Source organism: Primulina tabacum, chromosome 6 (genome assembly GCF_025594145.1).
Source record: "Primulina tabacum isolate GXHZ01 chromosome 6, ASM2559414v2, whole genome shotgun sequence".
NCBI lineage: Eukaryota > Viridiplantae > Streptophyta > Magnoliopsida > Lamiales > Gesneriaceae > Primulina > Primulina tabacum.
The window spans coordinates 21,813,340-21,885,428 of record NC_134555.1 but is presented as its reverse complement, the minus strand read 5'-3'; the positions used below and the strand labels follow the sequence as shown (position 1 = coordinate 21,885,428).

The 72,089-nt window shown below is 35.1% G+C and overlaps 1 long non-coding RNA gene across 1 annotated transcript; it reads right to left on the bottom strand.

Annotated features, from left to right (window-relative positions):
• Positions 1-46,831: 46,831 nt before the first annotated feature.
• On the bottom strand, positions 46,832-49,917 carry LOC142548107 (uncharacterized). Its single transcript, XR_012820893.1, has 3 exons — positions 49,769-49,917; positions 47,379-47,466; positions 46,832-47,280 (listed from the first exon to the last, which is right to left on the bottom strand). It is a non-coding gene; the product is annotated as an uncharacterized LOC142548107 (long non-coding RNA).
• Positions 49,918-72,089: the final 22,172 nt, after the last annotated feature.

The following is a 72,089-nucleotide window of genomic DNA, read 5'->3' as shown; positions in this document are numbered from 1 at the left end:
AACTTGAAGAATTAAGAAATGATGCATATGAAAATTCAAAGATTTATAAAGATAAAACTAAAGCCTTTCATGATAAAAATATTATGAGAAAGTCATTTGAAATTGGACAAAAAGTTTTGCTTTATAATTCTCGTTTGCATTTATTTTCAGGTAAACTAAGATCGAGGTGGTCAGGACCATTTATAGTCAAATTTGTTTATCCTCATGGTGCTGTTGATATTGAAAATCCTAAAAATAATGACGTGTTCAAAGTTAATAGGCAAAGACTTAAGCCTTTTATAGAAAATGAAATTCTTAATAATGAGTTTATGCCTTTATATGATCCACAATAGTTGTTTGATATTTTCATTTTGTTTTGCAGATTCTAGTTCATTTCCCGGTTAAGTGGCGGATAACGGTACTCCGTGACTGTTTAAGTCGGTTTCTTCAGTTTTCCCAAAATAATTGAAATATATAGTAATAATAATAATAATTTTTAGTTCAATGTCGAGTAAGGTGTCAGTAAAATGCACATGAGACGCATTAGTTAATAATTATTGGAAAATCACAATACACTAGATTTTAATATTCATTATATTCAAAATACAGACTAAAAGAAAAATTAGTTTTTCATATGTACCAATTTATATATATATTTTGATCAATTAGATAATTTTCTAGAGGTTCTTGATACGCATTCTAGTGGGTACGTGCAAAATGAACTTCTTAAACTATGGTGGCAATTTCAACAGGAGGAATATCAATATGGACGGTGGAATCAGCCTTACAAAGATCCTACTGTAGTAACGCATATCTATTTAGATAAGTAAATATATATACACAATTTCGTCTTGGGAATCTGACGTTAAAAGACCATGTTTGCCAATTTATAAGAAAATTGGATGGGAAGCATATCCTCGACTCATAGAAGGCGTTGAAACCGTTACTGAACGTAAAATCAGAGGAAGATGTGAACCACAATCACAACTACGCTGTATATATTTGTTTTAATTTTGTCATTTTTATTTTCTTTTAATAATAATAATTTCCTGTTCAAATATTGACTTTTGGCATGTTACGCTTATAAATTCATATGCTATGATCAGAAAACATATTTCTCAACATGTCAACGTCCACGGTAAGTAAAATCAAAAATATTTGTGTATTTTGTGGATCTAGTGCAGGAAAAGATTTAATTTATGAAGAAGTAGCAGAAAATCTTGGAATAACACTTGCTAAAAGAAAGATTCATTTGGTATATGGTGGTGGTGAAGTTGGCCTCATAGGAAAAGTTGCAAAAGCTGCGCATGCAGGTGGAAGTGAAGTTTTAGGCATTATTCCGATTACCTTAGCCAATCTTACATGACCAATAATAGGAGAAGAAATGAAAGTGGACAACATGTATGAACGAATCACTCAAATGATTGAACATTCAGATGCTTTCATTGCTTTGCCAGGAGGTTTCGGTACTTTGAAAGAAATATTTCATACTGTTTGTTGGGCACAATTAAACATCCACAATAAGCCAATTTGTTTGTTAAATGTTAACAATTATTATGATAAACTGTTATCGTTTCTTGATGATGTTGTGGAACAAGGATTTATTTCATTAGTTTCGCGAAGGATGTTAGTTTCTGCTACATGTGAAGGTGAACTTATTGATTTACTGCAAGGATTTAGTCATTAACCAGATCCATCCTTATCTCAACTTAATTGGCCAACATCCAAGAGTAAGAAAAGAAAATTCATGTGATGCTAAACTTGTGATTCAACGGTATGTTTTAATGTTTTTCTTTAAGGTATGAATAATTTCTTCTTCTCCTCTTAGTTTTTTTATATAAAAAATTAAAATATATACTTATATATAGTAATAATAATAATAATTTTTAGTTCAATGTCGAGTAAGGCGTCAGTAAAATGCACCTGAGACGCATTAGTTAATAATTATTGGAAAATCACAATACACTAGATTTTAATATTTATTATATTCAAAATACAGACTAAAAGAAAAATTAGTTTTTCATATGTACCAATTTATATATATTTTTTGATCAATTAATATAAAATATATAATAGATGTGTTCATATATATATATATATAATTGTATGTGTTTTCAAATATAATAATTTCTAAAATTTTTATGAGAATATAGTTAAAAGATATGGTTTGTATGGCTGTTAACATGTATAATTGAAAGAATTCTTTTGTAAAAGTATAATATATACTCACACATCTTTTGTGAGTGAGTGGTGAGAAATGAGAAAACAATTAATAAACTTTTATTGATTATTAAAAAATGGTTAATTACAAGAATATAACTCCCCTAAAAAAAATATTTATTGAAAAAAAAAAGAAGTAAATATATAACGGACTGCAAAATACTTTATTCATTGTAATTTTTTAGATTTGATTGATGTACTATCAATGTGTTCTAAAACATCAATATTGTGTTAAAAAAATAAAAATAAAAATAAAAACAAACAAACAAACAAAAAGATTTGTTTGTGATAGATAAGTTTCAAAGGTAGTCGGATGTATCCGTTACATAAATGTTTATATACATAAATATATATATATATATATATATATATATTTATGGTAGAATGTTTGAATAAAAAAATTTTATGTTATTGTAAAATTTTGCAGTCATGTTATTTAAAAAAAAAATAAGCTAAAAAAAAAAGAAGAAAAAAAAGGAGATTTTATTCTTTGTAAATTTTCCTATTTTGTTTTCAATATTAGTTTAATTAATTGTCTGCTTTAATACTTAGCCTTTTTCAATGAGAGTTAATATTCATTCCAACTCCATGAGTGAAAACTAGCTATTTCTTAAACATTTTGACCTGAAAGAATATATGGAGTTGAGGCTTTTACAATAATATTCCTGATATTATACATGTTATGGTGGGTGGTGTGAATTATCTTTTTGACTATATTATTATAAAAAATTTAGAAATTTTAAAAAAAAATTTATATATATATATTGTTACTTTATATATTATGTGAAAATAAAAATAATAATAAAAACACATCTAATTATATATTATTATATTAAACGAAAATATATATATATAAATCGGTATATGATTTTGTTTTTAACGAATATGTTTGTATTTGAATATATAAAAGGAATAAAGAATATAGGTTGTGACTTTTCGATAAATTTTATTACTAAGGGACTAGTAATAAGATAGTGTGGGGGTGTGATGAAACTTAAAATTAATAATTTATTATATGTTAAAACCTATATTTTAAAATTTAAGTTTCATTAAAATTATAAAATTATGTTATTTTAGTATTGTTTGTTTATATTTAATTGTCTTACTAAATATGTTTTATTTTCAGGTTTTCTACGTGTTGGTAGAATAATGATAACTCAAGCTAGAAAATTCAAATGAAGGTGACTCAAACATGTTCGGAATCCTTGAAAAATTATCTAAAACTTTGCAGAAGACATGATTGCCTAAAAAGATCCTTAAGATGATCAAATTGTGCAAATATCAAAAGGAGGACAAATTTACTTTTACTATGACCAGCATATAGTAAAAATATCATAACTATTTCAATATTTAACCAAATGAGGTGAACCAAGTGGCCAAATACATCTACAGACAATTCCCCACATGTTTGCCATTTTGAGTAGAGTCAAATTCGGTGATTAAGGTCATGGAACAAAGCATTGAAAGAAGGGACATGGTATTGAACTTGGAGGAGACAAAGAATACTATTGCAACTACGTGTCATTAATAAAAATTTTGACCCTTTCTCTCATTTGGCCTATAAATAGAGGCCTTGTGATAGCTTGAAAATCATTCTATCTCATTGTAAAATATAGTGTGAGTGTGTATCAAAGTTCTAAGTTCCAATATATTTTCTTTCATGTTCTCAACTATGAGTGATATTTTAGTGTTGATCAAAAGTAATCTTATGGCAAGCTAAATCTATTATGTCAAGGTGAAGAGGATGCATTCTTGGTGAAGTAAGATTGTTTATATTTTGTATATTCTTTCTTTATTTCTTTTCATTTAGTTAACTTATTTTTATCGTAGGTATAAAAATGAATTATTTGTTGTTATCAATTTACATCAAATACTTGATACCATTAAAGTGGTTATCTTGATTTGTTGTTTAATTTTGATACAATAAATATTTCATCACTTATTATTATATATATAGATATATATATATATATATATATATATATATATATATATATATATATATAATAATATCATAATATTTCATTTAGACGATAGCGTGGCTCTGCCGGTTGTTCTAAATGAAATATTATGATTTAATACTAACATCTAACAATCTAACATTTACTTTATCGTAACTAACTTTTATTTTTCGTATCTAACTTTTACTTTCTCGCAACTAAATTTTACTTTATTGCAACTAACATTTACTTTATCGCAACTAACTTTTCCTTTACCGCAACTAACTTATTAAATCAATAAATTTTATTTAGGCAATAGCGTGGCTCTGCCGGTTGTTCTAAATGAAATTTAATGATTTAATTTAACATTTACTTTATGCAATTATTTATTTATATAGTCATAATTATAAACATAGATACTATATATAAAATATCGGTTAATTCGTTATTTTCTATAGTGGGAACTATATTATATTATGTGTGTGTTTAATTTTTTGGAACCATTATTTATGGTGGTTTCTTTTGTTTTACTTTTAGTTAAACAATATTACATAAACCAAGAATAAATCCTCAAGCCTTGACAAAGTTTATAATTTGTAAACTTAATTCTTGCATTTAGTAATCTATAAATTAATAAATTTAAACTCAAAATAACCTTTCTGTGGATCGATCTCGTACTTACGAATTATATTACTTGCAGACAACCTACACTTGGGTGAATTATTATTTAAGTAGTAGCAGTGGGGACCCAAACCTAATTCATCTTCTTAATCATTATTAGGATCAAATGTAACAATTAAGTAATTTAGGGTCATAAAATTTTTTTAAAATACATGAGTGCGCAAAAAATGAAATAAATCTTATTTCATTTACAAAATCAATATCTATATCACAAGTACAAATCTTGTACAACAGACATCCATATCGAACTAAGGTTCAACAACTACATCCAGTGCTGAAAATCAAATCTACTCCTAAGTCCGGATCTCCACGATAATTTTGAATCTCTCATCCTCTTCTTGACCCTGATCCTTTCCCACCTGTTGTCATGCACACAAACAAACACAACAACAGCTGGAAAACTCCGGTGAAAAATATATCCCAGTATAAACCACGTATACATGCAATCATATAAACAGATATAAAAGCATGAAACAGATATATATCAATAACATGTATCAAATCTGAAATACATGAATCGATATAAAACAGTCAATCAAACTCTGACTCATCATCTCAGACTCGACTCATCTCTAATCTAGGGATCCCGATCTAACTCAGACTTTGGTATTCTGTATCAAATCTCCACAATAGAAGTCGATCTACTCCTACACAAAATCGATACACCAAAAGTCTAGTGTCTTGGCGGTTGCCGAAGAATTGGCGGCTCTGCCAATGACTAGGCACATCTGTCTAAGATTCTAACTTATGCTTTGCTATAACTCAATAGACTAAGCATATCAATCTCATGAATTGCAAATATCAATGCAATAAAGTAAAATATGTGGTTTTGGGAAACTCAAATCAAATCAATCTTGAGTCGTATCTTCTCGGTTCAACATTGATTTATACATTTTCTTGCCGATCTGACGAAGTCGAAGTCTCGAATTCGAATATGTCAATACTCAATCTGGCAATGACAATATCGAGGAGTAGAATATCAATATACTGCTCAAATCAATATTAGATATAATTGATGAAACTTAAAATTAATAATTTATTATATGTTAAAACCTGTATTTTAAAATTTAAGTTTCATTAAAATTATAAAATTATGTTATTTTAGTATTGTTTGTTTATATTTAATTGTCTTACTAAATATGTTTTATTTTCAGGTTTTCTACGTGTTGGTAGAATAATGATAACTCAAGCTAGAAAATTCAAATGGAGGTGACTCAAACATGTTCGGAATCCTTGAAAAATTATCTACAACTTTGCAGAGTCAAATTCGGTGATTAAAGTCATGGAACAAAGCATTGAAAGAAGGGACATGGAATTGAACTTGGAGGAGACAAAGAATACTATTGCAACTACATGACATTAATAAAAATTTTGACCCTTTCTCTCATTTGGCCTATAAATAGAGGCCTTGTGCTAGCTTGAGAATCATTCTATCTCATTGTAAAATATAGTGTGAGTGTGTATCAAAGTTCTAAGTTCCAATATATTTTCTTTCATGTTCTCAACTATGAGTGATATTTTAGTGTTGATCAAAAGTAATCTTATGGCAAGCTAAATCTATTATGTCAAGGTGAAGAGGATGCATTCTTGGTGAAGTAAGATTGTTTATATTTTGTATATTCTTTCTTTATTTCTTTTCATTTAGCTAACTTATTTTTATTATAGGTATAAAAATGAATTATTTGTTGTTATCAATTTACATCAAATGCTTGATACCATTAAAGTGGTTATCTTGATTTGTTGTTTAATTTTGATACAATAAATATTTCATCACTTATTATTATATATATAGATATATATATATATATATATATATTTATATCATAATATTTCATTTAGACGATAGCGTGGCTCTGCCGGTTGTTCTAAATGAAATATTATGATTTAATACTAACATCTAACAATCTAACATTTACTTTATCGCAACTAACTTTTATTTTTCGCATCTAACTTTTACTTTCTCGCAACTAACTTTTACTTTTCCGCAACTAACATTTACTTTATCGCAACTAACTTTTACTTTACCGCAACTAACTTATTAAATCAATATATTTCATTTAGGCAATAGCGTGGCTCTGCCGGTTGTTCTAAATGAAATATAATGATTTAATTTAATATTTACTTTATGCAATTATTTATTTATATAGTTATAATTATAATCATAGGTACCATATATAAAATATCGGTTAATTTGGTATTTTCTATAGTGAGAACTATATTATATTATGTGTGTGTTTAATTTTTTTGGAACCATTATTTATGGTGGTTTCTTTTGTTTTACTTTTAGTTAAACAATATTACATAAACCAAGAATAAATCCTCAAGCCTTGACAAAATTTATAATTTGTAAACTTCATTCTTGCATTTGGTAATCTATAAATTATTAAATTTAAACACAAAATAACCTCTCTGAGGATCGATCTCGTACTTACGAAATATATTACTTGCAGACAACCTACACTTGGGTGAATTATTATTTAAGTAGTAGCAATAATCAGAACTCAATCAAATTCTGTTTCAACGGCATAACGACAAAATCTCAATACACCCAGCAATACAGATCAATAGATATCAACCTCAAAAACTCATAATCGATAACAAACTTAATCTGATATCAAATCTGTATAATCTCAATCAAATTCTATCTGAAAATGATAACAATTTCATACGGTATCCGTTCTTTGATCCGGTTTCGATTATACGAGGACAACAATCTCAGGAACAAATAATAACAGTCATATCATGATTTCTGCAATATCAGATTTTCAAATCATATCGAAACATAATAAAACTTACGTCCAAATGAAGCTCTCGTCAATTGAAACACGGTACTGAAGTCGGATTGAAATTCAGACGGGTGGATCTTGCGTGAATCAAATTCTAAGATGTGCAAAGGCGTAAGGATTTCCAACACTTCCTCGGTTCTTCTTTCTGCTGATTTTGAAGGAACAAATCGAATTGATACATATATATATACCATGCATGCTCAAGAAAACGTGGCACAACTCTTTGCACTGCACGTCTCGCGCATATGTGCGACCCTCCTTGGCGCATATGCGCGAGACATTCTGCCTCGACGCGTGTCTTCTCGGCAGCTCGCGCATATAGGCACCCTCTCCCAGTGCATATGCGCGAGGTTCTCTTCCATACTCGCGCATATACGCGGGTCCTGTCGCGCATATGCGCGAGGTTCTCTGCCTACCTCGCGCATATGCGCCCTGTCCGGTCGCGCATATACGCGAGGAGGTGGTAAAGCGAGTTCATATCTTCTCGAGAATCTTATATGGCCCAATATATCGTGGAGACAACTTCACTTTCTTGCCAAATCTTACAACACCTCTGAAAGAAGAAATCTTCAGAAATACTCGATCTCCTGCCTCAAATGCCAACGGTCGACGATGAACATTGGCATATTTGGTCTAGTCTGTCTTGAGCTGTTTTCCTTCTCTTCTGAATCAGTTTCACTTTCTCAGTCATATCTCGAATCATGTCAGGCCCAATCTCAGGTACCTCAGAAATATCATCCCAATATAGAGGGGATCTGCATTTCTTGCCGTACAACGCTTCAAATGGAGCCATCTCTATACTCGTCTAATAGTTGTTGTCGTACGAAAACTCGCAAAGTGGCAAAGATTCTTACCAACTAGTGCCAAAATCTAGCACTACAGCTCTAAGCATATCCTCTAGTGTCTGGATAGTCCGCTCTGACTGTCCATCAGTCTGAGGATGATATGTAGTACTTAGATGTAACTTCGTACCTAGAGCTTACTGCAAACTGTGCCAAAAGTTCGAAGTAAACCGAGGATCACGGTCTGATACAATCGACTTCGGACACTCCGTGCAATCTGACCACTTCTCTGACATAGATCTCTGCCATCTGGTCATGTCTGTATGTCATCTTGTACGGAGTAAAACATGCTGATTTGGTCAATCCGTCAATCACAGCCCAAATCGTATCACAACCTCGGAAGGAACGCGGTAGCTTCGTCACAAAATCCATAGAAATGTGATCTCATTTTCATTCAGGAATAGACAAGCTGTGCAACATACCTCCTGGTTTCTTTCTTTCGGCTTTCACCTGCTGGCAATTCAGACAATTGGATACAAATTCAGCAATATAAGCTTTCATCTGTTTCCACCAAAACTGTCTTCTCAAATCATTGTACATATTTCTGCCACCAGGATGAATACTGAATCGACTACTGTGCGCTTCTGACAATATCCGTCGTTTCAACTCTGAAACATCTGGCACAACAAGACGATTATTCACATACAGTACATGATCACGTACCCGATATTCTGATCGATGCCCTGTTCTGACCATCGAAATCGAGTTCTGAACATTCTGATCAACTTTCTGAGCTTATTTAATTTTCAAAATCAGTTCTGGCTCGACTTGAATAGCATAAAGTCTCAGAGATCTACAATCTGTTTCAAATGCTAATCCAGACAAATAGCAGTCTTCAATCAAATTCGAAACACCAATCGTCGATAAGGATAAAGAACATACCTTTCGAATCAGTGCATCAGCTGCTGCATTAGACTTCCCCGGATAGTATTTGATTTCACAATCAAAATCTTTCAATAAATCAAGCCATCTCTGTTGCCTCATATTCAATTCGGACTGTGAAAACAGATATTTCAGACTCTTGTGATCAGAATAGATCTCAAACTTCTCACCGTATAGATAGTGTCGCCATATCTTCAATGCAAAGACGATGGCTGCCAATTCAAGATCATGAATTGGGTAGCGAGACTCATGTGGCTTCAATTGTATCAAGGCATAAGCAATGACATGTCCTCGCTGCATCAAAACACAACCCAATCCTCTGTGAGAAGCGTCGCAATAAACAATAAAATCACCAGTATCTAACGGAATAGTCAACACCGGAGCACTGGTCAATCTCTTCTTTAACTCAAGGAAACTGGACTCATATTCCTCTGACCAAAAAAATGGTGCATTCTTCTGAGTCAGCTGAGTGATAGGTTTAGCAATACTCGAAAAATCTTTACTGAATCAACGATAGTACCCTGGCAAACCCATAAAACTACGTATCTTTGGCACTGATGTCGGTCTCGGCCAATTGATCAAGGCCTCAACTTTGCTAGAATCAACAGAAATCCCATTTCCAGATATAATGTGACCCAGAAATACAACATGTCACAGCCAAAACTCACATTTCGACAGTTTTGCATTAATTTCTCAGCCCTTAGAATTTTCAATACAATCCTCAAATGTTCGGCATGATCATTCAAATTCTTTGAATAAATCAAAATATCATCGATAAAAATAATCACAAACTCATCAAGATACCTCTGAAACACAAGGTTCATCAATCCCATAAATACAGCTGGAGCATTGGTTAAGCCAAACGGCATGACAATAAACTCATAATGGCCATACCTGGTTCTGAGCGCTGTCTTCGGTATATCAGAATCTCTGACTCTCAGCTGATGTTATCCAGATCTCAGATCGATCTTGGAATACACAGAAGAACCTTGCAACTGATCAAATAAATCATCGATACAAGGCAAGGGATATTTGTTCTTTACCGTAGCCTTGTTCAGTTGTCGGTAATCAATGCAGAGTCACATAGAACCGTCTTTCTTTCTGACAAACAATACTGGAGCACCCCAAGGAGAAAAACTCGGTCTGATGTAACTCTTGGCCAATAAATCTTCTAACTGCTCTTTCAGTTCTTTCAATTCAATCGGTGCCATTATGTATGGAGCTCTAGAAATAGGAACTGTACCTGGTACTAATTCAATGCTGAAGTCTATTTCTCAAATCGGAGGCAAATCCGGAATTTCATCTGGGAAGACATCAGCAAACTCACATACCACTGGCAAATCAGCCAATGATGGGCTCGATTTCAGTACGTCAACTGAATACAAAAGGAATCCCTCTGCTCCTTTCTGTAATAATCGAGTCATAGACATAACAGATATTAAAGGAATTCTAGATCTTGAACCCTTACCGTAAAATTTCCATTCTTCAGCCATCTCAGGTCTGAATCTCACAATGTTATGAAAACAATCAACGGTGGCTCTGTACTTGGTCAGCATATCGATACCAATAATGCAGTCAAAATCAGACAACCCAAGTACAATATAATCTAACAAATCTCATGCCCGTCATACTGTAGCATACAATGTCTCACAGAATTAACTGATATCAAACCTGTCCCCAAAGGAGAAGAGACAGATACTACAGCAGATAATGACTCAACAGACAACGCATGAATCATTGCAAATCGTTCAGAAATAAATGTATGGGATGCACCCGTATCAATCAATACATAAGCAGGATAACCACAAAGAGAACAATAACCTGCAACAACATCATCTGGTGCTTCCTGTGCCTTTTCTTCAGTCAAAGCAAACACTCTGGCCTGCTATCTCGGAGGCTGACTAACAGTCTGGCTTCCTCCTGGCCTCGGCTGTGACTGAGTAGTTGGTGGTTACTGGAACTGAGTGAACAGCTGATGCTCATCTATCAGTCTGAGCCACTGATCCAGACGACTCTGCTCCCTGGGATCTCTGGGAACCTCTCTGTGGACAAACTCTAGCAAAGTGTCCCTGCTGTCGGCAGATGTTGCAACTACCAGATACTCCTTGGCATTTCTCTGTGGAATGTCTTCCTCCACAAGTCCTGTAATAAACCCCAGTATAACTCTGGCTCTGTCTTGAACCACTGGAGCTAGATGAACTACTACCAGGCCTCTTGAACTGTTTTCCTCGAACTTTCAAATAGTCTTTCTTCCCACCACTGCTACTGCCACTCTCAAATCTGGGAGGGATTTGCTGGGATGAAGTAGAATTTTGTTGCTGTCTCGGTACTAGAGGAACATACGAAGCTTCTTTCTGCCTAATCAGGCCAGCTTCAGCTCCTTTTGCTCTATTCAGGGCGTCAGCAAATTTATTCGATCGCCCGATGTTCACCAATGTAAAGATCTCAGGATTCAATCATTTAATAAACTTATCAGCAACAGCTTCATCATTCTCAGCAGCATGTGGAGCAAATCGTAGCAATGTAGAGAACTTGGCCACATATTATTCAATGTTCGACTGACCCTGTCTCAAATTTGCAAACTCTGCACCTTTGTCCTTTCTATACGATACTGGGAAAAATCTTTGATAAAATTCAGTCTTAAAGATGTTCCAGGTAATAGTCATACCTCGATGCTCCAACGCTATCTTAATCGTGAGCCACCAATTCTTCACAACATCATGCAACTGGTGCCCAATCAATCAGGACTCGGCACTCATCAGTGTAATCCAATGAATCAAACAGCATTTCTATGTCATCTAACCAACTCTCACAATCAACAGAAGTCTCCGTTCCTTTCAGGGTTGGCGGTTTAAACGACTGAAACCTCTTCAGTAGCGTTTCCATCGGTGTTGCTGTCACATCCATCGGATTCGCAGAGGTACTACCCTGTTCTGGGATTCTTCGAGGAGGCATATCTGATTATCAAAAGGATTAGTAACCAAATACCACAAACCTTTTTCAGTCCTCCTCTGATCATCTTACTGCTGATCAAGAATCGGTTCTGATTCATTCTCAATAACACATGTTTCCAATCAGATCAGATAAACAGGTAAACATGTAATAAAAGCAATAAGACATGCTATCATAGCAAAAACAGGAAAGAAAACTCAATCTACCCCGCTCACTAGCTTCTATATCAATCTAAGGAACCTACTGCTCTGATACCACCTACTGTGGGGACCAAAACCTAATTCATCTTCTTAATCATTATTAGGATCAAATGTAACAATTAAGTAATTTGGGTCATTAATTTTTTAAAAATACATGAGTGCGCAACAAATGAAATAAATCTTATTTCATTTACAAGATCAATATCTAGATCACAAGTACAAATCTTGTACAACATACATCCATATGGAAGTAAGGTTCAACAACTACATCCAGTGCTGAAAACCGAATCTACTCCTAAGTCCGGATCTCCACGCTAGTTTTGAATCTCTCATCCTCTTCTTGACCCTGATCCTTTCCCACCTGTTGTCATGCACACATACGAACACAACAACAGCCGGAAAACTCCGGTGAGAAATACATCTAAGTATAATCCACGTATACATGCAATCATATAAACAGATATAAAAGCATGAAATAGATAACAATAACATGTATCAAATCTAAAAGACATGAATCGATATAAAACTGTAAATCAAACTCTGACTCATCATCTCAGAATCGACTCATCTATAATATAGGATCCCGATCTAACTCAGATTTTGGTATTCTTTATCGAATCTCCGCAATAGAAGTCGATCTACTCCTACGCAAAATCGATACACCAAAAGTCTAGTGTCTTGGCGGTTCTGCCGAAGACTTGGCGGATCTGCCAATGACTAGGCACATCTGTCTAAGATTCTAACTCATGCTTTGCTATAACTCAATAGACTAAGCATATCAATCTCATGAATTGCAAATATCAATGCAATAAAGTAAAATATGTGGTTTTGGGAAACTCAAATCAAATCAAACTTGAGTCGTATCTTCCCTGTTCAGCATTGATTTATGCGTTTCTCTTGTCGATCTAATGAAGTCGAAGTCTCGAATTCGAATCTGCCAATACACAATCTGGAAATGACAATATCGAGTAGTACAATATCAATCTACTGCTCAAATCAATACTGGATATAATCAGAACTCAATCAAATTCTGTTTCAATGGCATAACGGCACAATCTCAATATACCCAGCAATACAGATCAATAGATATCAACCTCAACAACTCATAATCGATAACAAACTTAATCTGATATCAAATCTGTATAATCTCAATCAAATTCAATCTGAAAATGATAACAATTTCATACGGTATCCGTTCTTTGATCCGGTTTTGATTATACGAGGAAAACAATCTCAGGAACAAATAATAATAGTCATATCATGATTTCTGCAATATCAGATTTTCAAATCATATCGAAACATAATAAAACTTACGTCCAATTGAAGCTCTCGTCGATTGAAACACGGTACTGAAGTCGGATTGAAATTCAGACAAGTGGATCTTGCGTGAATCAAATTCTAAGAAGTGCAAAGGCGTAAGGATTTCCAACACTTCCTCGGTTCTTCTTTCTGCTGATTTTGTAGGAACAAATCGAATTGATACATATATATATACCATACACTGCTCAAGAAAACGTGGCACAACTCTTTGCATTGCACGTCTCGCGCATATGTGCGACCCTCCTCGGCGCGTGTCTTCTCGGCAGCTCGCGCATATAGGCACCCTCTCCCGGTGCATATGCGCGAGGTTCTCTTCCATACTCGCGCATATACGTGGGTCCTGTCGCGCATATGCGCGAGGTTCTCTACCTACCTCGCGCATATGCGCCTTGTCCGGTCGTGCATATGCGTGAGGACTCATTCCTTGCACATAATTCCAATCTTCTTTCGTCTTTCCCGGTCTGATCAGTGCCGTCTATAATCACATCAATTGTCAATAATTCATTTCAGATTACAATAATCAAAATCTTGGGCATTACACGCCGCGTTCTTTCAGCACCACTGTTGCCACTGCCGTGCGCCTCTCCAGTCAATTTCTTCCTTCAAGGTTACAAATTCTTCCATTTGTCATTATTTGCAATAATTTCAAGCAATTAAGTTATTTGGGTGGAGTAGTGCTCTAAATTTGATTTCGAAAGTGTTGTGGAATATCATTGAACATCATGCCTCCAAGAAAGACACCCTTTTTTTCAGAAGAAAATTAAGCATCCTTCTTTTCTTTGGTCGAGAATATCAGTATTCCATACATTGAGAGATAGGTAGGGGCATCGCTTTGCCTAGAAGCAGCCACCCTTCAAATAGTGCGTAACATCTCAATAATCGAGCGCTCTTGCGCCGAAGATGAACGGCCAAATTTTAGAGAGGCGAAGGATATACCCTTCCTTTAGAGTTTAGAGGGAGATGAGCAACACAGTTCATGCGTTCCAAACCAATCAGGTAACGTTTTTAATACAGTATCGGTTATGAGGAGAACGATGTGAATAAGAGTTTATTTTTCCAAGAGGGTCTTTCATTCTCTCACTCCACATCATCAGATGCTGAAGCCATTTCTCATTTCAGCCATTGGTGATAGCCCATCTACGTCAATAAGAATGAGCCATTACTTCTTTTCCAGTAGTTATGCCTTAAATCAAAGGACTTAGCTTCCTCTTCTCGTCCCTATGATCTTAACAAATTTTGGAATGAAGAAGCCCTTCGCATCTACGAAAATACTCTGTCTCGGTCAATCATACGAGAAAGATTGATAGATTTAACAATTCCTGACAGTGTGGTAGTGGAAGAAATTGAGCAAAAAGGGTGGTTGGAGCACGCCCAATCACGCCAGACCCTATCATCTCTATAGTCCGGGAATTTTGCGCAAACTTGCGAGTCAAAAACGAGGACTATAAGGTATTGGTGCGAGGAAAATTTGTGGCTTGACTCGGGAACCATAAAGTCAATCTATAATCTATCTGGCTTTAATCACGATGAATACACAGAATACATGGCCGACATAGTAGATTATGGTGTCATGATTGTGGAATTGTGCATTGATGGTGCGGAATGGAGATTAAGTCAAGGCACTCCAGTCACTGCTCCGTGACCCAAGAAGTTGGGCCTCGTTCATTCTAGCAAGAATCATTTCATCGTCTCATAAAGCCAAAGTCACAAAGGATAAGGTAGAATTGGTTTACGCCATCATGACAAGAAAGAAAGTGGACCTATTAAAGATAATTCACGGGTCCATCATGCGTGCAAGTATGGGACTCATGACTGTCAGTCTTCCTTGTCCACATATTATCACTGAGTTATGTCATCGTGCTGGTGTTACATGTGGGATCGGATTAACAGGTTCTAAAAATCAAGGTATCGATCACAGTTTCTGCTGGAAACCCCGAGCGCGGAGTAAGGAGATCGAAAGACAGGCTGCCAAGTCGACCTATAAGCAGTGAGCAAGAGACCGCTAAGAACCACCACCACCATCAATCTCAAGAGAAAGTATGAGATACAAAATATTTAGAATCTAACAAGATATGTGGACTCAGCGCCAAGAGCTGGCAGAGCATCTACACATGTTAAATGCTTTCATGTCTTATACGATGGTCTTCACGTCGGTGCTCGCCCAAATTTTTCCACTAATTGGGCCTGATGATGTAGCCTTCCCACCACCACCAGCTTGGCAACCACAATAATCACCACCAGACATCCCACCACAGCAGCCCATGGACGAGGACGTTGAAGATGACACAAATGACAACTGGGGCAACGAGTTCTAACACTCGTGCATGAGGTATATTATGTCGCATTCTTTTGATTTATACGTTGAGGACAATGCATACTGTAAGTTTGGGAGATGTGAATTTTCTTTCTTTGCCTGTTTGAATTATTAACTCATTTGAGTATTTCATGATTAGTTATTTCCTGCATAGTAGTTAAATTGTTTTAATTTCGTAGGGAGTTTAGTCGAGTTATGGTTGATAAAAAACAAAACAAAAACAAAAATAGTCATTTTAATTATTGCATGCTATAGTCGTTAGAAAAAAAGTCAGGTGTAAGTCATTGTCTGGTCGATGATGAAAATGAAGTTGTGGTTCTGAAGCATATATGTGTTCATGTTAACTTGTGAGTCATGTCTTTTGCACTATCACGTTTGTTGATGCTATCGATGCTTGGAAACAATTTATTTACTTGTGATGCTAAATAGAAAATGGAGATCTTGATTTTTAGTGATCCTCGTATGACATTAAGTGACAATTTTGCGAACACAGGGAAGATCTAGGAAATTTTTTTTCAAATACCTTTGGGTTTGTTTTCATTGTTTATTGTTGATTGTTTGTCAATTGAGCCTCGAGTTGATTGAGATGCTTGAATTTTTTTTGTGTGCCTACCTCAGTTATCATTTTGGTAGAATAGTGCATGTGATTGATTTGTATGAGATAAATAATGGATTGAGGGTAGTCTAGAACTATCTTGAACACTTTTTATGTGAAATACGGAAAACATGTGGCATAAGAATGATTTAGGAAATCTTTGGAACATTTTGAGCCTCGATCCTACCAAATGAAAATGAAATATCCCTTGTGTCCCATTTTGAGCTTTCTAAAAATCAAGTGGAGTGTGTCAAAGACATACAATTAGCCCTTACTTGTATATGTTATATATCACACAACAACTACCAAATGAATCTTATACCCTTATTATACAACCTAATTTTGAGAGATATAAGTTCATTGGTGTTGAAATGATTCGATTACTGAAAAGAAAAAAAAGATAAACACATGTGCATAAAGGAGTTGAAAAGAAACAAAAAAAGATAAACTTTGAAAAAAACGAATCAAGAGTTGTGAAAAAAAAAAATATGTGAAATGGAGGATGTGAATGATAAGAAAACAATAAGTGGATGGTGAATAAAATGAGAATGAAAATGATGAAATTCAAATATTTCTCTCAAATTTTGATTTTCATGCCCTTTAATGTATCCATGAGCCGTATCCTAACGTTATATGCTTACAAGACCTATTAACCTTATCACATTTATCCAATATACTAGTTTAAAAAAGTTGTTGAAGTTAAGCTTATGGATACCCGAGAAACATGGTTAGCAAGTATGGAAACATGGTTTGAATGTATGGATTTTAATCATTTGCATGTAAGCATCTCATTATTTGACAATTTTTGGTGTACTTGAGTTGAATATCTTTTAATCAATATTAAAGTCCTTTGTGATATGTGTATGTGAATTTTGTATTTTAATGATGTGCGGGTTGAACTAAGCTAAAGATTACCTGAGTTTATAAGGCGAGTGTGTATTGTGGAAACATGGTTCGCAAGTATGGACTTTAATCATTTGCATGTAAGCATCTCATTATTTGACAATTTTTGGCGTACTTGTGTTGAATATCTTTTAATGCAAATAATCAATATTAAAGTCCTTTGTGATATGTGTATGTGAATTTTGTATTTTAATGATGTGCGTGTTGAACTAAGCTAAAGATTACCTGAGTTTATAAGGCGAGTGTGTATTGTGAATCTATTTGAGCATTCGATTGGGTAAATGAACATTGACATATCACACACGCATGTGACTCTTGAGTGATTGTGAATCACATGAAAATAGATAAATCGGAGGCCAATGTCACTTTTTTGCATATCCTTGACGGATAGTTATCATTAAATCCTGATTGAATATTTTTTTTTTGCTTGGGACTAGCAAAAGTTCAAGTTTGGGGGAGTTTGATAATTGCAAGAATTGCACATAATTTATACGAGAATCCATTTGAATTGTGTTCGTTTCAAATGAAATTAATCGTTTTTGGGTTGTTTTTAATGACAATACAGGAATGGAGAAAATTATGTACATGAAGCCAAATTGATGCAAGAAAAACAGAAGATTGTGCGCGGGCCTGCCACTACCCGGCGCAACCGCGCGCATAGAAAAACACTGCATGGATAGATCTATGCGCGCACCGACGACAGATTTAGCGCGGCCGCATGCATAGAGTTGCAACACAATACAGAACAGGCGCGCGTCAGATCACGTGCAAGTTGACGCACAACTCCAAAAGCTTGATTGCGGTAGCACCGGATCACGCGCACCCGCACTCAAGAGGCATGCGGAGACAAAATCAGAGCCCCCACATGTGAATAAAAGGGAAAATCCTAGAACAAAAAGAAGAGCCGGTTTTCTGGAGAAGAAACGTGAGAGAAACGCAGAGCACACGTATGAGACGAAGAATTGGAGAGCAAGACTTTATCGCAATGACGAAGAGCGACGAATCTGGTGACAGGAATGCAACTTCTTAGTTGTTACATTATTCTTTCGCATTTAATTTCTTGTGTTTGCGATGTATAAATCTTCAAACATGTGTTATTTTTGTTTAGATTTCATCATGAACTAACTTTTCCATTCTAGAGGATGACGTATCTTTGTTGACACGATAATTCTGACTCAGTTGTTTATATGATTGAATTCCTTTTAGTTTACTTGTGTTCTCTAGCTCTTATTCGATTTCAATTTACTAGCCATAAATTATTGTTATCTGATTAATTATACAACTCGGAAGAGGGACCAGAATTACGGATCATTACAGATACATCGTTAAATATTTATATTGTTCGGAAGTCATATAACGTTAGCGGGGCTAGGTAAGAAAATCGTTTGCATATATAATCCGAACATATATTCTTATTAGTAGTGTATGAGTCAAAGTTTGAATGATATATTTTATCCGTAACTTGGGAAATGGGGAAGAAAATATATAAGTATTCTTGGCCATTAAATGACTGGAATTCGTGAATATAAATGAAACCGGGAATAGTTATCGTGGAAATTAAGTGAAATCGCTCTTCTAAATATTTCTCTAACTGATATTTTCTCAATTCGGTGATTAGATTATTAGCTATTTTTAATTAATTCGTTATAAGTAAACCAAAACTGTTATTGATTTTTTTGAATAAAGTCGTGATTATTTTAATTACAAGCCCTGATATAATTTTATATATACACTCCTCGTGGGAACTATACTTTACTCTCAAATATTAAAACTTGACAACCGTGTGCCTGCGAGTGGAAAATATGCAACAAACTTCCCTCCCACTATTTTGAAATTTCCACAAGCTTCTGATGAAAAAAGGAAATTGCATTTCCTTAGTGGGCACGTAGAGCCCAATTAGACAAATATGATCACGAATAATATCAGCCAATCAAAATTTCTAAAATGTAAAATCCAATTGCATCCCTATACAACTTCTCCGTGTTTCGCCTCACGTTTAATAAGGACCCAATAATATGACCACATTTATTTCACGTGTCAAACCGCCAATCAATATTGAATTATAGTGGACAGCCACCATGAGTTCACTCAATAATATGAGCCGAAGTAATGAGATTTCCACTCAATTCACGTCATATGTCTGGTGGAAGTCACAGCTTGCCGGGGTCCAGGACTTCCCAATAACATGAGCTAGACACTGATCTCGGGTAGCGTTTAACATGCAACCACAGTTGATGGAAGACAAGAATAAATTAAACTCTTTTAATTTTAAATTTTTCTGTTTAATATAAATTTTGAATCTTATTAAAAATGATGAATTTTAATTTTTAAAATTGTCTCCTCATTTTAAATTAAAATCGTGTGCCATGAGTTTTTATGTTTGACGGATTCATGCAACTACATTACTTAATAATATACATACATGCATACTACTATATATCACATATATATCATAATATGAAATTAAAATAAATAAAGATGATCGATCACCAAAACTATTAGATCCTTGTGAGCCAGAAATAGATCTAGGTCCATGACCTAGTGAATTTAGAGATGCAAAAGCAACTTATTACAAGAGCTTTCAATATTTTACACGTTTCCATCTTGTGCAAAAAACCCACAATCTTCTAGTCTTTGATCTCTCAAAATTTCTAAATTTACATTTAAGTACTCATGATACATAAGAGATAAATCTCATCGGGTGAGAACATGCCATAAACCAGGCACCTTTTAATAATATCAAATATTAACAAAATGAATTATAAAAGTAAAATATCCTAACATATACCTATAAAATTGTTCAAGGCTCTCGATCATCCTTCATGTATTAATATTACATATTAACATCAATAAATTAAACAAATTTAATTAATTTGATTAAATCAAGCATCCAATAATTTTATTACTAACCCGCACAATTATTAAAAAATTTAATAAATTAAATAAACAATTTTTATTTAATTTCTAATTTATTCAATAATAATTATTTTTTTGTAAAACTTAGTTTTACCATAAAAATTATAATTATTTAAAATCATATTCTAATTATTTATTTTTAAAAAAAATTATTAATTTACCAAAATTTGACTTTAAGGAAAAATTGAACAAATTTTCTTAAATAACAATTTTATCCAAAAATTTTTAAAATAAAAAAATCGCACTCTAGGTTCGAACAATTCAAGCCCATGAACCAGCACGGTGCCCATGACGTTCCCGGGCACCTGCTCGATCTGATCGGGTATTGGAAGGCACGCTGTGAGGCGCACGCCGCGCGGATGCCTAGCACACTCTGTACGCAGGTCTGCCCAATTTGTTCAGCACAGATCAATATTTTTTTGTTTTTTGAATTAAATCATAGTTTTAATGGTGCATCAATGTAACACCCGGAAATTTTAAGGTCCATACGAACCACATGCATACAAATTATTAAAATTCTTGTGTATATCAATTAATTGTTTTATTGCATAAATTATTTATGTTGTGCATATTGACAAGTTTAAAATATATTTTTCTACATTGTTGCATAAAAATGTATTTTTAAAGGATATTCGAGTTGCGATCGAGAAACGGAGACTGATGGCTGAAAAAATATAAAATGTTTTTATTAAGTAATTGTTTTTAATTATTTAAAATATGATTGATGCTTTTTCTTATTTTTGAAAATATGGGGTTTTGAGGTGATTTTATATGCCGAGACGTAAATTTTATCGGTGTTGGATTTTCAACAAAAATATGAACGTTTTGACAAACCGGCTAATAATTTCACAAACTTATTTAAACAAAATTTTTTTTAATGTTTTAAATAAGCACTAATGGGTCTAATTACCATGGTTAATGGACCTAAGCTTGATTAAGGTGTAATTAATTATATATTACGCAATAAACCTACCTCAATTCATTATTATTCACGCCCCACACCCCAATAACTAACAAACTCTCCCCCACCAGCAATCACACGGCACACACAAGGAGAACAAGGAAAAGTTTCGAAAAATAGCAAGGGAAAGCATCAAGTTTTCTAGAGTTTTTCAAGTCGTCGTTACTCGTCGTCGTTCTTCCATTCGTCAATGTTATTTCGCGCGTAAAATACGCAAAGGCACGTCATATTTATTTCCTTCAAATATCTATCTCACCATAATATATTTTTACGCATGAATAGTATTGTTTTAAAAATAAATTATTCAACATAAATCAAACCATACGATATAGAGAACCAGACTCTGATACCACTGTTAGGTAATCGGCTTTCAAATGTTCAAACACAATGTAAGTTTTAAAAAATTTATTTGACATTCAAATAATGTCTTTGGACACTCATATGGTTTTAAAATATTAAATCATTCATAGGGTGTTAGTAAATTTACCTTTATTGAATTTACCACTCGTCATGAATTATTCCAGGATTAGCAGATTTAGCTCTTGTTGTATTCCCTATGAACAATCTTCTTGAAATCATTTCTTCCATCCTTCAATCCAGTCCACGACTATAACATTTGTTCCTATAAGGGTTATTCAAGACGTAACCGAGGAACGAAGACCGAGGACTATAAGAAAAAATATTTTTATTAAATGATTATTTTTAATTATTTGATAGATGGTATATTTAATATATAAATTTTGAAAATGGTGTCTTTGGAGATGTTTTTATATCCCGAGTCATATTTTGAACTTGTAATCGATTTTTGACGAAAACAATGACTCTTTGGAGGCTCGATCAATTTTTTCGAAAACCCTCCTCAACAAGATATTTTTCATATATTCTAATAGGCCTAGTGAGCCTATTATACTAAGGTTATTATCACAATTGTTTAACTTATTATTTATAACCGAAGTAGAAATTTCCAAAGCCTAAACTCTCAAACTCACGCCTAAAAAATACAAGAGTCCTTGGGTTTCTCTCCCTAGCACACACGTATACCCACTTACACATTTTAGCTTCTTCACGTTGGTTTTGAAGGAAGAAAACACAACAATGTCTTCCCCGATCTCTCCAGCAACGTCCCTTCGCGCCTAGAATTGTTTATTCGTGCGTGAATCACGTAAAATCACGAGTTATTCCTTCTTTTCTCTTCTTTCATAACATAATATATGTGAATATGTTCTTGCATGTAAAATCTGATGTCTCTTCTTATATTTTTGTTTTTATGGCATATACAAGGAAAAGGTGTATTCTTTTGACATGAAACTCAATATATTGATGATGTACATGGGGCTGCCAGGTTAGGGTTGATATGGTTCAGGTTGTCTCTTGAGAGCTAGCGTACGCACAGTTAGGGAAGAAATAAGGGAGACGGCTATGCAGTGACTACCCCGGCGAGAGGTTAGGATCATGAGGATCCTATCATCGAGTCATGATGGTCCACGCATGGCTAGAAAGGCTTGGAATGGCAGGAACACATATAGAGTACATCTTAGTCGTGTCGCGCGCGTTGGAGAGGGACCATGCACGAGGTCAGAGGAACCATGATTGCTAAGGCTGGTCCAAATGGGTCCTAAGGGGTGGTTTAAAAGGAAAATGATATTTATGCATATATTTTATAAAGTGATGAAAATGGTGAAAATATTTTGAATGAAGTGACTTAATTGTGATGGTAAGGAAATATGGATTCATGAGGGACTAAGCCCCGCTGGAACCCGTATATGGGGCAAAGCCCCGTGATGACTGAATACGAAATTTCCATAAGCCAAGGCATAGTAACAGAAAAGTGGTTGTTGGTATCCCTGACAACTATAGGCCTAAGGCACAAAACCGAAAAGTGGTTTTTGTTGCATTGCCACCTGGTAGCATGGTTACAGTTGGATTGATCAATCGACCGAAAGATGAAAGGCTGATCACAATTAATTAACGGATTTCAACCCTAAAGGAAATGTATATGTATATGTATATGATGAAAAGAAAAGTATACGACGAAAGAAAATGTGAGTTTTTGCATGTCATGATACATATATTTTATTAAAGGTATTTTTTCACGATTGCATGTTGATGTATAGATATTACTTGTAATTATGGTTAAGGCTTGTTAAGTCAATAGATTCATTATGTGTGAATGATGCAGGTGAGGATTTTACTCTTGAGACATGAGGGTTGGATGATTGAATTGCTGGACGGATGGTACACTAACCCGAGGACTTACGCTTGTTTTTCAACATAATTACGCTTTTACATTATTTTAAAGATTTTCATGAATTTTGGAACTAAGAGTGGTTTTTAAGAAGATTGATGACGTTTATGATATTTTTTGAAAAATTCTAGTTTTGGTTTTGTTTGACGTTAACAATTTATGAATTTTACTGCAGTTATTGAGTTTTGAGTAAAATACATGGTGATCTTATTTTTTAATTGTGCAAAATTTAAATATATATATATATAGGTTCGGACGAGAGGTATTTTAGAAAAAATTCTAGTATATTTTAAAGAAAAACAAGTTAGAGACGTTTCAGTTGGTATCAGAGTATGGGTTGTGCCACCTCCATTCCAAGAAAGCTTAGTCGTCAAGCCTCAAGTCTATAAATTTAAATTCTTTAATTGATTTAAAATGATGGCGCCTGGATGCTTACATGATTTATATGCTTAAGTTACAATTTTAAATGCTTAGATTTAATTGCATGGTTGTTAGAATTTGGAAAAAGTTAAGATATAATGTCTCCTAGACACGCACCTAGTGTTGATAGACAAACTAATACTCATGCGGATCATAGAGAGAATGCACCTCAACCTCCCAATGGGGAAGCTGCTACTAGAGTGCTGGATGGTATGGTACGCTCCTATGAGCAGCATGCTTCGAGGCCTCAGCCTGATATATATGATCCGTTCAAGAGGCTGGGTCCGAAGGAGTTTTTGGGTACCACATACCCATTTGTTTCTGAGGGTTGGATCAGACCCCTTGGGTGCATTTCCGCTATTTGAAATCCCACAAACCCATTTGTTTCTGAGGGTTGGATCAGACCCCTTGGGTGCATTTCCGCTATTTGAAATGGGGGATGCTGATCGAGCTAGGTGTGCCACTTATATGCTGCGAGATTATGCTTCCCTTTGGTGGGAAGGAGCTGAACAAGGTTTCAATCAAGCCACCCTTACTTGGGTACGATTCAAGAACATATTCTATGAGAAGTATTTCATTGCTGACATAAGAGGATGCTTGAAGAGGGAGTTTATTAGTCTCTGTGAGGGAGACATGTCTGTGGCGGAGTTTATAAGGAAGTTTGATATGGTATGTCACTTCGTGCCGCTCATTGCTAGAGATGCTATTGAGAAACTGAGGCATTCCATGGATGGTCTCCAACCCACTATTCATCGAGATGTGATGTTGATGAGACTAGAATATTATGCAGTTGTCACCCTTGTTCTTTACAAGCTAAACAAGCCTTGAAGGTTATTGATTTTGAAAAGCAGGGCAAGAGACAGCAGAATCAGTATAATTCTCAGCCAATCAAGAGGCAGTGTACGGGACCTCCTAGAGAGCAGGGGCAGAAAAGCCCTAAGGACAGTTGAAGAAGCCAAGACAGCAGATACCACAGTTTGGAGACACCTCGAGGTCCGAAGAAAGTCCATTGTGCAGGGAATGAAATTGTCCACACTATGGCAAGTGCATGTGGGGATCATTCAAGTGATTCATTTGCAAGGAGGAAGGACTTAAAGCCATTGAATACCCAAAGCAGAAAGGATCGAACAACTGTTGGCATAGATTATGTCATGCATGCAGAGGAGGCAGAGCCAAAGCCATACCACACACGACTTTGATCGCTGGTAACCTAGTTTCTTAACGTTTTTACACTACCTTAATCATGCAATGATAATTTGGTTCAAGGAATTGATTGGGATAATAAGGAACTTAGAAGAAAATAAGTCACATGCTCTTCTTTTGTTGGATTTAAGGGTTGACATTAAGAATCATAGAAATTTGGCATAAAATATAAGTTTTAGAAACATAAACGGATGAATTGAATCAATTTTAAGAATTATGGCGCTTAAAAAGGAAGAGAACAAAATTATGGGATGTATATTGAATAAATCGAAAACATAGGGGGCTAAAATGTAAAAACTGAGAGCTTGAGGATGTAAATGCACAAGGCCAAGAATTCAGGGCTAATCTGTAATTTTAAGAAGTCCAGGGACTGAAATTTAGAAGACCAAAAGTTCCAAGTGAAAATATTGGATTTTTGAAAACTTCAGGGACTAAATTGCAAAGTTTGAGAATGTCAGGGGCTTTTTTGAGAATTCTTGAAAACCAGGGGCTGTTTCCATAATTTCTGGAATTTTAAGGATCAAAATAATGAATTTAGAGATGTCAGGGCCTGAATTAATTAAATCAAAATTTATTTGGGGCAAGGTGCAACTTTTGAAATTTTAAAGGCCAAAATGAAAGAATTTCGAAACTCTAAGGGGCTTAAATGAAATTTGCGAAACTTATTTTGGGTATATTTTGTGTTTTCGAGATTTATTAGTGGTGGAGGGCTGAAATTTTTGATAATTTTGGATAATTAATGATAGAAACTCTTTAAGTTTTCGACTCGATTTGATTTGATGGTATATTTGTCGTAGGAAAGATATTTATTTCAGGTGTAACTACCTATGCATTGCTAAATTCAGGAGCTACACACTCATTCATATCTGAGACATTTTCCAAGAGAATGGAGATTATACCTGAGAATTTGGATTTGGGCTTTAGAGTTTCTATTCCTTCTGGTGATCAGATGGTTACCACGAGCATTGTGAGGAATCTGGAGCTTCCTTTGCTGAAAAATGTGGTTCAGGCAGATCTCATCCTACTCTCGATACCTGAGTTTGACATCATTCTTGGTATGGATTGGATATCTTTGAATGGTGCTTCGATAGATTTTCAGCAGAGGTCAATATCTATTAGACCGCCCAGCAGGAAGTTTTTTGTATTTCAGGCCACAAGGAACAAGCAAATGCTGCATATTTTCTCCTGTATTTGTGCGATGAAGCTTATTAGACGAGGCTGACAAGCTTTTCAAGCAAGCGTTATTTCAGTACATGTTCCAGACAGTTAGAAGCTAGTGGATGTTGAGGTTGTTAGAGATTTTCCTAGAATTTTTTCTGAGAACGTTTCTGGCATTCCACTGGACCGAGAGGTGGAATTTTCTATTTAATTGATGCCACGTTTAGGGCCAATTTCTAATGCATCCTATCTTCTAGCACCAACCAAGATGAAAGTGCTGAAAGATAAAATTCAAGAGTTGTTGGACAAGGGTTTTATTTCCCAGATTTTTTCTCTGTGGGGCGCGTCGGTATTATTTTTGATGAAGAAGGATGGCAGTATGCGACTCTGAATTGACTATAAGAGCTGAACAGAGTCACTGTCAAGAATAAGTATCCTTTACCTAGAATCGATGACGTTTTTGATTAGCTGCAAAAGCTTCGATTTTCACGAAGATAGATCATCGTTCGGGATATCATCAGCTGAAGGTGAAGGAGCCAGATGTTCATTAGACGGCTTTCAGGACTCGATATGGACAATACAAGTTTATGGTGATGCCATTCAGGTTGACCAATGCGCCAGCGATATTCGTGGAAGTTATGAATCATGTATTTCAGCCATATCTGGATAAGTTTATCATAGTATTTATATATGATATTCTGATTTCTCGAGGAGCAGAGAGGAGCACGATCAGCACATAAGAACGACTCTACAGTTATTTCAAGATACAAAGTTGTTCGTTAAGTTCAGAAAGTTCGTGTTTTAGCTCGAGAAATTGGCATTCTTAGGCCAGATTATTTCTAGAGATGGAATTTAGGTCGATCTCGGCAAGATAGAGGAAGTTAGAGAGTAGCTAGTACCTAAGAGTGTGACCGAGATCCGTACTTTCTTGGTAGCTGGCTTCTACCGGAAGTTAGTCAAAGGTTTCTATTCTATTTCTGTACTCCTGACCTCCTTGATGAATAAAAATGCGAATTTTATTTGGGGATCAAACTTACAAGAGAGATTCGAGAAGCTGAAGCCATATTTGACTTCAGCGCCAGTTCTACCGTTGCATTCAGGGCAAGAAGATTATGTTCTCTAGACAAACGCTTTGAAGCTTGGTTTAAGTTTAGTCCTATTTCAGAATGATCGAGTGATAGCATAAGCGTTTAGACAGTTGAAGTTTCATGAGAAGAATTACCCGACTCATGATCTCAAGATTGCAACAGTTGTATTTTCTTTGAAGGTCTGGAGACATCACTTGTACAGGGAGAAGTGAATGATTTTGACTGAACATAAAGGCTTGAAGTACTTCATCACCCAGAAAGAGTTGAATATGAGGAAGTGAAGATGGTTAGAGCTGGTGAAGGATTAGGACTACGATATTAGCTAACATCCGATAAAGACTAATGTGGTCGCATATGCTTTGAGTAGAAAGACTACAGTAGCCCAATTGACAGTTCAGATATCGCTGAATGCAGAGATTCAACGATTCGAGCTTGTATTTTATGCTAGGAGCGAGGCTCATAATCTTTCTACTATGACAGTTCGGTCGACCCTGGGGTATAGAATCCATGAATGTCAGTCTTCTGATGAACAATTGCAGAAATGGAGACTGAAAAAGATGAATTTAAGGGTCAAAAGATGTATTCGGAGCAGGATGGCATAGTTCAATATCAAGATCGACTTTGGGTTCCTAGTGGTGATGCGCTGAGGGAAGTTGTTATGAAGCAAGCCCTTAATAGTCCGTAATCCATTCATCTTGTAAGTATGAAGAATTATAAAGATTTGCAGACATTGTGATAGGATCGGTTGAATGGTTGAGAAGTGTTTAGAAACGGGATTGAATAAACACTCACGATTTTGGAATCTTTTCGAATAAGGTGTCAGTTCTGTGACAAACTGAAACTACGAATCTTGTCAGTCAATGACAATCAATTTAACTGATAATTTTTGCGGAAATAAACTGACTGAAAAATAGAATAAATAACTGAAGTAGTAACACGAAGATTTATGGATGTTCGGAGATTGAAATAACTCCAATGTCACCCATTTTATCACAATGATAGAATATGCACTAAAAGACTTTGATCGATACAAAGATTGTACAGACCCACTTTAGTTTGGACTTAACACTGCAAAACTGAAACTCTTAGTTTACTTAATATCTCAAAGTTCTTCGACTGAACATAGCACAACTGATATAGATAAGATCAAATAAAAAATAAAACGATTTGTACTTGTAAGCTCAAAAGGTAGCCTCAAATGCTACAAATAAATCAGATAAGTGTGAGATTTTCGATTCTTGAGTAAGAGCGATAAATTCAGCAGGGTAACAACAAGGTTGAAAATAGATAGATCGATTGGATGATTGCTCAACTGCTCTTCTCACCTATTTATAGGCTTCTCTTCAATGGTAACATTAAACATAATTTGAATCATTATATCCGTTGATTGACACGTCAATTTTCTTCTTACATTCGTACACTGTAAGCTCTGAAATGCAGCGTTCCACTACGAGTTGCAGTCTGCTTTGTACTGTTGTCGGTTGAATGTCCTTTTCAACTGATGACGTGTACAGCTGATAAGCTCACAACTGAATATATCAACTTATCAGTTTCCAACTGATCAGTCAGTTTTCTTCATAAGTTCAGTTCAGCTGGTTTAAGTTGCCTTCGATAAACTGCGTATTAATCTTCAGTTAGACAACTGTCAGTTGATTTATGTAGTTCAGTTACTTCAAACTATTTGATCAGTTAGTCCAATAAATTAATCACTTATTTTGTCAAACAACCGAAATTAAGTTTCCAACAATTTCCCCCTTTTTGGTGTTTGATAAAACTTGTAAAGTATGAACTGATCAACAGAACTCAAAAATATTCTTCGAACTCATTGTAGATAAAATAATTATTCTAATGTACATATTCATACAAAGAACAAAAGGATAAAGAATTCCTGCTATAGTCTTCAACTGATCTTTAATTCTTCTTCTTTTTTTGTCGTCTCCTTTCTGATATTTTATTTCTCCATTTCCCATTTTTTTACAAACTCATCAACCTTTCTTGATAAATTTTGCACATCTAAAGATAGATTAGAAACTGCATTCATTAGGATATCCTGGATTAAATCCATTCGTTTTGAAACAGTACTTTCCATTTGGTCGAGACTTCTTGTCACTAAAGCTTGCATCCGGAAATGACCTTCAGTTGAAACTATGTCTTTGCGGAGCTCTTCCATCTGAAAGAATAAATAAGAAACATCCTTCTGGATTTCTGCAGTTTACCCATGATATTATCCTTAATAGAATCAATCCTCATAGTGTGCAAGAATTGCGTTGATCGGATGTGAGAAACGGAAGTCATTATACCGACGAGGTTGGTCTGAATAGCTGAAATTTCTTCGAACAGAGATTTAGTTTCTATTGTAATGCCTGCAGACATAGCTCCAGAAGTTTCTGGTTGCTCTTTGTTCTCTTCATTAAAAATGACCAGTGCCTCGTCAGGTTGTTCAGTTGTAGTATTGACCATTTCTGAAGTCTCTTCTGGTAAGACTTCAAGTTGAGGTTGTGGAGGAGAAGTTGGATCAGTAGCAATGTCTGATGATTCTTCAAGCGGATGATCAGTTGAAACAACAGTTATTACTGGGATAGAATGCTCAGTTGATGCTTCGGTAGACTGAATGATAGAAGGCTGATCAGCTGGCACTTCTTCAGTTGCAACTGAGTGCAGCTGAGCCTCTTCAGTTGGTTCCAAAACTGCTTGTTTAGTCATGCTAACTGACTGAACTGGCTCTTCAGTTCTCAAAGTTTATTGTTCGGTTGTGGAGGGCAACTGAACTGGTTCTTTAAGTGGTTGGTCTGGGACTTGAAAAACTGGTTCTTCAGTTGAGAACAACTCTTCAACTTCTTCAGTAGTGGATAGTTGAACGTCAGAGGCAACTGATTTGATTACTTCATCAATGTTTGCCAATGATAATTCAGCGTCTGTGTAGAGTGCAGCATCAACAGTTGAAGACTGAGGAACATCAGTTGGCTGTGATGCATCTTTAGAAAAAGAATCAGTCATTTTTTCAGCAGAGCCTGCACTTATATCCTTGGATAGCTGATCTGTTTGAGCTGATTGATCAGCTAGTTCATCTGAAGAAAGATCTTGGAAATTTTCTGGAATGATAAGTTCTTGATCCATTTCCCAATTCTTGATATCCATTTTCAGAGCTAACAAGTCCATGTCTAGTTGGTCATGAACTGCTTTATCATTAATAGCAGTTGGGCTCGTGGGATCGTAGTTCAGACGTAGATTAACGATCAACTGACTCAGTTTCTTTGCCCGTATCTGATCAAAGAAATATTTCTTCCTCTCAAATGCTTGAACCACCGTGGCAGCTTTGACCAATTTTAGAACAAGTGTTTCCAAGCAATGAATTTCTTTAAAACTCATTTCTTCCGTAATTTCCTTGCAAACACAACAGCTCTAAACTTTACCCATTCTTCATAAGTTCTGAGTTTACGTTGAGAAAATTCATTGACTTCCTTCCAAATGAGGTAAATGTGCGTCTGAATGGTGTTGTTGGTCTGGGCTCTTCAATCATTTTCTCTTTGCCCTTAGATTCAGTTAGAACATGAGAAATGCTCATTCTTGATCTTGTTGAGTCCACTTGTTCTCGAATCACTACTCCTTTAGGTCTTGCCATCGGCAGAGGAGTTGGTCTGGTGATGGTTATAAGTTGAGCTTTAACTCCAGCAAGCTTCTTCTTTTCAGCAGATTCATTGATAGAATTTTTGAGAACTGCAGACAGTGGTAACAGATCATCAGTTTACGTCTCAATTGGTACAGTTCATAGTGGAGTAGTCTTGATCGGCTGATCAGCTGCAGATTGGATGGTCCTACCAGATGGGATAGTGCTCACATCCATCACTGATTTAGTCTTTTTGATCATGGGTTTCTTGGAAATTTTGGGAGATGGAGTTTTCTCAAAGTCACTTTCACTGATAATCAGTTTACGTTTAAGCAACTTTTTCTAAGTCTCCATCCGAGCTTTCTTAACTGATTTGGGAGCTCCTTCCATCCCAATCTCCTTCCTTCACTTGAATAAACTTCTCAGGAATCATGTCCAGTTTCTGCATGGGTGGCTGGACATTTTTGGCATTGAAGATTTTCAGTTTTGATGATTTCTCAGAATTATCAGTCACCATCCCCTTGACTTTCAGCAAATAGCTGAGCTGCACCGCAAAACCCTTAGATTGCTTGGAAGATTGAAACATGTTCCTCAAGATGTTGAAAATAATAATCTTCCAGTTCATCTTTCTTTCAGCCATGATTGTAGTCATAGCTTGAAATTTCTCCAGAGTAAATGCAGCAAAGGATCCAACCTTTGTCAAGAGCCCCTTCGCTACAATATCTGCCAGCAGTTGCACCTGTGGCTTCAGTTCCTTCTTGGGATCGGATAATTTGATGTTCCGACCATCAGCAGAGAGAAGAGTTTGCATCTCTTCAACATCTGAAGCTTTTACCTCAGAGAGGTTAACTAGCCCATCAGTAGGAATTTGAAATAGGTTGCAGAAGAAATCCTCTTCAATGATTAGCAACTGACCATTTACAGTAGTTGCGATAATGCCTTCTTTAGTGAAATAGCCGGTGGCATAGAGCTCTTGGATTTCTTTAGGATAGATTTCTTGAGAGGATAATCCCAGAAATTGTTTTAGTCCAGCTCCTTGTAGTTTCAGAAAAACATTCTTGACTTCTTCGTCTTTTACAGTCAAGACTGAATCAAAGTCGATCGCCATAGCGTTCATGACATGAGCTGGGATCTGGTTTGCCATTTGATTGAATGAAATCTGCGAAAAAGACTATGCTTGAGTAGAAGTTTGCTCTGAATATTGAATGTGCGCGTAAGAAGAAAAACTGAATTGGAGTGGGTATAGTACTACTGTAAGTGACTGTTCAAATTTTTGGATATGTGTCAGTCTAGGAAAATTTGAATTTAAAACGTGCGTACGTATGATAAAAACGTGTATAGAATATGAATGAATTATGTGGGTCCACGTTTCAAAATAATATTCATTGAAAGACAGCAATTAATTCTACGACAAACAGTCACATCATTTAATATAAAATATTATTCGAATTATCAGTTAACATATTTGAGAAGATCAGTTGGGTCAGCAACTGAGTGACCAGTTGAAAACATAGTCAGTTATGTTGAAGACCAACTGACTATTGTCTTCTCAGTTAACTTTTTGTTTGATATTCCCCGTCAATAAATGCAAATACATAAGGATATGAGAAACTTAGTCTGAATCAGTTAAGGTCAGATGACTCTTTGTCTTCCTCCTGTCTCTTTAAGACTGTCTATAAATTAAGATAATTGTCATTTGGTAATAACATCTGAACTCCAATGATTGTGAAAGCAGCACACACGTCCCTCATCCTTCATGGACGCCTCAACGTATTCAAAGATTTAAAAGATATGCTGAAGAATGTGTCTTTACAGAGGTTATGTCTGTTTGGACTACCGCTCACTACATTTAATCAGTAAATAATGGAGAATTTCCTGCTTCCGCTAAGCAGAGATCACTTGCAAAGAAGCTTAAATGGCTTGCTGAAGTCCGACTTATATCCGAGTTAGTCAAGGATGATGTGCTGATCCACATGATGCAGTTGAAGGAATGGCACTTGCTTCAGAGAATTGAAAATGCCGAAACCTTCAAGAATATTAGGAGTCATGACTTGAATAATTGGTTGATCTTATGGCAAGATGTCGTAGGAAGTGGACTAAATGATGTTGTATGGTATCAATTTAATTCTTAATAAAATCTAGATTTGTATCATTGTTGTTGTCTCTTTGTCTTTCTGCAAAACTTAACTTTCATCAGTTGATAAATAGTTAACGAACTGAATACAATAACTGATAAATAACTGATAAATAACTAACTGACATCAGTTGCAACAGTTAACGAACTGAATATAATAACTGATAAATGACTAACTGACATCATTTGATAATAAAGGACAAAATGAATGATCAATTATTTACAAAGCAGCAATAAAACTAATATAATTAAGATAAATCAATTAAATCAAGTATATTGCGAATGTGAGAAAACTTAGTCTCTGGCAATGGTTTGATGAAGATGTCAGCAGCTTGTTGTTCAGTTGACACATATTTCAGTCTGATAGCTTTCTTCAGAGCATGATCTATGATGAAGTGATGCCTGACATCAATGTGCTTTGTCCTTGAGTGAAGAACTGGATTGTAAGTTATTGCAATCGTACTTGTATTATAACAAAATATGGGAGATTCTTTAGCATCAACTACATAATCATTCAGTTGTTGCTGAACCCTAGAGTAGTTGGGCACAGAAGCTTCCAGCAGCAAGGTATTCTGCTTCAGTTGTTGAAGTAGCTATGGATTTTTGCTTCTTGCTGAACCATGAGATCAGTTTGTCTCCTAGAAACTGACAAGATCCACTAGTGCTTTTATGATCTAGCTTACATCCTGCTTAATCTGCATCTGAATATCCAAGTAAATTGAAAGAAGAGTCTTTAGCGTACCATAATCCCACATTTTGAGTGCTTTTTAGATATTTTAAAATTCTTTTGGTAACTATAAAATGCGATTGCTTAGGATTTGCTTTAAATCTAGAACACATGCAAACAGAAAATACAATTTCAGGACGACTAGCAGTTAGGTACAATAATGAACCTATTAAACCTCTGTAGAATTTCGTCTCAACTGATATTCATTCCCCCTTTATCATTGTCCAGTTTGACTGATGAACTCATGGGAGTGCTTTCAGCTGAACATGTTTCCATGCCAAATTTCTTGAGCAATTCCTTCTTGTATTTGGTATGACTGATAAAAATACCAGTCTCCAGTTGCTTCATTTGTAGTCCGCGAAAGAATGTCAGTTCACCCATTATACTCATCTCAAATTTGTCATGCATTAACTTGGAAAATTTATCACATAATTTGGGGTTAGTTGACCCAAATATAATATCATCAACATATATTTGAACAAGTAAAATGTGATCATTCTTAGAAAATTTTAAGAAAGTCTTGTCAACTGATCCAACAGTAAAATCATGATCAGTTAAGAATTTTGAAAGTGTCTCATACCAAGCTCTCGGAGCTTGTTTAAGACCATATAAAGTTTTGTTCAAATGATAGACATGATCAGGAAAAGAGTGATTGATAAAACATAGAGGTTTTCAATATAAACTTCTTCTTGCAACTGACTATTCAGAAATGAACTTTTTACATCCATTTGATAGACATTCAAGTTCCTTAATGATGAATAGGCAAGGAACATTCTAATTGCTTCCAGTCTTGCAACTGGTGCATACGTTTCATCATAGTCAATTTGTTCTTCTTGCCTAAATCCTTTTGCGACCAGTCTTGCTTTGTTGCATGCAACTGAACTATCTTCGTTCAGTTTATTTTTGAATACTCATTTTGTACCTATAATAGTTTTGCAAATTGGTCTGGGAACTAAGTTCCAGAAATTTTTATGGGTAAACTGATTTAGCTCCTCTTGCATTGCATTTATCCAGTTAGGAATCAGCAAGAACTTAATCAATTTTATTTGGTTCCAATTGTGAGACAAAAGCAGAATAAATGAACAGATTAAGCATTTGATTTCTTGTTCTTACCGGGTCAGATGAATTACCTATCACCAATTCTAGTGGATGTAATTTCTTCCGTCTGAGTTCAGTATTTTTTGCTTCCATATCATCAATTGCTTCTGTTGGAAACTGAATGTGTTTAGTTTCAGTTGGAGTTGTATCTGTTGGTAATTGAATATCATCTGTTTGCTCCACCAACTGATTATCAAGAGCAGGTTCTTGTTCAACTGATTGATCTAGTATTTCCGGTTCAGGTGTTTGAAGGATATTTCTATTGATATGATTTTCTTCTTCATTTTCATCCTTCAAACTGATCTCTGTAAATCGATCAAGTAGCTCAACTGGATCATTTGGCTTATCAGTTAGTACAGTTTCATAAAAAACAACATGAATAGATTGTTCAACATTTAAAGAACTTTTATTGAGAAACTCTATATGCTTTGCTAACTGAATAATATCCAAGAAATATCACCTCTGCAGATTTAGCATCAAAGGCTTTTGAATGATTTTTACCATTATCAAGAATAAAACATTTGCAGCCAAATATTTTGACATAAGAAACCACACTTTTTCTTCCATGCCAGATCTCATATGGTGTTTTCACATGATTCTTATTAATCATCGATCTGTTTTGATTATAACATGCAGTGTTTACTGCTTCAGCCCAAAACCTTTGAGAAATACCAGAGTCAGCAAGCATTGTTTTAGCAGCTTCTTTAAGGGTCCGATTTCTTCTCTCAGCTACACTATTTTTGTAGATGCCCGAAATTCGTATTTGAAAATTTGCGGAATAATTTAAAATTTTCTCTTTAAATAAATAAAATGCCTCATTCATAAAATATAATGATAAAAAGATTCAATGTCTAAAGTAGCAGCGGAAGTAAATAATGTTTTCAAAATAACAACTTAAAATAATTCAACAAAATAAAACTGAGTTTGGAATAAAAATAGTAAGTGCTGAAAATGAGTTCCTCGGGTTCCTACTACTGCCGACCCAAGATGGCTCACTGGTCCCCGCCCTCAGGTCCCGACCTCATCAGTACCTACAACAATCAAGTCTAGTGAGTCTAAAGACTCAGCATGCATATATCGTAAATAACAAGTAAAATATATCATAAAGTTTCATGCCATGTAAAGATATCATATCGTAAAGCGTAACGTGAAAATCGTGTCATGAATAATTATAAATACGTGCATAACTTAAAATCGTACGTAATATGTTTGCTTCATAGAGCCCTGTCATGAAATAGCATATCATAATTTTCTGTTGAGAATATGTTCTACGCAAGTGGCCCATAACATGAACTGAATCATCTGATCAGACTAAACCACAGCATACTGGGCAGTAGAGATCATCACAGCCCTTGGACTGGATATCCGTACCCATACATGAACATGAACCGGTCAGTGGCCACCGGATGAAGTAATAATCCCATAAGCTGCAATCCCATGAGTGTGAAGTGGCCACAAGACATATCGCATATATCTCAAAAATAAGCTTTTATATTTATGCACGTAATATAATTAAATTCCTGAGTTATTTTACCAATCGGGTTGGATCGTTCCCAGGCTCGCTGCGACCTAATTCTAACAATAAAAATATGCAAATAACTTGACTTGACATGCAAATAACTTATCTTGACCAACGCTTCAAATTCGAACTAAAAACGAGACTATTACGCCCAAGAAACTTAATATTTAACCATGACTCCGTACCAACCCGAACCAACATCGAACCATCATTTAGTCATGATTAAAATACACCTAAAATGATGAAAAATATATATATCAAGGGCTGTAATACACGAAAATGGTGGATGGAGGCCAAAATCATGAAACGCTCTTTCGAGAGTCACTTTGGCACATTGCACCGTAATTTCTCGTACGACCTCTAAACTTAACCAAATCACAAACGGCCAAAAACATGACCTTCCTAACTCAATAAGGCACTGTCCAGTCTAAGGCCATAGGCTAAAAGCCAACCAAGAACTCAAACGAGCCTCTGAACCGAAGGACAATGTTGCTGTCAAGAAAATTACAGCAGCAGCTGTTGCGCTTCCTCGCATCGTTTGCAAGCCTAATGGCCATTGGGGCTTGAACCACCAATCAGAGCCTCTTACCAACATCCTAAGGTGTGATTTGAACCATGGCTAAGGGCCCTAGTCCAGCCACAATCCAAGCAACACCAGAAACATCGTCACGCTTCCACTCGAGAGCCCAACTGAGCGTGCGTGGGGTGTAGCGCTTCTCTTGGTGTCTTGGTCACTCCAATGGCCATATGATCGACTAGGGCTTGACCTAGACATCATCAGGTGTTGTATAAACCATGGCTAAGGGCTAAAAAGCCAACCAAGATCCACACCAACCTCAAAACCGAAAACCAACTCACATAGCAGAAATCAGAATTTGAAAACCGATGGGGCACTGTTCTTGTTTGTTTTAAAAACCGATGGGAACGTGAACCAAGCCATGAAAGGGCATCTTGGTCACGTCCTATATATGTTAAGGAAGGGTTCCAACCATGGTTACAGGCCCAAAAGCCAACCAAGATTTGAACCTCCTTGAACAATCCAAAAACAGAATTTTCGAGACTCAACAATTGCAACATGAAGTGTTGCTGTCAAAATCGTTGCTGGGGGGAGGAGGGACTGGAACCAATGGACTAACACCTTCCTAACCCACCCTATATTGTGTCTAAAAGCAGCTTTGAGCCCCTGGAAATCGAGCCAACCCTGCAACCACAAAATCAACAAAAACCGTGAAGGCACAAGAGGAAGGCCAAAAAAATCTGTACATGTTTTCGAGAATAATGTTGTCTTGATTTCGGTTTTGCCATGAAATCATGATCATGTAATGTTTAAAAATATTTATATAACTAGATTGAATAGCAAAGAAAGATATAGACATGCCTTTGAAATTGTTTTGAAGAAAACAAAAATGATACGGCGACACGGCGCGGCGGAGATGGATTGTTCTTCTTTTGTTTTTCTCTCTACTTTTCTCTCAAGCCTCACACGATTTTCTCTCTACTGAAAATGCTCTGAAATTTCGAGAATGAGGGGGAGGAAAATGGTTAGGGATGAAGGGAAGGTCTACCAATTAAATGGGATAGAATGGCAAGATAAAAATCTTCCTATCTAGAGTTTGAGAGATAAGGAAGTTGCTATGATATCAAGAGATTTTCTCGGGGGATAATTAATGGGATGTGGCCGAATTCTAGTCTAGATGCAAGTTAGAAAATTGCTAATTTAATAATTACTTGGTGATTAAAAGGTGGGGGAATTTTCTCCCAAGAAAAAAATAAGGAATGATATCAAATGGTGAGTTTTCAAACCAATAACAAATCTTTTAAATGGGAGCCGAATTCTACTAAGTAAATAGGGTGAGAATATTGCTAAATTATTAATTGTTGATGAATAAATGTGAGGGAATTAATCATACCAAGGAAAGGATAAGGAAAGGGATCAATAATGGAGAGTTGCCAAATATTTAAATCCTATAAAGGGGTTGCCAATTTCTAGAATAAAAATGGAGGGAAATATTGCTTAATTATTGTATTTTAAATCTTTAGAGTTTTATCTACCCATTAAGTATTTTAGTGAATTAATAAATAAATTATTGAACCTAAAAAAACTTATTTACTACTTATCTCAAATTACTTAAATAAATCCTTTAAACATTCTTTTACATTAAATTAATTTATTATTTAGCTTAAATAAATTCTAGAAATGTTTTCTTATTATTGAATTTTATCTCAATACTCCAACTCTAGTCCGGCCTCACTTATTTAACTAAAAAGACAGCAACTAAACTACTGCATAAAATAATTAATTTAAAGAAAAAAATTTAAATCCTCATTCATAAAATGATTTTAATTTAAATAATAGTAATTATACATGGCTTATACGTAGTCTGGTTTAACAGGGTTCTACAATTTTGCTAAGGTGTTCTAGCTGCTGAGAGCTCATGCTTGATTCCAGTATTTTCTAACAAAGTTGAAAGATTTTGATTAAAGAATTCAGTCCCTCTGTCAGACCTTATTCGATCAATCCCAACTGATTTTTCATTTAAAAGTCTTTTGAATAGCTTAATCAATTGTGCAGCGGTTTGGTCTTTGGATTTGAGAAAAATAACCCAAGTAAATCTTGAAAAGTCATCCACAACTACTAGGTTATATTTCATTCCCCCTAAACTCATGACTGGTATTGGACCAAAAAGATCCATATATAACAGTTCTAAGAATCGGGAAGATGATTTACAACCTCTGTTTTTGAATGAAGATCTTACTTGTTTACCAAACTGACATGCTGAACAAACTTTATCTTTTGAAAAATATATTTTGGGCAAACCAGTTACAAGATCATGGTTACTCAGATAGGCAATAGATTTAAAGTTTAAGTGGTTCAACCTATTATGCCACAATTAGTTTTTAGAAGATTTGGAAGCAATGAAACAAACTGGTGCATAAGGTTGTTCAGTCCAACTGACTTTGTAAGTATTTTCACAACGATTTCCAGTTAGGATGACCTCATCAGTTGAGTCTCTAACTGAACAAGTGTGTCTGTCAAACTGAACTGATAAATTATTTTCGCATAACTGACTGATGCTTATCAAGTTATACTTCAAATTCTCAACTAGCAAAACATCTTTAATTGTAAAGTTACCATGGATAAGCTTATCATTACCCACAATTTAACCTTTCGAGTTTTCTCCAAAACTGATGTTTGGTCCAGTATATTTGATCAGTTGAGATAGCGAATTTGCATTTCCTATCATATATCGCGAACAGCCACTTAATAGATACCAAGTTGATTCTTTGTTTGTACCTGTTACTTGCAATCACACAGTATATATAATTTTGGTACCCATATTCATTTGGGTCCTAAACTGATTAGTCCTTTAGGAACCCAGACTTAGATCAGTCTAACTGACTTCCCAGTTGCTGTGTTCCAAATGGTTTTTCTCAAATTCTTGGCAATATGTGTGTGATGTGAGGATGAAACAGTATAAGTTGTATCCTTTTTCAACTGACTATTCTTTTGATATCGTTTCTGAACTGGCTTATAGTTGTAGTAATTGTAATAGTCATTCTTTGAGTACTGATTTTTGTAACTGAAATGTTTAGGTGACCAATTTCTTGTATCCTTTGAACACTCAGAGCTATATCCGTTTCCATACCGTTTGCCTTCGTTCTTACTTTCAGTTAATTGAACAACTGGTTTACTAGGTTCTAAAAATTCATTTACCATAGTTGATTTTACAAAGGTAATGTACTTTCCTTTGTTTTCATTCGACCTTGTTGGTGTATCACTTGCAGAATTTTCAACATGATTGTTAAAGCATAAACCAGTTTTATCATCAACTGATTTTTGTGAATTCTGCATTTAAGTTAGTGCAATTGAAGACTTGTTCCAAACTTGAATCAGTTCAGTATGTTTTAAAATTTCTGTTTTTAACTGACATATCAAAGCTTGATTTTCAATCATTTCAGCTTTTTTCTGTGCAATCTCCCTTTTTAGACTCAACAGTTCAACTAACTTATCAGTTTCTATTTTGATGTCATTGGGATCAGTTTGCTCATTTCTAACATTCTCAAATGATCGAGCAATTTTGTGATACTCATCTATCATGTCATGCAATGTGGTAATGAGTTCCTAATGAGTAAAATCAGAAGAGCTGAAGTCAAATACCTGTTCACTTGCTGACTCTAGTTCAGCATCATCTGCCATTAAGCAATTGACTTCCTCTTCATCTTCACTTGAAGTGATTGAGCTTTCCGGTTCTGACTCATCACTGTCATTTTTGCCCATTTAGATTTGCTTTCTTCAGCCAAAAGCACTTCATGTTTCTTTTTGAATGATTTCTAGTCATCCTTGGTCCTTTTTCTGTGCTCATAGGGCTTCTTTCTCTTTTCAGTCGATACTCGACTGTCCTTCTTTGGCTTAAGACAGTCTGCTATGAAATGACCAGATTTGCCACAGTTGTAGCAAGCATATGATTCTTCTTTGGACTGATTTTTCTGATACTGCTTCTGGAAGTTTCCTTGATTCCTCCTCATAAACCTTCCAATTTTCTTCACAAACAATGACATAGCATCATTGCTCAGTTGATCAGTAGATTTGTCAACTGAACCAGTTTGTTCCAGTCTGACAGCAGTTAAAGCAGTTGTGGCAGCAGGTGTAGAAGGTTCTCCTTCTGTGGTTTGTAGTTCAAACTCGTAGCCTTTAGATCAGCAAACAAGTCATCAAGTTCGACCTTGTTAAGGTCCTTAGATTCTCTCATTGTCATGGTCTTGACATCCCATTCTTTTAGAAGACCTCTGACCACTTTCAGTGCCACTTCTTTGTTCGAATACACTTTTCCAAGTGCATTCAGCTCATTGATAATACCACCAATCCTCTCATCATATTCGTGCAAGGATTCTACAGCTTACATCTTGATGTTATCAAATTTCTGAAGAGCAACTGATAGCTTGTTCTCTTTTGTTTGCTCGTTTCCTTCACACAGCTGGATCAGTTTCTCCCATATCTCTTTACCAGTTTTTCACACCTTGATTTTGCTGAAAGTGAATTTATCCAGCGTTTTATATAAGATATCCTTTGCCACGTTGTCTAGGTTGGCTTTTCTTTTATCCTCAGTTGTCCATTCATCTCTGGGTTTTTCTATGCACTGAGATGCCCCACCAGTAATGGCAACTGCTGTATTTGCTTTTAGGATCTTAATGGGACCATCAGTAATGACATACCACATGTCGTCATCTTGTGCAGCTAAATGAGCCTATGTTCTGATTTTTCAGTCGTCAAAATCTTCTCTGGAAATCATCGGTATTTTATTGAATGAAGACATGTTGATCAGTTTTGTGAATAAAAGTATTCTGAGACAAGGTTCAACTGCTCTGATGCCACTTGATAAGATCGGTTGGTTGGTTGAGAAGTGTTTAGAGGGGGGGTTGAATAAACACTCACAATTTTAGAATCTTTTCGAATGAAGTGTCAGTTCTGTGAAAAACTGAAACTAGGAATCTTGTCAGTCAATGATAATCAGTTTAACTGATAACAGTTGCGGAAATAAACTGAGTGAAAGATAGAATAAATAACTGAAGCAGTAACACAAAGATTTATGGATGTTCGGAGATTGAAATAACTCCTACGTCACCCCTTCTATCACAAGGATAGAATATGTAATAAAAGACTTTGATCGATACAAAGATTGTACAAACCCACTTCAGTTTGAACTTAATATTGCCAAAACTGAAACTCTTAGTTTACTAAATATCTCACAGTTCTTTGACTGAACTTAACATAAATGATCTAGATAAGATCAAATAAACAATAAAATGATTTGTGCTTGTAATCTCGAAAGGTAGCCTCAAATGTTATAAATAAATCAGATAAGTGTGAGCTTTTCAATTCTTGAGTAAGAATGATAAATTCAGCAGGGTAACAGCAATGTTGAAAATAGATAGATCGATTGGATGCTTGCTCAACTGCTCTTCTCACCTATTTATAGGCTTCTCTTCAATGGTAACATTAAACATAATTTGAATCATTATATCCGTTGATTGCCACGTCAATATTCTTCTGACATTCGTACACTGTAAGCTCTGAAATGCAGCGTTCCACTACGAGTTGCAGTCTGCTTTGTACTATTGTCGGTTGAATGTCCTTTTCAACTGATGACGTGAACAGCTGAATGATCAGCTGATAATCTCACAACTGAATATATCAACTGATCAATCAGTTTTCTTCAAAAGTTCAGTTCATCTGGTTTCAGTTGCCTTCGATAAAATGCACATTAATCTTCAGTTAGGCAACTGTCAGTTTATTTATGTAGTTCAGTTACTTCAAACTACTTGATCAGTTAGTCAAATAAATTAATCTCTTAGTTTGTCAAACAACCGAAATTAAGTTTCCAACACATTGTATTGGTGGCTAGGCATAAACGAGAGATCTTGCGTTTTGTTTCCGAGTATTTGACATGCAAGCAATTTAAGATAGAACACCGAAGGCCAGCCCGGAAGCTTAATCCACTTCCTATTCTCGAGTGGAAATGGGAAAATATTACAACAGTTTGTTCAATTCTTTATATTCCCTCATGTATTGTTTTTACATCTCATTCCTTGGGCAAACCACACGTCACTTTCAAGATAACACTTTTCTATGTGCAATCAGTTCAATGATAATGTTGCTTACTCATTTATCAATTTCAGAAATTGATTATCCTTGTTTCATTTTGAAGACCTCAAACCTCTGTGTAGTAACAAAGAGTTTGTTTTATTTTGTTTGTTCATTTCCATTACACAACTGAATCAGTTTTTTCCCAAATTTCCTTTGTTGTTTTGCACATCTTTATCTTACTAAAATTATTATTTTCAAGAGTTTTATAAAGTATGCCTTTAGTCACTTTATCGAAGTTAGCTTTCTTCTCATCATCATTTGTCCATTCATCTCTAGGATTGTCAAAATTCTGAGGTGCCCCATCAGTTATAGCAACAACCATGTTTGCTTTCAAAATTGTCATTGGTCCATCAGTAATGAAGTATCACATATCATCGTTTTGTGCAGGTAAATGATTTTGTATCCTCATCTTCAAGTCATCAAAATCTTCCTTTGATAACATTGGAATTTTGTTTAAAGAATACATTCAAAGAATTGTTCAGACGATAATAATCATCTCTTTGATACCACTTGATAAGATCAGTTAAGTATTTAGAAGGGGTTGAATAAACACTCACAACAAATTTCTTAACGTATAAATAATTCAGTCTGGTTAGAAACTGAACATGGTATTCTCGATGTCAATGTCAGTTGGCTAACAAAAATACGCAAGGAAAGAAGTCAAACTGGCACATTAGAACAGTTCAAAAATGGCTTGACTAGGTAAAATAAATAGTAAATAGATAAAAGTTTGTTTATAAATGTTCGGAGAACTCAAGCTCCTACGTAACCCCTTCTTCCTTTTGAGATGGCTGACATTAGAAGACTTTGACCTTTACAATTAATTTGCAAAAGATACAATTCAGTTTAAACTTAAACTGCTTAAATTGAAACTATTAGTCTACTCAACTACTGAATGAAGAAAGGGTCAACAATTTTTTCTGGAATAGAATGAATTACAAAGAATTCCTAGCACTTAATGATCCTCAATAATCAGATACAATATTTGGTAAAGTGTGCCTGAGTGTATGATCAGTTGTGCTTGAAATTGTAAGATGTAAGTGTATGACTATTGTTCTTGTAACTTGGTGTCTTCTTAAATTCTTGTCACTATTCTGCTCAACTGATCTTCATTGCAATTATAGAATTCAAACTGCATTGATCAAAACCTCAAAAAAATCTATGTTGATGTGTCTTTTGTCCAGGTCATCATTCTCTGACATCCGTACAAGATGTATTGCAGTTGACTTTGGCTGTGTCAGCAAGTACGAAAAAACTTATCTAATAATCAGTTTGTCCCTCTAGTGTAAACTAATGTCCTTGAAAATTAATAATGATCTATAAACTGATAGCTTGATTCAATTTTAATAACAATAAATTTTGCTCTAAGTCAATTTTGCTTCACTAGTTCACTTTAGGTAAACAAGTTTAAATTGTTGACATAGTCAGCTCTGTTTGGTTTGAATGATTCAAATAGTCTAGTTCAGTTATCTAACATCTGTTTAGCTAAGATAAATTTTGGCTTAAATCATTTGTTGACACAAAAACATAAATGTTCCAACAAAGACATATTGATCGAGTAAAAATCATCTAACATTTAGTGGATAAGGGTATGAATGACACAATTATGGAACATTTCATGAGAAGTGAGATGAGAGATAAACTTGTGGCAAACCTTGAACTGAAACACAACCGAGAATTATAATTTTGACAAAAACACTACACACCTTTCATTGTCCTGATCGATCCTAGTTAAAGTCCTGAGTATTTAACTTTTAGAGAAATGGAATTCATTGATTTCTCGAGTGCATTTATTTTAACTGAGTGTGATGAGTTTTGGTGGGTGAATTTGGGGTGGATTGTATGATGATGAATTGAAAATCTAAATAATTTGTATCTCTAAATTTTGATCCAGGATGATCAGTATCTAAAGTGGGTGGGTTAATAAAAACAGAATGTAATGTCGTTTCGCATTAAAAATCATTTTGTTTTTATGCTTATTTGGCTTGTATGCATCCTATTTTTACAATTATTTATTTGAATTAAATTTGTCATGTAATGTTGACAAAAGTTTGAAATATGAAGAAAGTTGATCAAAAAAGTAAAAAAAAATGAATGGCATGTAAACAAGGCTCTCGAGAATTGCCGAAAAAGATCAAGAAAAAATGGTCAAAGTTGAACCTAGTTCCAAGTAAAAACCCAAATTCATGTGTTTGACGTGGATTAAAAACTTCTGAAGTAGAAAAATCTGACACACCCATGCTCGTGTTGTGAATCGTGTTATCTCGTGCCCAAACGCAGCGGAAGTTTTAAAAATTTTAATTTTTGACATTCAAAATATTGCTTAAGCACTCATATGGTTTTAAACGAATAAACATACAAAGGATGTTTAAAACTTCTACCTTAGTGAATTTTCACTTGGCTCCAGCTACGCCGGTACAAGCGAACGTAGCTCTTGTTGTAAATCATACGTACGTTTTTCAAATCTTTTTTCTTCAATCTTCAAATCAGGTCCGTGATTTGATTACTTGTTCCACTTCCAACTTGCACTAGAAATTCTATAAGGATTTTATGCAGAGATTGATATGAAGCTGCCGAAAACAAGGAGAGTGGGAAGAAGTGGCTTTTTTCGAAAAATCCCTTGGCTTGGAGGCTAGGGTTTCGAAACTTGAGAATGAATTAATGTTTTTAACCCTAAGCCTACTACACATATATATATAAACTTAGGGCTCATTAATTAAATTAAATACTTAATGATCTTAATCAATTAATTATTCTAGTCCAAGTAGTTTCTTTAATTAATTAATCTTTTAAATTCCAATTAAGAACCTTGATAATATATATTGATTTTGCACTTCTACAAGCCCATTATACATACTAGCCACCGAGGCACACGCGTTGCGTGTGTCATGAATATATTGAGCTAATATATTAAACATTCATGAAATTACAACAGCATGACACCGAAACACTTTGTACGTGAATCATGGAAGGCAATGGATTCCAAAACTTAAATAAATCTGTCAAACTCAATTTGTTACCTTACATGATATAGGTTTTGATATCAAAAAATAATATTTCTTTTGAAGCCGCATTATCATCTCATGTGAAATAATGATAAATTTCAATGTAAAAGAAGTAAACAAATAGTCAAATGATTTTTCAAAAAATATCATAATATCGTTGAGCTAAAATATATTGAGTATAAAAACATCAAATTTGTATCCTAAATTCAGCTAATAAATTGAACAAAAACAATTAAAATTGTTTTTATCTTTAGACAATGTATATGCTTAAGTTAAACCCTCTATGTTCTAGCATATTAATAAAATAATATTCATTTATCGAATCATACCCAAGTACACATAAATGTACAAAAGAAATAGAGCAATCTATTAAAGCGTGCTATAAAAAATTGACATGACATAACAAAATATAAACTACTGCTAGGATTTCGCTAAATACATGGAAAATAAAGTAGAAATTGACAAACTCCTTTTATTTGACAAAAAAACCAAAATAATGTAAGTAGATTATTTCACAAAGATTAACAATACAAATTCTAGCAATAGTGGTAGAATTAAATCATTTTCGTAAGACATGAATTTTTGAAAACCTAAGGCGTTTTTTTATTTATGGAGACTATTGATTGGATTCCTGCCTCCATGATCCGCGTTTTCCATGTATGAATTGTCAGGTTTAAATACATATGCAGCAAATATTCAAATATGACATATCAGTAAGGATGCAAATGTGCCATTTAAAAGTTCAGGTTTTGAGATCAGAACTCTGCTAGATCTCGAAACATTTTTGTTTAATCTACCAACCAAAATGTTAATTTGTCTATAAAGATTATAATAAAACAATGTTTAAGAAGCTTTAAGATAATGATTTAGTGACGCTGTTAACAATATGCGAGAGATTAGACCATAAGACCGTGAAGCTTGTAATAAATACATTATCACCTGCAATATCAAATCAAACAAACGTTTTTTTATATGATTACTGATATAAAGCAACATAATAAATCATAAAATAAGCTTATTCATTGTTAAAAACAAACCAGATGAAGATGAGGGCGAGTATATCTGTTCCATTGAATTGAGTATGACAATTCTACAAATAACTTGTTTGCAACCAGTATCCTTCGGCTTTTGAGGAAAAATCACAAAGTCAAAACCAACAAAATAATTAAACTTAAACCAATAAACAGAAAATCGTAAATAATATATTTACCCATAAGACAATAACCAAGTACTTTTTAAAATTAATTCAATAGATATAGAAATTCTAATATCCATGCCAAAAATGGTTATCTGGTAGACTTGATAAGAAAGAGGATGAAAAATAGAACAACATGGATAAATATAAAATTATGGTCACTATTCCATAGGGATCAAAATAAATAATGAGGATTTTATGATATTATTATTTTTTAACGAAAGAACTCATAATAAAATCTGAACTTGATCTCTTTCAGCTTCACCAATGAATGGACAAAAAATTCCATGTAAAAATCCAAAAGAATTTATGTGTTACTGTCTAAATTAATATGGATTGATAAAGAAAGATAAAAATGTAATCATTAGTACATAAAGGAGAATGTAATAATGAGATTGCTCGGTAATATGCAAACATGATTTGAATAAATAAATCAATTTGTTAAGCTGTAGTGATGACCTAATGAAAATGATCTTCAATTGTTCACAAACATTGACTTTGCTCCCAAACCAACAGAATCTGGTTTCCAAGCTAATTGTTAATCATTCCATCAATAGACTTACAGTTTAGAATAGAACAAAAAATTTGTGCAAAAATTGGAATAAAGAAAACACATATTTACCTGTGGAAGGATAAGCAATCAAAAGATTTTAATGTCGTATCCAAGATTGTTAATGACAGAGGAAGCATCCAACCAAAGACAATCAATAATCAAACCGAATGCTCATTCCCAGTTATGTATATTTTTAACAATCAATCAAGTACAATAACAGCAAGGATAGAAGAGGGTCTTGACACAAAATATGATTAAATTCATGCATTTAAGTTTTTGTTTATTAGCTGCAGAAATTGTAAGAGGAATTTAGTTGTGGTGCAGAGGCCGTGGAATTCGAGCCATTTTGTAAGATTCAATTGAGACTAATTAAACAATTTTAAGTTTGCTACAATATGTATAATTCTTTAATGAATCAAATATTTTATTTGCTGCTTTTTAATGACCAAGAATGATGGTATGTTTCATCAAAACAACTATAAGTGAGAAGGCACACCCTTCAGTCCCATCGAGATATAGCGAAAAAAAACACTTCAACATTGCACCTCAGATCATAAAACCAGTTCTGAACAACATTTAAAACTTGTTGTAGCTTATCACAAACATTCATATTTTAAAAGTATTATTTTTCATCTTAAATAAGAATCGGGTTGACCCGTCTTACGGAAATAAATTCGCGACATCAAATTAAAAGAAAACCATACAGAAAACTTTTCCACTAAATATAAAAATGTGAGAAACCCAATAAATTCATATGTTCACCTTTTTAATTAAGAATAAAATCCATGATCTTAGCTTCCTTGTAAGATTTTAATCTGAATTGTTTCCTTTCCTCAAATATTCACCACTGGCATAAACTTTGTTTCATCATTACTACTACTTTGAAACAATGATGAGGCGCTAAACAATCAAACTAATATTAGATTTCACTAAAATAAAATAAAAAAAACTACACACAAATATATAGTAATAGTTCTGCTTGAGTAAATTCTCAAAAAACCTCAAATAACAATTACTATTCCTCGAGCAACACAACCAGAGTATAAATGAGAAATGACTTAAAACTTTAGAGCACAAATGATTACTCGGTTCAATTTACAGGGAATCCAATTACCACATTAAATTAATTACAAATCCAACCCATATTTTTTCTAAAATTCGAATCAACCAAAATAATCAGTGTCCTTGTTAAAAAATAATAATTTTAATTAGCTATTAAAAAATGTGTACAGTGTATTGAACACTTTATTTCTACAAACAAAATAAATCAACAAATAATATCATTTTAAAAGTATTATTCTACCCACTGCCACCAGCAATTGAATGCAATTTTACCTTCACGATTGCAAAATCGCAAATACCGGAAGAGAATAAGCTCAAATTCATAAAAATACTCGGATTTCAAATTTAAGAAAATATATTTTTAGTACTTTATGATCCGGGATTTCTGGTGAAGGAAAAAAACGGAATCATCTTAAAGAAAACGACGCAAACAATCTTGGACCGATCAAAAAAGAGAACATGTACAAATAAACTATAGTCCAAACGGCACAAACGTTAGGGAAAATGGCACAAACATCACTCAACAAACTGAAAATAATTTATTCTAGTTAGACAACAAAAAACCTCCATCCTAAATGCGTACACAAAATTAAGAAACAAAAAAATAAGGTTCTTACCGTCGTGTGATAGAAGTTTGGGAGAGGAGATTTAACTTCAAAGAGAATGTGTTGTGTGATAGAAGTTTGGAGGGGAGATTTAACCTAGATCTGAAATTGAAAATAAAGAATGGAGTTATAGTTTCTGAAGAATCGTTGGAGCGTGTAAAACGTGGAGAGATGGAGTGAGGGTAATTTAGGTACTTCAAAAAATAGACCAAGACACCGTGTATTTATTCTAAGATGCCTAGCTTTAATAAATAGTAAAAGATATTATCTCATCTGCAAGATCAAAATGAACGGACGATTTTGATAAGATCAATAATATAAAGCGACATATTAAATAACAGACCATAAAATAATTCATTGTTAAAAACAAACCAGATGAAGATGGGGGCGAATAGATTGATCCATTGAATTGAGTATGCCATTTTTACAAATACTTTGTTTGCAACCAGTATCCTTCAGCTTATGAGAAAAAACACAAAGGCAATTCATAATCAATAAAAAAATTCAACTTAACCAACAACAAAAAAATCACAAATAATATGTTTATCCAATAGGCACTACCCAAGTACTGTTTAAATTTGATTCAATAACTATAGAAATTATATTAGCTATGCCTAAAATGGTTATTCGGGAGACGTGATAAGATAGACGATGAGAAATAGACAATCATGGGCAAGATAAAAACATGGACATAATACATGGTGCCACATATAGCTGAATGTTGTTGAACAAAGATAATGGAATTTATTAGCATCCCCCAAAATCTAACGTTGAAACATGTAGCATGTATTTAATGATTATCGTAACTATTTGTACATAATGTTTTTTTAAAAAAATTAGAATAAAGAGAGTTGACTTACTCACACTTAATTATTCTCAATTAGGTAGCAATACATCTTTGAAAATCACGTTTCTTGTGAATACATCAAATTGACGCTCTAAATTTCCATCTTTTGCCAAAATTTTTGTAGAATTTTGTGAGAATTCTCTTGAAAGTGCCACATATAGCTGACCATGGCTGAACACATGGTTACGCAAAAATATGCCAATATTTGGGATTGTTTGACCTTGAGATTTGTTTATTGTCAGAGCAAAACTAAGCCTTATGGGAAATTGTCAACGGGTCATGTAACGCCCCGAAAATTTAAGGTCCACGCGAACCACATGCGCAAATTATTAAATTATTTGTGCATTTCAATTAAATGTTTTAATTGTATTAATTAGTTATGTTGTACATATTTGCAAGTTTAAATTATATTTTTCTACATGGTTGCATTAAAACGTATTTTTATAGGTTATTCGAGTTGCGATCGAGGAAACGGAGACCGAGGGCTGAAAAACGTAAAATATTTTTATTAAATAATTATGTTTAATTATTTAAAATATGATTGTGGGTTTTTCTTATAAGGGGTTTTAAGGTGATTTTTATACGCCGGAACGTAAATTTTATCGGTGTTGGTTTTGCATTAAAAATACGAGCTTTTTGGCAAACCGGCTAATAAATTAACAAATTTGTTTAAACAAAAACCTTGTTAATATTTTATTAAATTCTAATTAAGGCTAATGGGCTTAATTTAATGGCTTAATAGGCCTAAGCCTAGTTAGCAAATTAATTAGCTATTTAAAAGTGGTAATCACCAAAAACCTTTCACTTTGCAATTGGAAACACACGGCCACACACTTCTAAATTTCAGAAACTCTCCCCAACTCTCTCAGACCCCACGGCACACACACGCTCACAATTTTAGAAGAAAATTCGAAGGATTCAAGGAGAAGATAGCCAAGGTTTCACTTCGTTCTTCGTCGTCAACGTTTTTTTATCGTGCGTTTAAAACGCAAAGGCACGCCATACATCTCCTTTTCTCATCCATCATATCATATTATTGTTTTAATTACTGTATACATGAAGAACATGGATTTATTTTTCAGTATTTTCGGAATAATGCATGCACACATGAGGAAACATGAGATTTTTTATGCAAATTCATGATTTTTATGGGCTAGAATGGGCTGCCATGATTAGTACTTGTTAGGGGCATGATTTTTACGATTTTAAAGGTCCTAGGATGCACTAATAACGTTGCAATCAAGACACTATCATTCTTAAATCTGAAAGGAAACTTACCAGTAAGGGCCGAGAGATTGGGTTGTCTTCATGGGTTCGATTTTGATGCATGGGGCTTAGGGGCTCGACCAGATCTTGACGAGGACTAGTTTGGGACGTGGCTAGGTCCTAGGAAGAGTCCTAGCATGGCTAGGACTCGTGTACCAGGCTAGGGAAGAGTCCACGCTGCATAGGACTCTTCCCGTAAGGTGATGGTGGTCGGCCGAGATTTTCAGGGGAATGGCTCGGTTGATGGCTGGGCTATTTGGTCTTGGTGATGGTTTGGGACGGTCCAAAGAGGGGTAGGAAGGGTCAGGGCTCATGGTGGAACGAGCAAGAGTCCACGCGAAGTATCACGCACGCACGCAGGGAGCTAGGGAGGGGCGCAGGTTGCTGTCCTTGATTCAGAAGCTTCGCTGCTTGGGTCAGGGGCTGGGCTAGGCTTGGGTCGGGTCTGGGCATGGTCCAGGGATGCTAGGGTCAGGTGGGGCTCGGTGGTTAAGTGCTGGAAGGGTCCTAGAGTCACTAGGAGTTTTTATACAAGAGTTCATCCTTGTGCGCTAGTTTGAGTGAGTTTCCAGGAGGTTTTTGAGCAGGCCAGGGCTGGTTTTATGGTCTGGGCTTGGTCAGGAAGGTCTCCAGGTGGGTTGGCTAGGTTTTGGCTCGAGGTGGCTCGGGCGTGGCTTGAGTAGATTAGGAGATGGCTCGGTGCGTTCAATAAAGGGTTAAAAACAAAAATTAAAAGGCTAAAAATATATCCATGGGTCCACGGGGGTGGCTCATGAATTGGAAGGGTAGAATAAATCATATAAATGCTATGTTTAAAATTTGGGATTAAAATAATGAGTTTTTGGATTTATTCGTGATTTAATCGCCGCACGACTCGCTAATTAACGAATTAATTGAAACGCCTAGTTTTAAGCTTTATAAAATTATGGAAAATTAGATTTAAGCTTAAATAATTATTAAAAAGTCTAAGTTTTGAATTTGAAAATTTTATATTAAGGTTGGTTTAATTCGGCATTAAAACGCATTAATACGTCACATTTAAAGATTAACTTAAAAGTTCTCGATTTAAGACAAATAAAAATATGAGAAAATTCTTGTAAGCTTAAATAATTATTTGGGACATGTTAGAGTCAATGAATTCAAGAAAATATCAAAATCGAGGAGTTTTACGTTTAGGGGTAAAACGGTCTTTTTACACCTAAAAATTAGTAAACGTCATGGCAATGCCCTGAATGCTGTTTTATGTGCTAATATGATTATTTTCTATAGTTATGGATGTTTATGAAATTTTTATGTTAAAATGATATTTTAAATGTTTATGAGATTTTATATGTTAAAATGATATGTTAAATGTTTAGGGAATTTTATATGTTTATGATTTAATATGTCAATATATTATTTTAAATTTTTGAGGTTTAAATGTCATTTAAAATGTTTATGAAATGTTCATGATTAAATTATGGTTTGTAAATGTCTATGGGATTTTTATGATTTAAGAAATACATTTAAAAGACATGTTGCAGGCTTGGTTTCAAAAACGAAAATGTTATGTTATGCATGATTATATAAAGTGATGAGAATGTTAAACGTTGAAGGAAGTGAAGTGATTGTGACTAATTCGTTAATATTGGAGACATCGTGAGGGCGACGATCCCAGTGGGAGCCCGACGATCGTGTTTCCATTAATACGAATATGACGATATGAGGATATGAGGTTTGAGGTAAGAATGAGAATATCGTGAGGGGAGAAGGCCTCAGAGGGAGCCCAGACGATCGTATTTCTATTCGATGAGGATAGGCCAGGGCCCAATTGACCGGTGAGAGTGTTGCTGGTGTCCCCCGCCGCCCAGTACTGAGTTTTCATGTAGATGGATCGATCGATTTTTGAGTTTGAGGAAAGTCAAAATTAACGATCTGAATTCAACAAAGGTAAAGGAAAAGAAAAAGGAAAAATGTTTATGATCATGAAAAAGATTTTATTTTATGTCATGTTGAGGAAAAAGAAAGGAAAATGCTAAGGTTTATGTGATGCATTTCATGAAAATGTTTATACTTAAAGTTTATGCATCATTATAAGAATGTTTCTATTTAAAGTTCATGCAACATAAAAGGTTTGGGAAAATGTTCATGTTTGAAGTTTATGCATCTTCATGAAAACGATATTTTAAGTACAAGTACTTTTCACTGTTATATGTTGACTGTATTACGTATTACTTGCTATAAAGTTGATGGTGTGTTGAGTCTTTAGACTCACTAAGTGTGATGGATGCAGGTGAGTTTAAGGGAGGACTTGACGGATGATTTGACTGGACTGAAGGCGCACACAACCCGAGGACCAGCGCTTTTACTTTTTCGCATTTACGATTATGATTCATGATTTACGTTAAGGATTTTAAGACTATTTATTTATGCTTTTTGAGAGATTTTTGAGAGGTTTCGTATGGGCTACACTTTTCAAACTTATTGCTTTTCAGGTTTGATAAAACAGTTGACGATTTCATTTTTATGACTATTGCACTTGATTTTAAAAAAAATGCTAGTTGGTTGGTGTTTCATTTTTAAAGGATAAAATATTTTATAAAAATATTTTCATGAGGTTTATGTATATGGCCGAAAATTGAGTGTTTAAAAAAAATTTCTAGTACTTTTAAAGCAATAAAAAGGGCAGACTGTTTCAGTTGGTATCAGAGCAAAGGTCCTGTAAAGGATTGTGTCATCATCATAGCCAGAAAGATCAGTCGTCAAGCCTCAATTTGTAAGTTTACATGCTTTATATGATTTACATGTTGTTACCTGCATGACTACATGAATTATATGTTCAGGTCACATGTTTAATAGCTTCATGATAATGTATGTTTTATATGCTTTAGAATTTTTATACGTGATACAATATGAAATAGGAAATTATTTGATTTTAACGCATGTTGGCTTCGTGGTGGAATTGGACTATGTTGATTTTGGGTTTAGTATTGACGTGCTACTTTTTGGGCTATAAATTAATCGTGAATATTATGAATTCTTTTGGGACACGTAGATTTTCTAAGAAAATATTTATGATTCGTGGTTACTAGTTGAATTAATTTTGAGAATTACTCATAAGGAATGAGGATTCGAGGATATGTAACGACTTTGGGAATAAAAAAAATGTATAAATTGGGATTTTAAGTTTTGTTGAAAGGTAAGATTGGTTATAGAAATTGATTTTGGGAAAATAAGCTTAAAATTTTTGAAATTATGTCATGGGAAAACTGTAAAAGAAAATTAAGAATACCGAAAACTTATGGGTTAATCGTAGGATTTTCGAAATTAAGGATCAATTAAGATAATTTTTGGGAAAATTAAGAAGTTATTTTGCAATTTCTAAGGAATTTGGGAACTAGTTTAACAATAAGTGAAAATTGAATGGGTTAAATGATAAGAATTTTCGATGATTTAGATTTTTAAGAATATTTGAAACTTTGGGATATCTTGGGTTATAATGTTATAAGGAATGTTGATAATGGGTTTTTAAGGATGAAACAATATCAGGCTTGAAAAATGTAAGCATTAGCGGATGCGTTTATGGATTTTAAGATTGAAATTTGATAAGTTGACGAACATTTTGGGTATAAAATAATAAAAGTAATATACAATAAGTATGGTCATCTATATTTTAGGGAATTGTAAGAAAAGTTGAAATTTGAGGTTATAATAGTAACATCACTAAGTCATTACGGATCTTTTTAAGTTGCAATTCGAAAATAAGGATTTAGAAGGAAATAAAAAATTTAATTGGGATCGAGGAGACATAAGGACATTCTAGAGCTTAAGTTTTATCAGAATAGCGCAGCGGAAGCGTAGATTTTCGGGAAACAAGAACTAAGTCTAAACTTTGGGTTATTAAGGATAAGCGAATTTCGAAGACTAAATTCAATTTAAGGGGGGAAGATTGTAACGCCCCGAAAATTTAAGGTCCACGCGAACCACATGGTCAAATTATTAAATTCTTTGTGCATTTCAATTAAATGTTTTAATTGCATTAATTAATTATGTTGTACATATTTGAATGTTTAAATTATATTTTTCTACATGGTTGCATTAAAATGTATTTTTAAAGGTTATTCGAGTTACGATCGAAGAACGGAGACCGAGTGCTGAAAAACGTAAAATGTTTTTATTAAATAATTATTTTTAATATTTAAAATATGATTGTGGGTTTTTCTTATAAGGGGTTTTGAGGTGAGTTTTATACGCCGGGACGTAAATTTTATCGGTGTTGATTTTTAATGAAAAATACGAGCTTTTTGGCAACCCGGCTAATAAATTAACAAATTTATTTAAACAAAAACCTTGTTAATATTTTATTAAATTCTAATTAAGGCCAATGAGCTTAATTTAATGGTTTAATAGGCCTAAGCCTAGTTAGCAAATTAATTAGCTATTTAATAGTGGTAATCACCAAAAACCCTTCACTTTGCAATTGGAAACACACGGCCACACACTTCTAAATTTCAGAAACTCTCCCCAACTCTCTCACACCCCACGGCACACACACACTCACAATTTTAGAAGAAAATTCGAAGGATTCAAGGAGAAGATAGCCAATGTTTCACTCCGTTCTTCGTCGTCAACATTTTTTTATCGTGCGTTTAAAACGTAAAGGCACGCTATACATCTCCTTTTCTCATCCATCATATCATATTATTGTTTTAATTACTGTATACACGAAGAACATGGATTTATTTTTCAGTATTTTCGGAATAATGCATGCACACATGGGAAAACATGAGATTTTTTATGCAAATTCTTGATTTTTATGGGCTAGAATGGGCTGCCATGATTAGGACTTGCTAGGGGCATGATTTTTACGATTTTAAAGGTCCTAGGATGCACTAATAACGTTGCAATCAAGACACTATCATTCTTAAATCTGAAAGGAAACTTACCGTAAGGGCCGAGAGATTGGGTTGTCTTCATGGGTTCGATTTTGATGCATGGGGCTTAGGGGCTCGACCAGATCTTGAGGAGGACTAGTTTGGGACGTGGCTAGGTCCTAGGAAGAGTCCTAGCATGGCTAGGACTCGTGTACCAGGCTAGGGAAGAGTCTACGCTGCATAGGACTCTTCCCGTAAGGTGATGGTGGTCGGCCGAGATTTTCAGGGGAATGGCTCGGTTGATGGCTGGGCTATGTGGTCTTTGTGATGGTTTGGGACCATCCAGAGAGGGGTAGGAACGGTCAGGGCTCGTGGTGGCTCGAGCAAGAGTCCACGCGAAGAATCACGCACGCACGCAGGGAGCTAGGGAGGGGCGCAGATTGCTGTCCTTGATTCAGAAGCTTTGCTGCTTGCGTCAGGGGCTGGGCTAGGCTTGGGTCGGGTCTAGGCGTGGTCCAGGGATGGCTAGGGTCAGTTCGGGCTCGGTGGTTAAGTGCTGGAAGGGTCCTAGAGTCACTAGGAGTTTTTATACAAGAGTTAATCCTTGTGCGCTAGTTTGAGTGAGTTTCCAGGAGGTTTTTGAGCGCGCCAGGGCTGGTTTTACGGGATGGGCTTGGTCAAGAGGGTCTCCAGGTGGTTTGGCTAGGTTTTGGTTCGAGGTGGTTCGGGCGTGGCTCGAGTAGAATAGGAGATGGCTCGGTTCTTTCAATAAAGGGTCAAAAACGTAAATTAAAAGGCTAAAAATATATACATGGGTCCACGGGGGTGGATCATGACTTGGAAGGGTAGAATAAATCATAAAAATGCTATGTTTAAAATTGGGATCAAAATAATGAGTTTTGAATTTATTCGGGATTTAATCGCCGCACAACACGCTATTTAACGAATTAATTAAAACGCTTAGTTTAAGCTTTATAAAATTATGGAAAATTATATTTAAGCTTAAATAATTATTATAAGTCTATGTTTTGAATTTGGAAATTTTATATTAAGGTTTGGTTTAATTCGGGATTAAAACGCATTAATACGTCACATTTAAAGATTAACTTAAAAGTTCTCGATTTAAGCCAAATAAAAATATGAGAAAATTCATGTAAGCTTAAATAATTATTTGGGACATGTTAGAGTCAATGAATTCAAGAAAAAGTAAAAATCGAGGAGTTTTACGTCTAGGGGTAAAATGATCTTTTTACACCTAAAAATTAGTAAACGTCATGGCAGTGTTCTGAATGCTGTTTTATGTGCTAATATGATTATTTTCTATAGTTATGGATGTTTATGAAATTTTTATTTTAAAATGATATTTTAAATGTTTATGGGATTTTATATGTTAAAATGATATTTTAAATGTTTAGGGAATTTTATATGTTTATGATTTAATATGTCAAAATGTTATTTTAAATGTTTTGAGGTTAAAATGTCATTTAAAATGTTTATAATATGTTCATGATTAAATTTTATTTTTAAATGTCTATGGAATTTTTCTGATTTAAGGAAGACATTTAAAAGACATGTTGCATGCTTGGTTTCAAAAACAAAAATGTTATGTTATGCATGATTTTATTAAGTGATGAGAATGTTAAACGCTGAAGAAAGTGAAGTGATTGTTGAAACGTCTGCTTATTCGTTTTCTTAAAAAATACTAGAAATTTTTTTTAAAACCTCACATAGCATCGGCCGAACCATAAAATATTTTTGACATCATTTTAAAAATAAACATCCAACTGCCATTTAAAAATCCAAAGGAAAATATTTTAAAGCATAAAATCGTCAAACATTTTACCAACCTAAAAACATTATTCGAAAAGTATAGCTCATAGTATAACCTCTCAAAAATCTTTCATAACATAAATAAAAGACGTAAAAAATATCTTTAACATTACTTAAAATGATAAATCATAACTAGTGCGGAAAACTAGCGTCGGTCCTCGGGTTATGTGCACCTTCAGTCCAGCAAAGTCAACCATCAAAACCTCCATTATCATATTCATAATCAATATCACCTGCATCAATCACACCTAGTGAGTCTAAAGACTCAACACGTCATATTTTTGATAACGAGTAATACGTAATACAGATAACATACAACAGTGAAAAATACTTGTACTTAAAATATCATTTTAATGAAGATGCATAAAAATAAACATTTTCGTAAAAATTTCATGATGAGTAAAACTTTTAAATAAAAACATTTTCATAATATTATGCATAAACATTTTCATATAAACATAAACATATTCATATTTATATCAACATATTCATGTCCTCAGATTAACATATTCATATTCATGTTCGTGTATGTTGAATTCAGATCGTTGATTGTGACTCGTATTCTTAAACGTTTTGGGCGATGGATCCATCTAAAGAAAACCACAGTACTGGGCAGCGGGGACACCAGCAACACTCTCACTGGTCAACTGGGCTTTGGCCTACGTATTAATATATTCGTATTCGTATCACGTATTCGTATTCGTATCCGTATCCAAGGAAACACGATCGTCGGGCTCCCACTGGGACCATAACCCTCACGATATTTCCAACATGTAGTAGTCACAATCCCTTCACATCCTTCAACATGTTATCATCACTTAATAAAAATCATGTATATACATATCGTTTTATTTTTGAAACCAAGCATACAACATATCTTTTAAATGTCAAAGATTAAACCATAAAAATCCATGAACATTTATAATAAACGTTTTAACATATAAAAATTCACAAACATCCATAATCATAAAAATAATCATATTAGCATATAAAATAGCATTTAGGACACTGCCATGACGTTTACTAATTTCTAAGTGTAAAAAGATCGTTTTACCTCTGGATGTAAAATTTCCTGTTTTTGACATTTTCTTAATTTCATTGACTCTAACATGTCCCAAATAATTATTTAAGCTTACATGAATTTTCTCATATTTTTATTTAGCTTAATTCGATGACTTTTAAATTAATCTTTAAATGTGACGTATTAATGCGTTTTATTCCCGAATTAAACCAAACGAAAATTATTCAAAAAGTGTCGTTTGTTTTGCAACTTTTTATGCATAAAAATAAAATATAATATGATGTGCTGATGGTTTGAAAGAAGAATAGGCGTGCCTTTGCGTAATTAACGCACGAAAAACCGTTGACGATTTGCGAAGAACGGACAAGAACCTTGGCTTGAATTTTCCTTGGCTTCCCACGATTTTTCTTCCAAAACTTTAAGTGTGTGCCATGAGTTTGGAGTGTTTTGGAGGAACAAAATTGAGTGGCCGATTTGTTTTGAGGGTTTGGGGATGGTGATTATACATTTTAAATACATAAAATTCTACTAATAAGGCCTTAAGTCTATTAAACATAAGTTAGGCCCATTAAAGCTAGATTAGGATTTTATTAAATTATTAAAATGATTTTGGTAAAGATAGTTTGTAAATTAAATAGCCGGGTTGTCAAAAAGTTTGTATTTTTGTTGAAAAACCAACACCGATAAAATTTACGTCCCGGCGTATAAAATCACCTCAAAACTCCTTATTTTAAAAAATATGAAAGGCCATCAACCATATTTTAAACAATTGAAAATAATTATTTAATAAAAACATTTTACGTTTTTTCAGCCTTCGGTCTCCGTTCTTCGATCGCAACTTGAAAAATCCTTAAAAATACAGTTTTAATGCAACAATGTAGAAAAATATATATTAAACATGCAAATATGCACAACATAATTAATTAATGCAATTAAAACAATTAATTAAAATACAAAGAATTTAATAACTTGCGCGCATGTGGTTTACGTGAACCTTAAAATTTTCGGGGCGTTACAATTGTGACTAATTCGCTAATATTGGAGATATCGTAAGGGCGACGGTCCCAATGGGAGCCTGACGATCGTGTTTCCATTATTACGAATATGAGGATATGAGGATATGAGGTTTGAGGTAAGAATGGGAATATCGTGAGGGGTGAAGGCTCCTGAGGGAGCCCATTTATGGGAGAATGACCCAGAGGGAGCCCCGACGATCGTATTTCTATTCGATGAGGATAGACCAGGGCTCAGTTGACCGGTGAGAGTGTTGCTGGTGTCCCCCGCCGTCCAGTACTGTGGTTTCATGTAGATGGATCCATCGACTTTTGAGGTTTGAGGAAAGTCTCAATTAACGATCTGAATTCAACAAAGGAAAAAGAAAAGGAAAAGGAAAAGTGTTTATGATCATGAAAAAGGTTTATGTTATGTCATGTTGAAGAAAAAGAAAGGAAAATGTTAAGGTTTATGTGATGCATTTCATGAAAATGTTTATGCTTAAAGTTTATGCATCATTATGAAAATGTTTCTATTTAAAGTTCATGCATCATAAAAGGTTTGGGAAAATGTTCATGTTTGAAGTTTATGCATCTTCATGAAAATGATATTTTAAGTACAAGTACTTTTCACTGTTATATGTTGACTGTGTTACGTATTACTTGCTATAAAGATGATGGTGTGTTGAGTCTTTAGACTCACTAGGTGTGATGGATGCAGGTGAATTTGAGGGAGGACTTGACGGATGATTTGACTGGACTGAAGGCGCACACAACCCGAGGACCAACGCTTCTACTTTTTCGCATTTACGATTATGATTCATGATTTACGTTAAGGATTTTAAGAATATTTATTTATGCTTTTTGAGAGATTTTTGAGAGGTTTAGTATGTGCTACACTTTTCGAACTTATTGCTTTTCAGGTTTTGTAAAACAGTTGACGATTTCATTTTTATGAAAATTGCACTTGATTTTAAAAAAAATGCTAGTTGGTTGGTGTTTCATTTTTAAAGGGTAAAATATTTTATACATGAGGTTTATGTATATGGCCGAAAATTTAGTGTTTAAAAAAAAAATTTCTAGTACTTTTAAACCAATAAAAAGGGCAGACGTTTCAGGTCAACTCAAATGGTAATCAAGAATTATCTTCACTTTTCAATGGCATTATATGTAGAAAGAATTTAGTACCCTTGTGAGGACCTGTTATGATATCGACATCTATATAATTTTTACGAAGACTGCGGCATATTAATCTTGTTCCATTGCATAGACCAAGTTCGGGCGCAACATTTCTTAAGAGCATGACAGGACTTCCTACTTTCAATATGATCCTACGTGGTGGCAAACCACTTGGACTAAGGAAATTCAAAAATTCTTCTTGAAAAAGGTTGTGATTGTCGTCTTCTACACTATCCCAAGAGGTATACTATTTTTCCTCTCCAGGAAACTTGAGAATGAGCATTTGATTAATATTATCGACGTCAACATTTTTTGGTGTGATGATGGCTCTATCAACCATATAGTGTTCATCGTTCACATGATTTCTCATATTAGGAAAAATATAATCAATCAACATCTGAATTGATTGTTCTCCTTCCCATGGTATGATAATTGAATCTGGTAATTTTATGAAATCACCATTCACAGTATGTTGCAATCCATCACCTATGCGCAAGAGAAATTGCGAGAACTCAATATCTTGAGTAGATCTCATATTTTGTTGAAGGTGTATTATCTTTACGCAATGCCAGAATGATGACCTTGAAATACTTGCAGCAATTTGTTCTGCCTTTGACTTTCGTTTAACAACCGGTAACACTTGTCGAAAATCGCAACCAAAAACCATTGTCTTCCCTCCAAACGCTATTTGATTTTCCATAATATCTTGGAAACTCTTACTGACGATTCAAAAGCATAGCGATTTGCCATTGGAGCCTCTTCCCATACTATAGCTGATGCACGCCTTATTAGATCTGCAAGTTCTGTCTGCTTTTTTATTTGGCACAATGTTGATGCGGTTGGTCTAAGTGGAATTTTAAAACGTGAATGTGCAGTTCTTCCATCTTGCAACAATGTCGCAGCTATTCCAGATGTTGCTATCGCAATTATAATTTTACCCATTTTTCTCAAATGTGCCAACATTGAGCGGTATAAAAAAATCTTACATGTACCTCCTGGACCATCAACGAAGAAAAGTTTTGATTGGTTATTCATAATACTTTCTATGATGGTGTCAAACGCAATCCTTTGCTGAGCATTCAAACGTTCAATAGATCGCAAATCATCATCAAAAATCTGATAAGAAAACTTATCCTCAATTATTTTTGGTAGCGTTGTGTCTTCTAAAAACTCAACACTTATTGATGGAAAATCAAAATCATCAAATTTTTTTTTTTGTATTGATGCAACAACCTTCGTATCTCAAGCAATAACTTATTGATGATTAAGTTACTTGATGAAATTTCTCTACCATAATCTTCACACATGCAAGGATGGAACTCATCCCAGAGTTCTCGAATTGTTGTTGGTTGAATACCAGTATGGATACAAATAACCTTCTAAATGAAGATGACATTTTAAAAGAGCGTGCTTCTTGCAGACAATGTTTTACATAATCATCCTGTTGAAGAAGTCCTCTAATTTGAGAAGACTCCTTAAATGTTGAATATGTTACCCCCATTCAAAGTCATCAGATCTTCAAAAGATGTTGGGCCCCTGAGATGGTTTAAAAGGATACGGAGATAAAACCTCTCACCTTCAGATGGCGACACAACATATACTCTACCAACCACTTTATTGTTGCTTCTTCGACGAATCCATTTTTTTCCGGATTTTATCCATGTGTAATATTATGGAAATTCTCGATATAAATACTTTTCAGTCAAGTCAGGATCACAATTTATTTTGAAAAATTCTGTAAGCATAGTCTTCGAGTTGTCATCATCTACTATTATATCACTTACATGTTGTTGGGGGTGAAAATAAACCAAATGTTGGTTTGGTGTATGTAGTTGTAACATAATGACTGAAGGATACATCCTACTGAACGCAAATGAGAAAATTCGCCACAATGCTTCAGGCGCACAAATCCACCTTCCATCCACGTATTATTGGATTTCATCACAAGTTTGCCCATTTCATAACTCTAGTGCGACCCGATCAGGACCTTTATGAATATACTTGTATATGTACTTGATACATTTAATCCCTCCACATACTTCAACATTAATATGACAATCATATTTTAATAAAAGCCACGGATTGTATGGGACAACCCAAGCATTATCAATGAAGACGTTGTCCTTGTTGGTAATTGATACTTGGCCACCTTCACGTCTTCGATACAAAGGGTATGAATCATTTCCTCGAGATGTGTATTCAACAAATGACTTTGGAAATTTCTTCTTACATTTACTATTTACCATGCATGGTTGTAATGCCCGAGATTTATTTACTGTAATCAGACGTTGATTAATTGATAGAATTGAAGTTGTAGGAGCTTGAGTGGAGAACCGGGCGTCAGCACAATGCAAGATCAATATTTTGTACAGAACTTTTGGCGCCCGAGCGGTAGAAAAGGACCTCCCGAGCGCCAATGCACCACAAGAGCATGTTTTGGGCAGAAAGTGTGGCGCCCGAGTGGTAGTTAATGACCGCCCAGTGCGCCATGTGTTCAGCAAGAACATATTGTGGACAGAACGTCCAGGCATCAAGCCGAGTAACCGAACAGAGTGTTCGGCGCCCGAGCGGTAATTCTCGACCGCCCGAGCGCCAACTAAGATGAATGAAAAATATGACACGTATCTTACACATCCAAGCTGATATATATAAATGCATCCCTTTTGAAATTGAAAGGAAAAAAGAAAGAAGAAACAGAGAAAGGAAGCACGAGAAATCCTCCAGAAATTCTTACGCCTTTATATTTCGATCCGTCCGTTAGATTTTCAATCCGACTTCAGTACTGAGTTTCTATCGACGAGAGCTTTAACTGGACGTAAGTTTTATTATATTTTGTGGTGATTTGAAATTATGATACTGCCAGAATAAGATATGATCCATATATGTTGTCTTTGCGATATCATACATTGTATAATTGAAGTCAGATCGAAGAACAGACTGTTTATGCAATTGTTATGATTTTCAGAACTGATATGATAGAGATTGTACAGATTCGAGAGTATGATCAGTTATTGTTGAGATTATGAGTTATACTGATATTAGGAGTCGTGTTATTATATCTGTAATGTTGAGATTGACGGAGTTATTGAGATTGTATTCTTATGCCGTCAAAACATCAGTAGATTGATTTTGATCAGATTCAGTATTGATTGAGATTGTATCATGATATCGTTGATATGAATCAGATTATGTTTGATTTGAGTATTGATCAGAACAGGTCTTGAATTAAGTTAGACATTGATACAGTGTATTCGATATTGTTATTGCCAGATTGATTTGACAGGCAGTGAGTTCGAGACTTCGATAGAGTCAGATCGACAGAACGAAACGGAAGGTATAAATTGATGTTGATGCGGGATTGCACAACTCGAGTTTGATTTGACTTGAGTTTCCCAAAATTACATACTTAACCTTATTGCATTGATATCTGCAATTGAATAAGATTGATATCTTTGATATATTGATTTATGTATTGAGTCATAGGCGGATACGCCTAGTCTTAGACGATTGATCTCGTGACAGAGGTACCCGATAGTGATGGAATCGTCACTGGGCCATTGCACATTGTCACAGAGGTCTGGCAGAATATGCCAGGGCGGATGTGCATAGTCTGTGGCGGATTTGCCAAGACGCCGGATGTTTGGTCGTACTGATATGTTGGGGAGTAGAGCAGCTCCTATCTCTGAGATTCGATACGGAAAGGGCCAAAGTCCGTGGATAGGAACGTACCACCACCCCGATTGGGAGTGTAGGTGGGTGTATGTTCTTATTCAGATCGGGATCCCTAGATTAGGATGAGTCGAGTCAGAGTCTAGGAATCACGGAGTGTGATTCGGAGTTTGTATTGCTTCATGTTCCTGATTTTGATACATGCTATGAATATCTGTTTCATGCTGTTATATTTGTTTATATGAAATGCATGTATACATGGTTTATACTGGGAATGTAATTCTCACCGGAGTTATCCGGCTGTTGTCTTGTTTGTATGTGTGCTTGAAAACAGGTGGGACATGATCAAGATCAGGAAAATGTTGAGAGATTATAGTCAGCGTGGAGATCCGGGCCCAGAAGCAGAATAGGATTCAACACTGGATGTATAGTCGTTGAACCTAGTTGAGATAGTGACATGTAGTACATGATTTGTACTTTACTCTTGGCATGTATATCGAATAGATTACTGTTACGTTTCCGCATTTATAATTTAAATAGAAAAAAACTTAGTCCCATTTTTCTTAATTGTTATATTTGACATTAATAATGATCAAGATATGAATTAGCGTCCGGGTCCCCACATCAGGTGGTATCAGAGCAATAGGTCTGTAGACTTAGATATGAGCTAGTGAGCGGGGTAGAATGAGTCTTCTTTCCTTGCTTTTGAATGCTAGCATAATTTACTGCTTTAATACATGTTTACTGTTTTTTTGAAGATACATGTTACCTGAATATCTGAGTTGATTTGGTAATGTGTATTATTTGAGAATGAATCAGAACCGATTCTTGATCAGAGGTAAGCTGATCCTAAAAGGACTGAGACGGATTTGTCTCATGTGATTGCTAACTCTTGTGATCATCAGATATATCTCCTCGAAGAATCCCAGAACAGGAATAGTATCTTGATTGATCTGATGGATGTGTCAGAAACTCCGACGAAAATACAGTTGAAGAGGTTTCAATCATTGACACCGCCGATTCTGAGGAGTACTTAGACAACTGTTGATTGTGAGAGCTGGATAGATGATATAGAGATACTGTTTGATTCACCTGAGTACCCAGATGAACGTAGAGTTAAACTGATTGGGCATCAGTTACAGGAGGTCACAAAGAGCTGGTGGATTGCAACCAAGGAAGCTTTAGAACATCGTGGTACAGTGATTACGTGGGGACTCTTTAAAGTGGAATTTTATCGAAGGTTTTTCCCAGTTTCGTACCGAGAAGATAAGAGGGCAGAATTTGAAATTTTGAAACAGGGTCAGCTAAACATTGAAGAATATGTTGCTCAATTTTCTACCTTGCTACGTTTTGCTCCTAACGTGGCTGAGAATGATGAAGTTTTGACTGATCAGTTTGTTAAAGGATTGAATCCTGAGGTATTGACATTGGTCAACACAGGACGACCCTATAATTTTGCTAATGCTCTGAGTAAAGCCAAGAGAGCCGAAGCCAGTCTGATGAGACAGAAAGGACCTTCGTTTGTGCCTCAAGCATCGAGACCACAGCAAACACCTCTCGGACTTGAGACTGGTAGTAGCAGTGGTGGAAAGAAAGACTATTTGAAAGCTCGAAAGAAACAGTTCAAGAAGTTAGGAAGCGGTTCGTCTAGTTCTAGTGGTTCTGGCCAGAGTTATACAGGACCTTACTGCAGCACTTGTGGAGGGAAGCATTCCACAGAGCAGCGCCGAGGAGTGTTTGGCACCTGCCGTATTTGTAGACAGCATGGACATTTTGCGCGAGTTTGTCCCCAGAGAGATACTCAGAGGTCACAGGGTGCCGAGTCATCTGGATCAGTGACCCAGACTGATAGACCATCATCTATTGTTTACTTTTTCCAACCAACCCCTACTCTGACACAACCACGGCCAGAAAAAAGGCAAAGTGGTGACAGTGACCGAGGAACAGATCCAGGATGCACTTGATGATATAGTGACAGGTAACTGTTCTTTTGTGATTATTCCGTGTATGTATTGAGAGATTCTTGTACATGCTATATATGATTTTTGAATGAACTGCATCGATGTATGCTTTATCTGTTGAGTCAGTGTATGCTGTAATATTTTATCTCTTTACCGTTTGGGGAGAGTTTTGATAGCAGTGAATTCTGTGAAACATCGTATACTACAGTGAGATGAGAATGAAACTGAGTTAACTTGTATTGTACTTGTGTTGTCTGAGTATGACTACATTATTGATATTGATATACTGATCAAGTACAGAGTTACCATAGAATGATTCCGGAAGATGGTAAGATTCGGACCTGAAATGGCCGAAGCAGGAATATTATACGGTAATGATTCTAGATTGAGAATTCCTTTGATATTTTTATTATCTATGACTCGATCAGTATAGAAAAGAGCAGAGGGACTCTTTATGTATTCAGTTGATTTACTGAAGTTTAGTCCATCATTGGCTGATTTGCCAGTGACATGAGAGTTACTGATGTGTTCCCTAGATGAGACTCCGGGTTTGATTCCAACCAGGGATATTGATTTCAGCCTTGACTTGATACCAGGTATTGTTTGATTTTAAAACATCGTACCGAGTGATACTGATTGAATTGAAGGATTTGAAAAATCAGGTAGAAGATTTACTAGCCGAGAGTTACATCTGATTGAGTGTTTCTCCTTGGAATGTATCAGCTATGTTTGTGAGTTGATAAACTCTGTGTTCAGAATATTTTGATGATTCTCTGATTAGTTGATCTATGATATTTTGGTATATTCGAAGAATATGACTGATTTTGTTAAATATCTGAGTATTGCATTGAATATTCTGAGAACTGGAAAATTGTATACTGAAACTGTTGAATTGGGAATCTTGATTAAGACAGATTGTATTCAGGGCTTGTTATATCTGAAGATGATATATCTGTTGATCTTAGCACAGTGAAGCCGTGATTAGTTAGCTTAGAACGACATCAGTGTCAGAAATTTGTAGCTGCATGAGTTTAGCAGGCTACTGTATATGATTGTTATTTTGAATTACTTGAGAATGATTATTTTCTGGAGCAGTATTTGATACAGATTGTATACAGTTGAGATTCTATACCGTTCAAGCCGAACCAGAGCTGATTTTAAGAGTTAAAACAGTTCAGAAAGTTGATCAGAATGGGCAGAACTTGATATCGATAGTCAGAGCAAGGTATCGATCAGAATATCAGGTATGTGATACTACATTGTATTTGAATAACCGATGGGTTATGCCAGATATTTCGGATTTGGGATGACAAGATATTGTCAGAAGTGCACAAAATCGATTCAACATTCCTACTGATGACTGAAAGATATATGATAATTTGAAAAGACAGTTTTGATAAAAACAGATGAGATCAGATGTGGCAGAGTTTGTACTGAAATGTATGAATTGCCGATAGATGAAGACAGAAAGAATAGAACCAAGAGATTGGTTATATAACTTATCGATCCCTGAATGGAAATGAGATTACATTTCCAGGGATATCGTGATGAAGCTACTGCAATACTCTCGAGATTGAGTATCAATTTGAGTTAAGAATGACAAACTGAGCAAGTTTGCCAGTTTTATTTCGTACATGTAGACGTACAGATATGACTAGATTACCGAGATATCTGTCAGAAAAGTGATCAGATTACACAGAGTGCCGAAAATTAATTATACCAGACCATGATTTCGGTTGACTTTGCACGTTTGGAAGAGTGTACAGCAAGAGTTGGGTACAAGGTTATATCTGAGTACCATACATCATCCATAGACTGATGCAGACTATCCAGACACTGGAAGATATGCTTAGAGCGGTAATGCTTGATTTAGCACTAGTTGACAGGATTCATTGTCACTCCGTGAGTTTCGTTCAACAGTAGCCATCAATTGCATATTGAGATGAAACTTTTCGAAGCGTTGTACGGTAAATGGTATAGATCCCCTCTTTATTGGGATGATATCTCTGAGATTCCTGAGATTGGACCTGACATGATCAGAGATATGACTGAGAAAGTGAAGCTGATTCAGAAAAGAATGACGACAGCTCTGAATAGACAGATTGAATATGCCAACGTCAGACGACGACCGATGGTATTTGATATAGGAGATTGAATATTGAATTGATTTAGCTTAAACAAAGTTGATGGCAGATAACGATGTTGATTTGTTATGAGCTGTTGATTTGTATATACGGATATTGTATAGCCAGTATTTGAGATCGATTCCATCAGAGTTACTCCCAGATGTATGGTGATATGATACTTCTTCAATGATTATTCCAGATTGGAATCCGAGTCAATGGAAGAAAGATAATTCAGAATGAAGACTATTCCGTTGTTGAAAGTTCAAAGGAATGGTTAGGGCATCAAGGAAGCTATTTGGAAGACAGAATCTGAGATGAGATAAAGATTCTAGAATTGTTTCATTAAGGGGAGTTTTCTTCTTAACTTTTGTATATCTCCTTCTTGTATCTGATTTAGTATCTGGTATGAGTACCTGTGATATACGAGTTGATTGCTTGTGATTTCGGGGACGAAACCAGATCTTAGGGGGGAAGAAATGTAATGCCCGAGATTTAATTACTGTAATCAGACGTTGATTAATTGATAGAATTGAAGTTGTAGGAGCTTGAGTGGAGAACCGGGCGTCAGCACAATGCAAGATCAATATTTTGTACAGAACTGTTGGCGCCCGAGCGGTAAAAAAGGACCGCCCGAGCGCCAATGCACCACAAGAGCATGTTTTGGGCAGAAAGTGTGGCGCCCGAGCGGTAGTTAATGACCGCCCGAGCGCCAGTGTTGTAACGCCCCGAAAATTTAAAGGTCCACGCAAACCACATGCATATAAATTATTAAATTCTCCTGTATTTTTAATTAAATGTTTTAGTTGCATGAATTAATTATGTTGTGCATAATTGTATGTTAAAAATATATTTTCTACATTGTTGCATTAAAATGTATTTTTAAAGGTTATTCAAGTTGCGATTGAGGAACGGAGACCGAGTGCTGAAAAATAGAAAATGTTTTTATTAAATAATTATTTTTAATTATTTAAAATATGGTTGTTGCTTTTTAGTATTTTTGAAAATAAGGGGTTTTGAGGTGATTTTATCCGCTGGGACATAAATTTTATCGTTGTTGGTTTTTCAACAAAAATACGAACTTCTTGGCAACCCGGCTATTAAATTCACGAACTTATTTTACCAAAATTATTTTTAATATTTTAATTAAGACTAATGGGCCTAATTAAACCCCTTAATAGGCCTAAAGCCTAATTAACTATTTAATTAGTGTATTTAATATATTAAAGCACCTAAACACTACACTTTGCATCCAACCACACGGCCACACAATTCACAAATTCTGAAATTCTCCCCAACTCATTGACACGGCACACACAACAATTCAAGAGGAAAAATTGAGAATTTGCCAAGGGAGATTCAAGACAAAGGTCTTGCCCCATTCTTCGACGTCGTCAACGAATAATCGTGCGTTTAAAACGCAAAGGCACGCCATATTTCTTCCTTTTCTCATCTTTCACACCATAGTAATTATTTAAAATCGTTTTGCATGAAAAACAAGCCACACATCATAATATTTTCGCAACTATGCATACCCATGTTTTGAACTCATGATTTTTCATCCAAAAAACTTGGATAATATGTGTTTAAGGTGCACCCATGATTAGGAAGGGTTAGGGTCATGTTTTTACACATGTTTAGGGTCCTAGACACACACACAAAATGCTACAACATGATTAGAATCAAGCTGGAATAGCCTACTGAAAACAAAAAAGAAAAGGGGCCGAGAGTTGAAGGGTTGGGTGCATGCGTGTATCTTGTTGCCTCGTTCTTATGCATGGGGCTTGGGGGCTCAACCAGGTCAGGGTGATGGGTCCTAAGGGTCTTGGTCTAGGGTCAGGAAGGGTCCTAGCCATCGCGCTTAGCCTTGGAGGAGTCCCATGGGGAAGGGACTCCTCGCGCGATCTAGGTTTAGGGACAGCAGCCAAGGGGGCTTCCTTCTGGGTCTGGGTGGCTCAGGGTAGGTTCATTAGGATCCTATAGTCATGGGCAGGGGTCGGGCTAGGTGCTTGAGTGGAGTGGTTAGCCGGTGGCTCGACTGGAAGTGGGTTGGCGCAAGTGAAGTAAAGAACGCACAGGGTGTTTCCGTGATTCAGAAGCTTCGCACGTGAGTCCCAGGGCTTTGGTTGGTCTGGGCGTGATCTGGGCGTGGTCCAGGGAGGGTTAGGGTGTGCTGGGATCGGTAGTGGCTCAGCTGGTAGAGTCCTAGGATAACTAGGAGTCCTAGAGCAACTATGAAACTCACACACACATGTACAGATTTTGGGTCAAGTTTCAGGTAGGTTTTGAGCGGGCCAGGGGTTGTTTTTTGGGCTGGGCTTGTTCGGTAAGGTCCCTAGGTGAGTTGCCTAGGTTTTGGCTTGAGGCGGCTTGGGCGTGGCTCGAGTAAATTTGGAGATGGCTCGGTGTGTTCGATAAGGTGTCAAAAACAAAATTAATAAAGCTAAAATTGAAATTATGGGTCCACGGGGGTGGCTCATGACTTGGAAGGGTAGAATAAATCATAAAAATGTTATGTTTAATATTTGGGATCAAAATATCGAGTTTTGGAGTTATTCGGGATTTAATCGCCGCACGAAACGTCAATTAACG